Source organism: Rana temporaria, chromosome 3 (assembly GCF_905171775.1).
Source record: "Rana temporaria chromosome 3, aRanTem1.1, whole genome shotgun sequence".
Taxonomy (NCBI): Eukaryota; Metazoa; Chordata; class Amphibia; order Anura; family Ranidae; genus Rana; species Rana temporaria.
The window spans coordinates 106,306,015-106,378,103 of record NC_053491.1 but is presented as its reverse complement, the minus strand read 5'-3'; the positions used below and the strand labels follow the sequence as shown (position 1 = coordinate 106,378,103).

General features: G+C 44.2%; 1 protein-coding gene across 3 annotated transcripts; it reads left to right on the top strand.

Moving 5' to 3' along the window:
- Positions 1-26,034: 26,034 nt before the first annotated feature.
- On the top strand, positions 26,035-59,019 carry GTF3C6 (general transcription factor IIIC subunit 6). Of its 3 annotated transcripts, none has more exons than XM_040343210.1 (7): positions 26,035-26,105; positions 32,697-32,816; positions 35,368-35,448; positions 51,783-51,846; positions 51,941-51,985; positions 58,236-58,340; positions 58,448-59,019. In XM_040343210.1, the coding sequence occupies exons 2-7, from the start codon at positions 32,718-32,720 to the stop codon at positions 58,801-58,803; spliced, it is 750 nt and encodes a 249-aa protein (XP_040199144.1). In that variant the 5' UTR covers positions 26,035-26,105; positions 32,697-32,717; the 3' UTR covers positions 58,804-59,019. The 3 variants fall into 3 exon arrangements, with proteins under 3 accessions (XP_040199144.1, XP_040199141.1, XP_040199142.1); XM_040343207.1 differs by lacking the exon at positions 26,035-26,105 and adding an exon at positions 26,118-26,444 and having other exon boundaries at positions 58,448-59,018; XM_040343208.1 differs by lacking the exon at positions 26,035-26,105 and adding an exon at positions 27,076-27,166 and having other exon boundaries at positions 58,448-59,018.
- Positions 59,020-72,089: the final 13,070 nt, after the last annotated feature.

The window sequence follows — 72,089 nt, the reverse complement described above, 5'->3', positions numbered from 1 at the left end:
TTTGCATTATACAGCACCGCACCTCTGGACCCCTTTTGCATTATACAGCACCGCACCTCTGGACCCCTTTTGCATTATACAGCACCGCACCTCTGGACCCCTTTTGCATTATACAGCACCGCACCTCTGGACCCCTTTTGCATTACACAGCACCACACCTCTGGACCCCTTTTGCATTACATAGCAACACTCTGCACCACTAGACCCCTTTAGATTTACACAGACACCCCCAGCTCTGTCCCTTCCTACATTAATCATACAGATGGAGAGAAAGTGAGCAGCGCTGAACAGAGGGCAATCACCTGCTGGTTTACTTACGTTAGCTTCAGCAGCTGAGAGCTCTCTACTCAGCACTGCTCACTGTCTCTCTCTCCCCCCTGCTTACCGTGCTGGATGCTTCAGATCTGTAGAAAAAAAAATTGGCGCCGCCGTGCTGTAAACACAGCATCACGTCCCATACGGCCAATTACCACAGAGGCACAGCGCCTCCCACTCCGCCGCCTGCCAATCGCGCACAAACGAGCCTAGAAAAAAAAAGTTCCCAGCCGGGTGGGTGGGGAAAGTTTTTTTTCTAGGCTTGTTTGTGCGCGATTGGCGGGCGGAGGAGTGGGAGGCGCTGTGCCTCTGTGGTGATTGGCCGTATGGGACGTGATGCTGTGTTTACAGCAAGCCGGGAGACAGACCACCAGGCAAAAAAAAAAAAACAGAACGGAGCCCAAGTGAAGTGCCGTGCCGCCGTCGGGGCTATAGTGCGGGAGGCGGCCGCACGGTGGGACGGTTTTAATTTCTCCCGAGCAGGGAGTTTTTTTGGTGCCCCCCCCCCCCCCCAGGGCAGGCGCTGGCGCTGTAAGGCAAGTGCCCATGTTGCCTTGCGCTAGCGCCGGCCCTGAATAGAATCAGATACCGATGATGCTGCTGAATACTACGCTAGTCTAAATTTTATTGTATGAAAAATTAAGTTCTAATTTATGCTCAGTGCAGCACTGCAGCAGAGATTAGTGTGTGTAAAGTTGGGCTTCTGTGCATTTTGTGGCTGCCAAAGGTCTCTGTGACTGAGCTCCATGAGAGCTGTCATCCAGCCATGAAAAAATACTACATGCTGAGCTGCTTCTGTCTGATTGGCAAATCTACCAGTCTAAACGTCCTACAAACTTAAAGGGGAGTTCCAGGCTTTTTTTATGTTTATTAAAAGTCAGCAGCTACAAACAGTGTAGCTGCTGGCTTTTAATAAACAGACACTCACCTGCTGCACGTTCCAGCGACACGCAGCCCAGAGCGCCGCTCCTCCGCCCCCTCTCCGGCCAGCGCCTCCATTCCTAGTGTGGGCACCCAGCCGTGACAGCTTTTGGCTTCACGACAGGGCACTCACTGCGCATGTGCGAGCGGCGCTGAGCTCTATGTCATGTGTCCCAGGCGGTCGCCTACAGGGAGGGGCCGCTGTTGGCGACATGACATATCGCCAAAGCAGTCCCTGGGCGGAAGGAGGAAGTAGGACAGGGTTGTCCCACTCCTACTAAAGCTCCCACTCCCCCCCAAAAAAATCATAAGCCAAATGTGGCATGTAAGGGGGCAAGGAGTCTTTTAAGCAGAAGTTCCACTTTTGGGTGGAACTCCACTTTAAGGCCCCATACACACGATAGAAACCATCCGCTGAAAAATCCCAGCGAATGGGTTTCAGCGGATAGATACTATGGTGTGTACACTCCAGCAGATCTGTTTCTGCGGATATTTATCCCCTGGGATGGATTCCAGCAGATAAATATTTGCTGACATGCTAAACAAATCTATCCGCTGGAATCCATCCCAACGGATGGATCCGCTGGTCTGTATAGACTCACCGGATCCATCCGTCCGAAGGGATCCCCCGCATGCGTCGTAATGATTCGACGCATGTGTGGAATTCCTTATATGACAGCGTCGCGCACGTCGCCGCGTCATAATCGCGGCGACGGCGCGACACGTCATCGCCAGAGGATTTTGGCGCGGATTTCAATGCGATGGTGAGTACACTCCATCGCATGGAAATCCGCTGAAATCCTCGAGAGGATTTATCCGCGGAAACGGTCCGCTGGACCGTATTCGCGGATAAATCCTCTCGTGTGTATGGGGCCTAAGAGTAGGAGCAATGGACTGGGTAAATATTGGAGTGATTGCATGCAAATAAAAAGTAGTAGGCACTTTTGTCTCCAGGTCTGATACAGATTAACAATTAGCTTCTGGATTGCTTGATTAATTCCCTCCAGAAACTTGTAGTGCAGCAGTCAGAAGTAGAACTGTGTCAAATTGAAACATATCCACAGGCAAGGTCAAATAGATCAGGTCATAATTTTAACAGAAAATAACCCACCGAGCGGGGGGGGGGGGGGGGGGGTCGACACTTGAGGAAGATTCCAATGTGAAGATTGGAGGAGCTCAAGGAATTCAGTGGCAGTAAATCAAAGGGTCTAGTGAGAGACCGGGGAACTCAGTGGGCTGAAGAACTACAAGGAGAAGTCGCCTTGTTGCCATAGGAGACAGCATCCTGCATGTGCAGATGTGGCTTTTTGCTGGAGGCCTTTCTTTGCATGGCTGTCCTCCTATTGAAATCTCTGAGTCTGCTAATTGAACTTGCAACTACCTAAGGGAGTCCTGGCCCTAACCTGCTTTTGCACAGTAGTGTATTTCCCCATGTTATACCCTCTGCACTTCTCTCCTGCACATACTGATCTCGTCATGCAATCCTCTTCTGTACATTCATTCCATTGTTACAATGGGTATAGAAAAGCATCACCCCCACCCCCCCTTTATAATAATCACATTTTGTTGCTTTGCAGCCTGAAATGAAGACAGGTACGGTTTTTGTTTTATCCAGCTGTATTTACAACTTATAACATCCAAGTGAAAGTTATAACACCAACATGTCAGAAAATAAATAAATTATTTAAAAACATAATCACTGAGTTGGAAAAGGGAACCCCTTGTGTCAGTATTTTGTTGAACCACCACTTGCTTTAATTACAGTCTTTAGTCTGTTGGGATATGTCTCTACTAACTTTGCACATCTAGACTTTGCAATATTTGCCAACTCTTCTTTGCAGAACTTTTCAAGTTCAGTTAAATTTGATGGTGACCATTTGTGGACTCCAGTCTTCAAATTATTCCACAGATTTTCAGTGGGGTTTAAGTCTGGGCTCAGACGAAGCCATGTAAGGACATTCACCTTTTTCTCCTTCAACCACTGTGTGTCCATTTTTGCTGTGTGCTTTGGGTCATTGTCATGTTGAAAGGTAAACCTTCTTCCCATTGAGAACTTTCTGGCAGAGGGTAGCAAATTTTCCTCAAAAATTTGACTGTATTTTGCTCCATCCATTTTTCCTTCTATCCTGACAAGTGCTCCAGTCCCTGTTGCAGAGAAACACCCCATAACAGGATATTACCACAGTCATGCCTTACTGTAGGAATGATGTTATTTGGATGATGAGCCTTGTTGGATTTCCACCAGACATACCGTTGGGGGTTGAGGCCAAATAATTCAATTTTAGTCTCATCTGACATAACACCTTTTTCCATGTGGCCTTTATAAACTTCAAGGCATGTTTTGGCAAAGCTCAGTCATGGCCTATCTTGAAGAGTAGCTTTTTTTTGCAGCCATTCCATGCAAGCCACATTTGTGGAGAATTTGTGATAGTATTGTCACATGCACACAATGTCCACTCATTGTCATAAATTCCTGCAAATGCTTCAGTGTTGCTGTAGGCCTATTGGTAGCCTCTCCAGTTTCCTCGTGGCTCCTTCGTCCAGTTTGGAGCAACATCCTGATCCAGGGAGGGTCTGTGTTGTACCAAATATCTTCCATTTCTTTATAATAGACTTCACGGTTCTTCTAGGCATTGATAAAGCCTTTAAAAAAATGTATCCATCTCCTGACTTTTGACTATCCACAGCTTTATCCCGGAGATCTTTTGAAAGGGCCCTGCCAGCCATGATTGATTATTTGTTTCAGTTGCACTACCAATGGTTGAAATGCTCCAGAAAAGCTATTTTCAAGCTGAGCTAATCAAAATGACCACAGCTGATCACAGTTGTTAATCAAATGGCTTTGTGTGCCATTGAAAAGGTGAATAGCTACACCTGATTTGTATACCTTAATTTTTTAAGTCATTTTTAGAAGAGGCCAATCCCGTTTCAAACTAAGTGATTCTGTTTTTGATTTTATTTTCACGACATTTTGGAGTTATACAGTTAAGTCCATATATATTTGGACACAGGCACAATTTTCATATTTTTGGCTCTGTATGCCACCAGAATAAAATTAAATCGAAACAATCCAAATTAATTTGAAGTGCAGACTTTCAGCTTTAATTCAAGGGGTTGAACATAAATATCAAGTACAAGCTTTAGGAACTGCAACAATTTTTATATACAGTTTCCCTCAAATGTAATTGGACAAATCAATATAAACATAAAAAAAATCATTTTTAATATTTTGTTGAGAATCTTTTACTGGCAATGACTGCCTGAAGTCTGGAACCCATAGACAATACCAAAGACTGTCTTTCGTTGTTTCTGATGCTTTGCCAGGCTCTAACTGCAGCTGTCTTTAGTTGTTCTTTGTTTATGGGTCTTTCTGCCTTTAGTTTTGCCTTCAGCAAGTAAAATGCATGCTCAATTGGGTTGAGATTAGGTGATTGACTCGGGCATTGCAGAATATCCCACTTATTTTCCTTCAAAAGCTCCTGGGTTGCTTTTGCAGTGTGTTTTGGATCATTGTCCATCTGTACTGTGAAGCGCCGTCCAGTCAACTTTGCTGCATTTGGCATAATCTGAGCTGACAGTATATCTCTAAACACTGCAGAATTCATTCTGCTGCTTCTGTCACGTCATCAATAAACACCAATCACCCAGTGCCACTGGAAGCCATGCATGCCCATGCCATCACTCTGTCTCCACCATGTTTTACAGATGAAATTGTGTGCTTTGGATCATGAGCTGTTCCAATCCTTCTCCACGGTTTTCCTCCCGTCATTCTTGTACAGATTAAGCTTAGTTTCATCCATACAAAGAATTATTTTCCAGAATTGGTCTGGCTTTTTTAGATGTTTAATGGCAAAGTCTAATCTGGCTTTTCTATCTATCAGGCTTATGAATGGTTTGCACCTGGTGGTGAACCCACTGTATTTGCTCTTGTGAGTCTTCTCTTGATTGTAGATTTTGACAATGATATGCCCACCTCCTAGAGAGTGTCCCCCACTTGTCTGGATGCTGTAAATGGGGTTTTATTTACCATAGAGAGGATCCTGTGATCATCCACCACTGCTGTCTTCCATGGACGTCCAGGCCTTTTTATGTTGCTGAGCTCACCAGTGCATTCTTCTTTCCTCAGAATGCACCAAACTATTGATTTATCCACTCCTAATGTTGCTGCTATCTTTGATGGATTTGTTTTGTTTTTGAAGCCTTACAATGACCTGTTTCACTTGCATGGACAGCTCCTTTGAATGCTTGATGTAGGTTCACAGCAATAGATTCCAAATGCAAATACCAAACTTAGAATCAATTTCAGACCTTTTACTTGCATAATTGATGAAGAAATAATGAAAGAGTAGCTCACAACTGGCCATGAAACAGCTTTTGATTCAATTGTCCAATCACTTTTGGCCCCTTGAAAATGGGGGTGGCTATTCTTAAGAGCTGTAATTCCTAAACTCTGCCTTAGATTTGGATGTACATACCCCTAAATTAAACCTTATGCTGCGTACACACGGTCGGAATTTCTGAAAACAAATGTTTGATGGGAGCTTGTTGTCGGAAATTCAGACCATGTGTATACAATTCAACGCACAAAAATTCTATGCATGCTCGAAATCAATTTGACGAATGCTCGGAATTATTGAACTTAATTTTTCTCTGCTCGTCGTGGTGTTGTAAGTCACTACGTTCTTGATGTTCACAATTTCCGACAACATTTGTGTGACCGTGTGTATGCAAGACAAGTTTGAACGAACATCTGTCGGAAAAAAATCCACGCTTTATATGTCGGAATGTCCGATCGTGTGTACGCGGCATAAGAGTGTGCACTTTCAACCCATTATATAACTATAGCTTGAATATGTTTTGGTAAATACCTGAAAAAATTCAAATCCTGTGTCCAAATATATATGGACCTAACTGCATCTTTCACTTTCACTGTAAATACAGCTGAATAAAACAGAAGACTGTGCCTGTCTTCATTTCAGGCTTAAAAGCAACATTTGATTATTTTAAAGGGGGTGATTCTTTTCTAAATCCCCTGTATACTTTCCATACTAGATTTCTCCACACACTGCCTGCTGCCATACCTTCTGCACTCCTCTCGTATGCATACTGCCAGCTGTCATACCCTCTACATCCCTCCCATGTACATGCTTGCCGTCATATGCTCTGCACTTTTCCCAATCATAATACTCACTGTCATACCCTCCACACCCCACTCCTGCACAAACTGCTCAATGTCATATCCTCCATGCTCCTCTCCTGTACATACTGTATTATATATTGTCACATGTTCTACACTCCTTCTACACATACTGCCAAATCACATACTCTCTATACTCCTCTCCTGCAGATATCATTGTTTGTGATATCCCCAACTGCTCCTGTTCTGGAATGATCATACATTTGTTAATCATATTTATATTTATATATATTTGATAATGTATCAGTTGTGGATATTTTTAACTGATTCATGACATATGTCCACATACATGTTGTCAGGTCACCTGAAGTCAGGTGACAGATGCACTCCGTATAAGTCTGGAGCGCACCGCTAAGGTAGTGGACCCTAGGACTGACTGCTGCTAGTGGGAGCTGGGAGGTACAGGATGGCAGGTCCACTGGAGCACCAATACAGATCCCACTGGGAGCTAGAGCATGAGATTTCCCAGGGCGCGGAGTCTAAGAGCCAGCAGGTGTTCACCAGAGCCTCTAGTGGTGAGGATAGACTGGGCTGCAACTGGCTCCAGGTCGCGGCCCCAGAGTCTCCCAGCTCACACTCACAGTAGGCTACAGGAGGATAGAGAGGAAGCAGCAGACCAGGATAACAAGTAAGGGGATAAGCCAAAGGTCGGGGCAACTAGCAGACAAGAATAAACATAGAACATGCCAAAAGGTCAGGGTCACAAGCAGGCAGGGATAGTCGAGAACAAGCCAATATCGGTAAAACAGAGACAGACGTAGAGCACACGGCAAATACAAAACCAAACACACAAAAGCTAACGAACAATGTTGATCAGCACGGCTGGCTTGCAGTGCACAGGTTAATATAGCGTTCCCTGATAGGGCCTGGGGTGGAGCCATGCTAGAGGAGAGATTACTTAAAGTGGAGCTCCACCCTAAAGTGGAACTTCAGCTCAATGGATTCCCCCCCCCCCTCCGGTGCCACAATTGGCACCTTTCGGGGGGAGGGGGGACAGGATACCTGTCTTTGACAGATATCCTTTCCCACTTCTGGGAGTCCGGCCGTGGCAGTGACGTCACCGTGGGGCTCCCTCCTCCCCTGACCACCGGGCTAATAGGAGAGAGGAGCGGGGCTGAAAGACTACACTGCCGGGTTCCCTTACCCACAATGGTGGCGGCAGTGTAGCCTTTCGGCTTCATGCCGGGAACCCTATTGCCGACATCGCTGGACTCCAGAACAGGTAAGTGTCCATTTATTAAAAGCCAGCAGCTGCAGTATGTGTAGCTGCTGGCTTAAAAAAAAAAGAATTCCCGGACCTCCTCTTTAATCAGCCAGGTGAGAGTGGCTGGCCTCTAAAGCTGAACACATGGAGGAGAGGTAAGCTGACAGACAAACATTACTGAATAACCATGACACATGTGTAATAATATCTCTCACCCACAGGTGGTGTAGCGAGCATAGCCTTGATGTTGTGTGTTTATATTCAATTGACCATGTGGTTGGGGTGGATGTGCAACCATGTTTTGCTGACATCACTCACAAAACGACCTGTGAGTGGTCAAGAGGAATGACTACATCCTGTGGGTGGCCTCTGGTATACAGGACTATAAACAGAGTCCCTGCCATGGTAAGGAAAGAGAAGTCTGTTTGGGAGGAAGGCTGTTTGAAGCTGTTGAAAGACCAAGCATGCAGTCAGGATTTTCCATTGTCCCGTTCAGATATCCAATGTAAGTTGCTGCCAGAGTTAAGTACTATTTGACCTTTCTTTGGCATATTGGAAATAGAAGTGTTTGTCTGAGTCTTGTTATTTGGTGTAATGTTTATGTTAACTTTTATGTGTAAGATACTTTATGTATTTAAAGTTTTGTTTTATGACTTTTATGAAAACTGCTCTTGGTGTATCTGTTCATTTTAAATATTCACTAGATGTTTGAGTAGCTGTCCAATATACCTTCATTATAAATTTAGTTGTTTCCACATTTGATACAGATAACTATTGTTAAATATGTAGGATATTTTCACTGTGCGATGCCATAGCCACAATAAAAAAATTCTGCAAAAATAACTTTATATTAAATTTAACTTTATGATAGTAATGTTGTCATTTTCATTTTACTTTACATTGATTTTTGAGTGTATTCATACTGCATACAGTATGTTTAGCTACAGTCTCCAGCCGCATGCAATAATGATTAGAATGAATAGGTTCTATAAAACCTTAATAAGTATGTAGCTATTCATTGATTTTGCATTTAACCAAGCAGTAACTGCGGTGCTTGAGGCAGTTTGTCTAATGTAGGCTGGATAGCATAATGCTTTAAACTGAGATAGTCAACCATCTGCCTAAAGGTTTGAAGTGACTGTACGTGAGAAACTGACCAAAGCAAAGGTCTTTACAGGAACAGAACTGCCAAAATCCTCACATCCTGAAAAGCAACCTAAACCAAGGAGGACCGAGACCTAGCACAGAAGAAATACATTTGCAGAAAAAATAGTAAATTGCAGATTTATTTGTCCGAATATACATTATTGTCAAAAGTATTGGGACGCCTGCCTTTATATGCACATGAACTTTAATGGCATCCCAGTCCTAGTCCGTAGGGTTCAATATTGAGTTGGCACACCATTTGCAGCTATAACAGCTTCAACTGTTCTGGGAAAGCTGTCCACTGGAATGTTTAAACCATTCTTCCAGAAGCTCATTTGTGAGGCCAGGCACTGATGTGGACGGGAAGGCCATGTCTCGCAGTCTCCACTCTAATTCATCCTAAAGGTGTTCTATCAGGTTGATGTCAGGACTCTGTGTAGGCAAGTCAAGTTCCTCCACCCCAAACTTGCTCATCTATATCTTTATGGACCTTGCTTGTGCACTGGTCCAAATCATTTGGTGGAGGGGGTATTATGCTGTGGGGCTTGGCCCCCTAAAGCAGTGAAGGGAACTCTTAAGGCGTCAGCAAGACATTTTGGACAATTTCCTACTCCCAACTTTGTGTGAACAGTTTGGGCATGACCCCTCCTTGTTCCAACGTGACTGTGCACCAGTGCACAAAGCAAGGTCCATAAAGACATGGATGAACGAGTTTGGGGTTGAGGAACTTGACTGGCCTGCACATAGTTCTGACCTCAACCCGATAGAACACCTTTGAGCTGAATTAAAGCGGAGATAGCGAGCCAGGCCTTCTAGTCCAACATCAGTGCCGGACCTCACAAATGTGCTTTTGGAAAAATGGCCAAACATTCCCATAGATACACTCCTAAACCTTGTGGACAGCCTTCCCAGAAGAGTTGAAGCTGTTATAGCTGCAAAGGGTGGGCCAACTCAATATTGAACCCTACAGACTAAGACTGGGATGCCATTAAAGTTCATGTGCGTGTAAAGGCAGGCACCCCAGTACGTTTGACAATATAGTGTATGCAGATTTGCTTCGTATGTGGAAAGTTATACAGTTCATGAATTGCTATTGCCTGGTTCTCTGGACATCAGATATGCATGCAAATATTGAGATGGATCTACAATGTTTATGAATCACTGCATACTCTTCTAATTCAATCATAACTACTGGTGACTTTCTGCTTTGGAAAAAAGTATCTTGAACTAGCTTATCCAATGACATTGGAGCATGGTAGAAATTGTATAGGGAGAGCATACAGCCACACAGATCTGGGGGTGGGGATATGAAACCAGGAAGCAGCGAGTTGGACAGTGAAAACACTGTGCCAGGGTGTGGATGCTGCGCCACATTCAGCAACATGGCCACTGCAATAAACAGTACCGGATTTAAGAGATTCCATAAGAAGTGTGCAGGTAATACAAAATTACAGGTGGTCAGCTGTTACCCTTCCTATACTATGCCTTCCTCTGGATCAACTGTGGATATAGAATTGGGTATATGTGATTGTACGATATTTTTTATTTTATTTTATTTATTTTTTATGGTTGAACTGGATGGACTTGTGTTTTTTTTCAACCTGACTAACTAGGAAGCAGTAACAATAGAAAGAAGACTGAGTAATAGAGAATATTCGGAAGGGTTAATGCAGCTATTTTCAACCTTAATAACGTGGAGGAACCCTTGAAATAACTTTCTGGTCTTAGGAAACCCCTACTAACAATGACTTTATCTACAGCCCATGGTACATTCATTGGTGCAGTGCTCATTGGGCAATAGGTTCCTTACATTTGTGATCATTAGAAAGAATACTCCCTTATGCCTTGTACACAGGATCAGAATTTCCGATGGAAAAAGTCAGATGGATTTTTTTCATCGGATATTCTGACCGTGTGTGTGCCCCATCGAAAATTCCAACGGACTTAGAAAAAGAACATGTTCTCTTTTTTTCCGATGAAAAAAATTTCTATCGGAAATTCCATTTGTCTGTATGGAACTCCGACGGAGAAAAAAACATGCATGCTCAGAATCAAGTCGACGAATGCTCAGAAGCATTGAACTTTTTTTTTCTCGGCTCTTTCTAGTGTTGTACATCACCGCAGTTTGGACGGTCGGAAGATGGTGTGACAGTGTGTATGCAAGACAGCTTGAATGGAATTCCGTCAGAAAAATCCGTCTGAGTTTATCCCGATGGAAATTCCGATAGTGTGTACGGGGCATAACAGATAGGAAAGAGCAATGTTGTCAATGGTTACTTATCTAAGAGGCAGAAATTGTTCATTGTTCATGGAACCCCTAGCAAACGCTGGAGGAACCTTGGTTGAGAAAGGCTGGATTAATACAAAGGGCAACGAGAAATGTGATTCAAAGAGGCAGAGAGGAATCACTGGAAAGCAAACAGTCTGTGGGAAGCAAAGGTGAAAGTAAAAATGTCCCCATTTTGTATTGGGACAAGAAGCTATGTGAGGTTACACAGAAAGGGTGCAGATTCTCTAGTTGTAGGGCACCTACACTAGGCTCCTTGTTGTCTCCAAATTATTATAAAGGAGAGATGAAGAAGAAAAACACTTGGTTGACAGTAAAAGGTTTTTATACCTGTGGCAATGCGATCTGCAGGTATTGCAGGTTTTTGGAAAAACAAAGATAATTAGATCAATGGTGACAGGAGAGATTGTCATGTAGCTGGTGGAGGTCGAGCTTAAGAGGGGACTTCTCCTGCACATGTTGTGTTATGTGGGCTGAGCCGCACACGTGGTATAATCCTAATGGATCTGTAAACTCTCCCTTCCACTTCCTGATGGGCTTAGCAGCAGAGGCGTCCCTAGGGGGGGGCCAGAGGGGGCCCTGACCCCCCCAACATCATGCTGTGCCCCACCATGTGCCCCCCCAAAAAAAAAAAATTTTTTTTTTTTTTTTTTTTTTTTTGCAATTTTTGTATTTTGCTCCCCGAGAGGGAGCGTCCCCAGTCAGCTCTGCGAGGGATTCCTCCCCCTCTCTGTGCTCGCCGACACTGCATAATGCGAGCGCTCACACAACCAGATATTCTAGCCTGGGCCGTGTTTAAGTGTGTGCACTGCAGACTGCAGTACACTGTAATCACTGAACTACATTATCTCCATCCCTTCTCTCCCCCCCATCTGTCTCCCTCCCCCTCATCTGTCTCCCTCCCCCTCTCCTGTTCTTTCAAAACATTCACAATTTACTTTCACTTTCACTTAGGCAGATAATATACGGTGCAAATTTCTTTCCTGCATCCACAAATTGCAGGAAAGAAACTTGCATGATTCCCCCATCAACACAGACATTGGTGACAGGGGAATATCCCTCCTGCCCAGCAATTATATTCTCCCGACAAACAGTGATTATCAATAGTGACTATACAGCAACCACTAGTGATAATTATAAGAGAATCTGCTCATTAATGGTTCAAATCTCAGCCAGTTTCTGCTGAACCAGCTGAGATTTAAACTGTCTATGGCTGGTCTTAGCTCTTAGGCAGCCCATACATTGATTAGCACCAGGGATGGACTGGCCATTGGGACTACTGGGAGTTTCCCGGTGGGCTGATGGCTCAGTGGGCCGGCTTCAGTGATAGCAGACCGCCACCTCCCTCTGCTCCTCTGTCTCTCCCTTCCCACAGCACTCACCTCCTCTCCCTCCCCACACCGCTCACCTGGGGGGACAAATAAGCAGGGGGAGGACCAGAGGAGCATGGGGGAGGGGACAGACAGCTGACTCAACAGCTATGGCCTGGGAGTTTCTCACTTCTTTCTAATCTTGTCCCATAAGGGGGGGCACCAAACTGATTCTTTGCCCCGGGTGAAATAATGTCTAGCTTCCGCACTGGTCTGCCTATAAGAGTACCAGTACCAGCCATTCTACTCTAATAAAGTAGAACGGCTAGTGGCTAGTGAAGGGGGAGAGGGGGCTTGGGTGGGGGGGGGTGCGGGAGTTGTTGGCCGCCATGGGAGAGACCTGTCAAAGTGGGCCAGTCTGGATGAAGTCCAGGGCCAAATTTTTGCCCCAGTCCAGCCCTGATTAGCACTATGTCGGCTTCCTGGTGTGATCGGGCATGTGGGATTTCAAACACACCCGAGCCCATCTCTATTGGTTGTAGACAGTTGAGCTCCCTGCAGGTTGCTTAGCAGCAGTGGAACCTTCTCTGACATGCTGATCGGGATGCAATCCAGGTGATGCTCTTAGTCAAATCCTAGTCATAAATATCAGTGATTTTATTGATCAAAGCCCACACTTTACAGGCATAGAGCCCACATGGCTGCTGATCATACGGTTGATTATATTTATGTGGTTGTACTCTTGATGCTAATAAATACTGTGTTTATTAGATCTGACTGGGAGCATTACCTGGATCACATGCCGATCAGCATGTCAACAGAGAAGGTTATACAGCATTACTGCTGCTAGGTGACCAGCTGGGGGCTCGGCTCTCTATAACCAATAGTGCCAGCCTTCCCATGCATGCACCCATAATGTCACCAGCACTAGGTCCTAATAGACTGCCGCCGCTGCCAAGGAGACAGACGCCAGACCAGCTCTGTAAATAGCAGGGACAGGACAGCTGGGGATCCCCACTGTGGCAGAACACCAGGGCCCGGTGGCAAGACAACCTTTGCAAACCTGAGAGTTCTCCCACTGCTTTGGACCCTTATATTTTCTTGGTGTGCTGGTGACATATATCTCTTGTTTTCTGCCACCCTGGGGGGCCCCAGTATAGTAGGAAGGGAGCTCACTGCAGAACATGTGAAAGGGCCCATAGTGGGATCGTAGTAAAGGGCCCCAGGATATATATATATATATATATATATATATATATATATATATATATATATATATATATATATATATATATATATATATATATACATATATATATATATAATTGCATTTTATAGTTGGCCCCCCTACTTTTGTCCCTGTCCCCCCATGTGCCCCCCCTAAATATGAAAGCTGGAGACGCCACTGCTTAGCAGTACTTAAATGATTGTTGTGTGGTTACATAATAGCTATAATTAAGGCTTTTTAGCCGAAACGCATTTGAAATATTGCTATTGTCCAATTCTGCAACATTTTAACCACTTAAGCCCCGGACCATATTGCTGCCTAAAGACCCAAGGGGTTTTTACAGTTCGGGACTGCGTCGCTTTAACAGACAATTGCGCGGTCGTGCGACGTGGCTCCCAAACAAAATTGGCGTCCTTTTTTCCCCACAAATAGAGCTTTCTTTTGGTGGTATTTGATCACCTCTGCGATTTTTATATTTTGCGCTATAAACAAAAATAGAGCGACAATTTTGAAAAAAATGCAATATTTTTTACTTTTTGCTGTAATAAATATCCCCCAAAAACATATATAAAAAAAAAAATTTCCTCAGTTTAGGCCGATACGTATTCTTCTACCTATTTTTGGTAAAAAAAATCGCAATAATCGTTTATCGGTTGGTTTGCGCAAAATTTATAGCGTTTACAAAATAGGGGATAGTTTTTTTGCATTTTTATTTTTTTTACTACTAATGGCGGCGATCAGCGTTTTTTTTTCGTGACTGCGACATTATGGCGGACACTTCGGACAATTTTGACACATTTTTGGGACAATTGTCATTTTCACAGCAAAAAATGCATTTAAATTGCATTCTTTATTGTGAAAATGACAGTTGCAGTTTGGGAGTTAACCACAGGGGGCGCTGTAGGAGTTAGGGTTTACTTTGTGTGTGTTTACTAGTGTAGGGGGGTGTGGCTGTAGGAATGACGTCATCGATCGTGTCTTCCCTATAAAGGGAATGACGCGATCGATCCGCCGACACAGTGAAGCACGGGGGAAGCCGTGTTTACACACGGCTCTCCCCGTTCTTCAGCTCCGGGGAGCGATCGCGACGGAGCGGCTATAAACAAATAGCCGCGCCGTCGTCCCGGATCGCTCCCCGAGCGGACCCGACCTCCGCATGTACCGGGGGGGTCCCGATCGGACCCCTCACCCACGTCTAGCAGAGGACGTACAGGTACGTGATTGTGCCTGTCCGTGCCATTCTGCCGACGTAAATGTACATGAGGAGGTCGGGAAGTGGTTAATGAAGAAAGGGTTTTAAGTTTACAGTTGGGTTCCAGCATCTTCTACTTGGTCTAAGAAGGAGTGTGACTATTGGCTGCGGGGATGCCAGCAACAATTGACAGAAGAATTTTCAGCAACAGTTAGGCCCCTTTCACACTGGGTCGGTGGCTGCATCGGCAGTAAAGCACTGCTATTTTTAGCGGCACTTTACAGTAAATTTCGCAGCGCTATCGAAAAAGAGTTAAAACCACCCGCAAAGCGCTACTGCAGTGGCACTTTGTCGGCGGTAAAGCCGCGGTGCCCATTAATTTTAATGGGCAGGAGCGGTGGAGGAGCAGTATACACACCGCTCCTTCCCCGCTCCAAAGATGCTGCTAGCAGGACTTTTTTTTAGCGTCCTGCCAGCGCACCGCTCCAGTGTGAAAGCTCGAGGGCTTTCACACTGGAGTGTGAGGAGCGGCTCTTTCAGGGCGCTTTGCAGGCGATTTTTTTAACGTTACAGTGCCTGCAAAGCACCTCATTGTGAAAGGGGTCTTAGACAGCAGAGCTAGAATTGATACCCCACCTTCTTGGTACACTGAGCTAAACTGAGCTTCCACAGCATGTGCAGCCAGTGGGGTAAATAACCAGAAGAGGGCTTGGCCCCTTTAATCTCAATTGCATAAAGTCCAATCCTGATGCAGTTGGCAACATACCCAAATATAGATGATTACATGGCTGTGTCTTCAATATATGCTGAAGAATTTTTTTTTTTTCACAATTCTTTGCAAAATCAATATTTTTTTTTTTTTTTTTTATTGTTATATTAGCAGGTTATTTCTCACACACAGCATATTATGCATAGCACAAATTATGCCCCAAAACACATTCTACTCCTCCTCCTCGATAAAGGGGTTAATAGCCCCCGCATATCGCCTCTGCCGCAGGCGCTTCGGCAGCGCTGCCTATTCATTTCAATGGGCAGGGGCACTTTAGCAGCGGCGTATATACCACTCCTAAAGCTCCCCAAAGATGCTGCCTGCAGGACTTTTTTTAATGTCCCGCAAGCGCTCCACTCCAGTGTGAAAGCACTCAGGCTTTCAAACTGGAGTGACAGGAGAGCTGCTTTACAGGAGCTTTGCAGAGCGCTATTTTTAGCGATAAAATGCCTGTAAAGCGCCTCAGTGTGAAAGTGGTCTAAATCTACAGGAGGCGGTCGCTAAGTGGTTAAAGTAAACAAAGTTACTATTACATTTCCATTTGTGATTACGTGTACTAAGTGTATAAAATATATAGTAAAACCTAGTTATAGAACAGAATATAAACAAAAAAGTCAGTGCTACTACTCATACATCACATGGAAAGCAGAGCTCCTGGGTGCTCGATCCATAGCCACTGGCTGTGTAGAATAATGAGGAAAAGATGATCCGCACTCCGGTCGTTGCTCTTAAACAATTGACGTATTTATTAACAAGCCACAGTAGACAAATGCAAATAGGAAAGGTTGACGCGTTTCAGCCTATAAGGCCTTAGTCATAACCACAGTTCTAGTTATAGAACAGTATGATAAAAGTCATGTCACCTATCTTGAAACTCTTATGCCGCGTACACACGATCAAACAATTCCGATAACAAAACCGTGAATTTTTTTCTGACGGATGTTGGCTCTAAATTGTCTTGCATACACACGGTCACACAAATGTTTTTGGAAATTCCTAACACCAAGAACACGGTGACGTACAACACTACGATGAGCCGAGAAAAATGAAGTTCAATGATTCCAAGCATGCGTCAAATTGATTCCGAGCATGCGTAGAATTTTTGTGCGTTGAATTGTGTACACACGGTCGAAATTTCCGACAACAATTCTGACCGTGTGTACGTGTCCCCACTCAAAATAATCACAGTCAGTATTCAAAAGAAGAGGTTTAGGTAACAAAAATGAGGAAAATGTATTAGAAAATCTATTTTTTAATTATTCCCATTAATAAGGGTTTGAGCCACACAGAGTGTTCTGAACATATCTATTTACACAGAACTCTTTAGACATGTAAAGCCTTTCAATTTATCAAGCAATTCACATGTGATCCGGGTGCAGTGCTATTTGTATTCTATTTGAATTGGCTGAAATCCTGCCAGACGACACCAAAAGTAGCGCATGGACCACTTTCTAAAAATGTGCAGCTACCTGTACCACTGTACCATGCGATCTGGTGCAGGAAAAATGCACTGCGTTTGCGGCCTGTGTTTGGGGTGTCGTTAACACTGACACCTGCTGCAGATTGCAAGTGCAGTGTGTTTTGAACATGGAGCAGGAAACATACACAGAATTACACAGTATACAAATACACAGTTTGCGCATTAAGGAGAATAATTTTAAATTACATAATAAAATTTTATATATTTTTTTCTTGTACTGGGTCTCTAGACCTGTTTTTCTTATATGCTCCTAAAATGTGCATGGAGCCTAAAACTTATTTGTGCTGAAATATTATGTGCCTGATTTTTTTGATACCAAAGTCTCAAACCTAAAGCTATCAGAAGCTGAAAGCTAACATACTGGTCTGGCTGAGAGAATATTTACGTTGTAAACCAAGAATAAGTATAAGGCTACATGTGCACTAAAGCTCCTAAACTTGAGTTTAGGCGCTTTTTGGCGTTTTTTGGCCAAAGCTCCTAAACTCAACTCCATGAAAGCCTATAAGCCTTGTACACATGTACGAGGTTTCCCGGCAGACTTTTTACCGCTGGGAAACCTGAGGGGAATACCGAGAACCTGCTTGGTAACTTTTTCCCCCTACACACTACAGGGTTTTTTGACAGGAAAATTGCCATGAGAGCTTTGGTCGGGAATTCTGGCCGTGTGTATGCTCCACTGCAGTGTTTCCCATAGGAAAACTGCCGGGTTAAAAACCATCGGGAATCCCGGTGGGAAAAAAGAGAGCTGGTTCTCTTTTTTTTCCCGGCAATTTTCCTGTCAGGAAAACTGCAATGGAGCATACACACGGACGGTTTTCCCGGCCAAGAGCTCTCATGGCAGTTTTCCCGACGGGAAAACCGGTTGTGTATACGAGGCTTATGCCGCGTACAGACGGTCGTTTTTTGTGATGAAAAAAAAACGACGTTTTAAAAAACGTCATTTAAAATGATCGTGTGTGGACAAAACGTTGTTTTATGTCTTCAAAAAAACGACAAAAAAAAAAATTCGAACATGCTTGAATTTTTTGTGTCGTTTTTCAAAACGTCGTTTTTTGTTTCACAGAAATTGACCGCGTGTAGCAAAAAACGACGTTTAAAACAACGTTTTTAAACCCGCGCATGCCCAGAAGCTAGTTATGAAGCGAGCTTCAATGGAAAAAAGTGGTGAACGTAACCTCGCTTTGCTAGAGCATTGTGAAAAAACGATGGTGTGTAGGCAACGTCGTTTTTGAAAATGAAGTTTCAAAAACTTTGTTTTATTTCATGATTTAAAACGTCGTTTTATTTCATGATTTAAAACGTCGTTTTATTTCATGATTTAAAACGTCGTTTTATTTCATGATTTAAAACGTCGTTTTATTTCATGATTTAAAACGTCGTTTTATTTCATGATTTAAAACGTCGTTTTATTTCATGATTTAAAACGTCGTTTTATTTCATGATTTAAAACGTCGTTTTATTTCATGATTTAAAACGTCGTTTTATTTCATGATTTAAAACGTCGTTTTATTTCATGATTTAAAACGTCGTTTTTTGTCATCACATTATCGGCATTATAGGCATTATAGTCTTTCATGATCGTTTAGGAAATGCTGAGCTTAGGGGAGGTTCAACCTCCCTCTTATGAACATGAAAGAAACACGTTCGGGATAGGATTGTTTTGACCACCGCGATTTTGCCGTGTACTGCATTTTCCCACGGCCGTGGTGGTCATAACAGGCTATGTGTACATGAAGCCTTAAGTGGGGTACACACTAAAAGGAAATGGGTTAAACAATTGTTGACTTTCCTCGTTTCACAACAAGTCAGAACCGAGGAAGGAAATATAGTACGAAAATTCTCGTACGGCAAAGGCTTTTTTTTTTTGCTTATTGTTTCTGATCATGTGCAGTCTTTTGTTTCCGATTTTTCTCATACGAAAATCGTACAAAAACGGTACACATTAAACAAAAATCTTAGTTCTGGTCCCATACAAAAAATTATTTGGTTAGTCCCTTAGGAAATTTTCGCTGGGAAGGGTCGGCTGTCGAAAGGTGTGTACACACTATCAGAAAATCGTATGATCGTTCCTCAGACGAAAATCTTTGCCTGATTTTCTTAAAGTGTTTACAAACTTTTATGATGTTCCTTCTTGATCTTGGTAAACTGTTTGGTACTGACGCTTGCACAGTAAAATAATATTACAGTAATGCTGGAGGCACACATGCCCTGATCCCCCTGCATCTTCCATTACTTAATTATGGAATAAACTGTATATGATCTATGACTGGAAGTTGGAGTGGGCAATGAAAAAAGCAGCAAAGAGACACAAAAGTTATCAAATAGATCAGTCAGCTGCAGATTCTATGCTGATATCTCTGTTAATGATTACTACCAATTTATGATTTCAGCAGAATGTTGTAGACAGGATAACAATCAGGCAGAAGATCTTGGAGATGCAAGCAATGAGGCAAACCGGACCTGTTATGAGTATGAACACAAGATTATAAAGCAGGGTCACCTGATTACATTCCTATGGCTATCCACAGATGGGCAGATGTCTTCCTGGGAATAAAGAGATGAGGGGACATCTGCCTGTGTTGTTACTAGCACCGGAACTCAGCACTATATCTTATTGACTTGCCTAGATACCTGAAACTGTGCATGCCTGGTTATGGCTTTTCTTCCATCTACTCACTAAAAAGTGAGGATCAACCAGGTTACACAAATTCTTACTAAAAAAGGTCCAACGCTGCTGTAAACATACAGTGGGGATCGAAAGTTTGGGCACCCCAGGTAAAAATGTGTCTTAATGTGCATAACAAAGCCAAGGAAAGATGGAAAAATCTCCAAAAGGCATCAAATTACAGATTGGACATTCTTATAATATGTCAAAAAAAGTTAGATTTCATTTCCATCATTTACACTTTCAAAATTACAGAAAACAAAAAAACGGCGTCTGCAAAAGTTTGGGCACCCTGCAGAGTTAATATCTTGTACTGCCCCCTTTGGCAAGTATCACAGCTTGTAAACGCTTTTTGTAGCCAGCTAAGAGTCTTTCAATTCTTGTTTGAGGTATCTTTGCCCATTCTTCCTTACAAAAGTCTTCCAGTTCTTTGAGATTTCTGGGCTGTCTGTCACACACTGCTCTTTTAAAGTGGAGCTCCAGCTGATCGGAACCCCCCCCCCCTCTCCGGTGTCACAGTTGACACCTTTCAGGGGGGGTGCAGATACCTGTCTAAAGACATTTGGCTAGGAATTTACTTTCGACCGTGGGGACCAGCACCAACACCCTATCACCTGGTGCAAAGGAATGGACCTGGGCCCCACGATTGTAAATCCTTTGTTGAGCCAATTGGGCTTGGGCTAAATGTTTCTTCACAATAGGCATCACTTGGGCAATTCTATCTTGCATTTGGGCCACATGTTCAATCACACTTTGATGAGGGGAACTCTCACTCTCCCATGTTTCCCTGGCAATGTCCAGTAGGCCCCGGGGGTGCCTCCTATACAGTAGCTCAAACGGAGAGAACCCTGTGGACGATTGCGGAACCACTCTTATTGCAAACATCAGATAGGGGAGCAGATAATCCCAATTCTTTCCGTCTTTATCCACCACCTTCCTCAACATTTGTTTTAAGGTTTTATTAAACTTTTCCACCAACCCACACGGCTGAAAACCTGAAATAACTCTTTGGCAATTGTTTTAGCAGAGGTGTTTCGGAGAGGAATCGCTTCTGGGTACCGGGTGGCATAGTCCATTATTACCAAGATGTGCTGGTGCCCTCTAGTGGACTTCAGTACACTGCTCTCCTTACTCACAAAGCCTCAGGATGCAGCAATTCAGTGGTAATCCTCTGGATTACTTATAGAGGCCTTAATTGCCTCATTCTGAACAGCTGAAGTTTTCCAACGCCCTTAGACCTTCTCTGGCCACTTTTGCAGCCGACGCCTAATAACAATTTGTGTATTGTCTAAACAAGGCAGAAATGTATGTCCCGTCTGTGACAACACCCACAGATTTACCTGACTTCCTGTCACAGCATTTAAAACCTTTGAGATTGACATCACCTGGTCTTCCCAGACGATGATTGAGAACAATCCATGACACTGGCAGGTCTCTGCTTTGCAAAGGGGGCAGTGCATGCTATAAATTTTGCAGGGTGCCCAAACTTTTGCAGACACCATTTTTTTGTTTTCTGTAATTTTGAAAGTGTAAATGATGGGAAAAAAATCTAACTTTTTTTGACATATTATAAGAATGTCTAATCTGTAATTTGATGCCTTTTGGAGATTTTTCCATCTTTCCTTGGCTTCGTTATGCACATTAATACAAATTTTTACCTGGGGTGCCCAAACTTTTGATCCCCACTGTACATAGGTAGGGCCCTCCTGTACCTTCTGTATTGAACTGTACTGTAATTGTGCTGCCCCCCCCCCCCTACATTGTAAAGCGCTGTGTAAACTGTTGGCGCTATTTAAATTGTGTATAATAATAATAATAATAATAAGTATAAACAGACTAAACTTACCTAGTGTGCTGGAAAATTGTCTTATTACTGCATTTCAACAAAACTTCCTAATATCCATTCTTTATACCAGGGATATGCAATTAGCGGACCTCCAGCTGTTGCCCAGATGATTGACGTCTTTTTTTTAGCAAAAGTTCCCCCCGGCGGATAAGGCCCCTGCCCCCCGTGCGCTTAGTCCCTCCTGTAGAGAGCGGTGTGCGCTCAGTCCCTCCTGTAAAGAGCTGTGTGCGCTCGGTCCCTCCTGTATAGAGAGCTGTGTGCGCTCAGTCCCTCCTGTATAGAGAGCTGTGTGCGCTCAGTCCCTTCTGTATAGAGAGTGGTGTGCGCTCAGTCCCTCCTGTATAGAGAGCTGTGTGCGCTCAGTCCCTCCTGTATAGAGAGCTGTGTGCGCTCAGTCCCTCCTGTATAGAGAGCGGTGTGCGCTCAGTCCCTCCTGTATAGAGAGCGGTGTGCGCTCAGTCCCTCCTGTATAGAGAGCTGTGTGCGCTCAGTCCCTCCTGTATAGAGAGCTGTGTGCGCTCAGTCCCTCCTGTATAGAGAGCGGTGTGCGCTCAGTCCCTCCTGTATAGAGAGCGGTGTGCGCTCAGTCCCTCCTGTATAGAGAGCGGTGTGCGCTCAGTCCCTCCTGTATAGAGAGCTGTGTGCGCTCAGTCCCTCCTGTATAGAGAGCGTTGTGCGCTCAGTCCCTCCTGTATGGAGAGCGGCATGCGCTCAGTCCCTCCTGTATAGAGAGCGGTGTGCGCTCAGTCCCACCTGTATAGAGAGCGATTTGCGCTTGGTCCCTCCTGTATAGAGAGCTGTGTGCGCTCAGTCCCTCCTGTATAGAGAGCGGTGTGCGCTCAGTCCCTCCTGTATAGAGAGCTGTGTGCGCTCAGTCCCTCCTGTATAGAAAGCGGTGTGCGCTCAGTCCCTCCTGTATAGAAAGCGGTGTGCGCTCAGTCCCTTTTGTATAGAGAGCTGTGTGCGCTCAGTCCCGTCTGTATAGAGAGCTGTGTGCGCTCAGTCCCGTCTGTATAGAGAGCGGTGTGCGCTCAGTCCCTCCTGTATAGAGAGCGGTGTGCGCTCAGTCCCTCCTGTATAGAGAGCGGTGTGCGCTCAGTCCCTCCTGTATAGAGAGCGGTGTGCGCTCAGTCCCTCCTGTATAGAGAGCTGTGTGCGCTCAGTCCCTTCTGTATAGAGCAGGGGTCTCCAAACTGCGGCCCAAGGGCCGGATGTGGCCCTTTGCTAGCCTTCATCCGGCCCTTGGGACAGTATTGCTCCCAATGATATGAGGCACTTTTCCTCCCAATGGCACCAACAATGGGGCACTATTTCTTAGACTAATTGCAATGATGGAGTACTATTACTCCCCTACTGCCCACCAACACTGGGGTCTTGTTTATTCCCACTGATGCTCGGCCCTGGGGCATTTTCTACCCCAACTGGTCATAATCCGGCCCCCTGAAGTCTGAAAGACTGTAAACTGGCCCTTTGCTTTAAAAGTATGGAGACCCCTGGTATAGAGAGCTGTGTGCGCTCAGTCTCTCCTGTATAGAGAGCTGTGTGCGTTCAGTCTCTCCTGTATAGAGAGCTGTGTGCGCTCAGTCCCTCCTGTATAGAGAGCTGTGTGCACTCAGTCTCTCCTGTATAGAGAGCTGTGTGCGTTCAGTCCCTCCTGTATAGAGAGCTGTGTGCGCTCAGTCCCTCCTGTATAGAGAGCGGCGTGCGCTCAGTCCCTTCTGTATAGAGAGCTGTGTGCGCTCAGTCCCTCCTGTATAGAGAGCGGCGTGCGCTCAGTCCCTCCTGTATAGAGAGCGGTGTGCGCTCAGTCCCTCCTGTATAGAAAGCGGTGTGCGCTCAGTCCCTCCTGTATAGAGAGCGGTGTGCGCTCAGTCCCTCCTGTATAGAGAGCGGTGTGCGCTCAGTCCCTCCTGTATAGAAAGCGGTGTGCGCTCAGTCCCTCCTGTATAGAGCTGTGTGCGCTCAGTCTCTCCTGTATAGAGAGCTGTGTGCGCTCAGTCCCTCCTGTATAGAAAGCGGTGTGCGCTCAGTCCCTCCTGTATAGAAAGTGGTGTGCGCTCAGTCCCTCCTGTATAGAGAGCTGTGTGCGCTCAGTCCCTCCTGTATAGAGAGCGGCGTGCGCTCAGTCCCTCCTGTATAGAGAGCTGTGTGCGCTCAGTCCCTTCTGTATAGAGAGCGGTGTGCGCTCAGTCCCTCCTGTATAGAGAGCTGTGTGCGCTCAGTCCCTCCTGTATAGAGAGCGGTGTGCGCTCAGTCCCTCCTGTATAGAGAACGGTGTGCACTCAGTCTCTCCTGTATAGAGAGCGGCGTGCACTCAGTCCCTTCTGTATAGAGAGCGGCGTGCGCTCAGTCCCTCCTGTATAGAGAGCGGTGTGCACTCAGTCTCTCCTGTATAGAGAGCGGCGTGCACTCAGTCCCTCCTGTATAGAGAGCGGCGTGCGCTCAGTCCCTCCTGTATAGAGAGCAGTGTGCGCTCAGTCCCTCCTGTATAGAGAGCTGTGTGCGCTCAGTCGCTTCTGTATAGCGAGCGGTGTGCGCTCAGTCCCTCCTGTATAGAGAGTGGTGTGCGCTCAGTCCCTCCTGTATAGAGAGCGGCGTGCGCTCAGTCCCTCCTGTATAGAGAGCGGCGTGCGCTCAGTCCCTCCTGTATAGAGAGCGGTGTGCGCTCAGTCCCTCCTGTATAGAGAGCTGTGTGCGCTCAGTCCCTCCTGTATAGAGAGCTGTGTGCGCTCAGTCCCTCGCTGTGTGCGCTCAGTCCCTCCTGTATAGAGAGCGGTGTGCGCTCAGTCCCTCCTGTATAGAGAGCTGTGTGCGCTCAGTCCCTCCTGTATAGAGAGCTGTGTGCGCTCAGTCCCTCCTGTATAGAGAGCTGTGTGCGCTCAGTCCCTCGCTGTGTGCGCTCAGTCCCTCCTGTATAGAGAGCTGTGTGCGCTCAGTCCCTTCTGTATAGAGAGCAGTGTGCGCTCAGTCCCTCCTGTATAGAGAGCGGTGTGCGCTCAGTCCCTTCTGTATAGCGAGCGGTGTGCGCTCAGTCCCTCCTGTATAGAAAGCGGTGTGCGCTCAGTCCCTCCTGTATAGAGAGCGGTGTGCGCTCAGTCCCTCCTGTATAGAGAGCGGTGTGCGCTCAGTCCCTCCTGTATAGAAAGCGGTGTGCGCTCAGTCCCTCCTTTATAGAGCTGTGTGCGCTCAGTCTCTCCTGTATAGAGAGCTGTGTGCGCTCAGTCCCTCCTGTATAGAAAGCGGTGTGCGCTCAGTCCCTCCTGTATAGAAAGCGGTGTGCGCTCAGTCCCTCCTGTATAGAGAGCTGTGTGCGCTCAGTCCCTCCTGTATAGAGAGCGGCGTGCGCTCAGTCCCTCCTGTATAGAGAGCTGTGTGCGCTCAGTCCCTTCTGTATAGAGAGCGGTGTGCGCTCAGTCCCTCCTGTATAGAGAGCTGTGTGCGCTCAGTCCCTCCTGTATAGAGAGCGGTGTGCGCTCAGTCCCTCCTGTATAGAGAGCGGTGTGCACTCAGTCTCTCCTGTATAGAGAGCGGCGTGCACTCAGTCCCTTCTGTATAGAGAGCGGCGTGCGCTCAGTCCCTCCTGTATAGAGAGCGGTGTGCACTCAGTCTCTCCTGTATAGAGAGCGGCGTGCACTCAGTCCCTCCTGTATAGAGAGCGGCGTGCGCTCAGTCCCTCCTGTATAGAGAGCAGTGTGCGCTCAGTCCCTCCTGTATAGAGAGCTGTGTGCGCTCAGTCGCTTCTGTATAGCGAGCGGTGTGCGCTCAGTCCCTCCTGTATAGAGAGTGGTGTGCGCTCAGTCCCTCCTGTATAGAGAGCGGCGTGCGCTCAGTCCCTCCTGTATAGAGAGCGGCGTGCGCTCAGTCCCTCCTGTATAGAGAGCGGTGTGCGCTCAGTCCCTCCTGTATAGAGAGCTGTGTGCGCTCAGTCCCTCCTGTATAGAGAGCTGTGTGCGCTCAGTCCCTCGCTGTGTGCGCTCAGTCCCTCCTGTATAGAGAGCGGTGTGCGCTCAGTCCCTCCTGTATAGAGAGCTGTGTGCGCTCAGTCCCTCCTGTATAGAGAGCTGTGTGCGCTCAGTCCCTCCTGTATAGAGAGCTGTGTGCGCTCAGTCCCTCGCTGTGTGCGCTCAGTCCCTCCTGTATAGAGAGCTGTGTGCGCTCAGTCCCTTCTGTATAGAGAGCAGTGTGCGCTCAGTCCCTCCTGTATAGAGAGCGGTGTGCGCTCAGTCCCTTCTGTATAGCGAGCAGCATCCCTAAACAGAACAAGCGTCTCCACCTATGGCCGGCTCATTGTAGAAGACCTTTCACACCCCAGGACGGTAACAGAAAAGTGTGCGCAACTAAAATGTATCTACTGTGTGTGACTGACATCTCACCACAGACTCCCTCCATACTCTCTGCCTAACCTCAGCTTTCTCCGCCCACTCAGAAGAAGCTGTATCATCCAAACCATGCCCTCTCCCATGACCACCAATCAACCAGCGCGACGTCAGCGGAAGCCGTGCCCATGTGCTCGGTGTCAGCTTCCGGCGTGGCTGGGAAGAAGAGGTAGGTTGTTATGAGAAGTGTAGTGCGGTGGGAGGCGGTGTGTAGCAGAGGTCACGGGAGATACTGGAAGCCAGGCTGACATGTGACGAGCTGTGTACATGCGAGGGAGTCCCGGGAGGACAGCGGCGTGTGCATCACTAATGTCTTCCCGGCATTAACAGGGAAACAGAGAGAGTCACTGACGTTCCTCTTCGGAAGAGGCGATTTCACGATGACTGTCAGCTCTGTGACCAGCGCCTGACCCTTCTGTTGTGTAGACAGGGTGGGGAGTAAGAGGAAAGTTCTCCAAAAGAAGGAAGTTCCCAATATTTATCCTTGGAACACAGGACCCTGTTGGAGGTTGGGCTTTGCCTTATTATTATACAGAATTGATATGGTGCTAATGGTAATCATATGAATGGAGACTTTACATTTCAGCTCCTTTCACAGGGGGAGGTAAAGCTGTCAGTTGAGGCTGTTTTATAGCTCCCCCGCCCCCACACACACTGAGATTCTGCTCTTTCAGTTGAATTTGGCTGTACACAATGCGTTGCACAACAGCAATTTTAAAGTAAAACTAAAGGGTTAATAATCTTTTCTAACAGTCCCATCGCTGGCATCTTCTCCTGTTTTTCCCGGGTTTTGTCCATCTTCATTGGCTGGTGCATAGCGTGACCACCTGTCCTGGATTGCCCGGGACAGTCATGTATTTTGCAGGTCTGTCCCCGGGTAACTTTATGCCAGGGCAGTACAGTGTCCCGGAATTAAACTGACACGGCCACCCACCCGGGCCAATCTGATGCCGCCACATCACCTCTTTACTCACTGACATTACTTATCCTGACTGGGAATGCCTGGAGGAGCACAATCCCGCCCCCTGCTTGTGATTGGAGAAATCATAAATCCCGCCTCTTGTGTCCGATCACTGTGCTGTGATTCGTTGCCACACAAGCTGATTTTTGGAAAGGAGGGTGTCCCTGAATGGCAGTTTGGAAATGTGGTCACCCTACTGGTGCAGGAAGATGTTGCTCCTGTGCATGCGCAGCCCACTTTACAGTTCAGGGAATGCTGTGTTCTGACAGGTAGGTGTAGATTATTGTAGAAGAGACATTGCATGTCTCTTCTGTATTTAAATGCCTGCCTGCTCACAGTATGTGTTCTGATCTGCTTGAACAGTTTGATAGGCAACACCCCTTGATTGCCCCCCCCCCCCAGTGTTAACCCTTTTCTGCCAGTGACATACAGTAATCAGTGGCTATTTATAGCGCTGATTGCAGTATGAGGCTCGGTTCACACCTAATGCTGATGTGGCTCACAGCAGGGGGTCCTGTGCATCCTGATTCACTGTTTCAGGTCTGATTTCAGCCCGAATCTCGGGCTGAAACGGACCAAAAGGCGGACAGGGCTCCTGTGCAAATTTGCATCGGAGATATGTGAACCAGCTCCATAGAGAACCTTGGATCCAATTCACAATATTGTGAACCTGGCCTGAAAGTCAATGGTCCCAAAAAAGTGTCCAATCTGCCCGCTGCAGTCCCGCTAAAAATCGCCTATCGCCGCCATTACTAGTAACATTTTTTTTATAAAACTGCCATAAATATATCTCCTATTTTGTAGACGCTATAACTTTTACGCAAATCAATCAATATACGCTTCTTACGTTTTTTTTTTTTTTAATATGTAGAATTCATATTGGCCTAAGCTGATGAAGAAATTTGTTTTTTTTTGGATATTTATTCTAGCAAAAGTAAAAAAAAAAAATTTTCAAAATTGTTGGTCGTTTTTTGTTTGTAGCACAAAAAATAAAAACCGCAGTGGTGATCAAATACCACCAAAATAAATCTATTTGTGGGGGGGAAAAAAAGACCGATTTTGTTTGGGTACAACGTCGCGACCGTGCAATTGTCAGTTTAATCAATGCAGTGCTGTATTGCAAAAAATGGCCTGGTCAGTAAGGGGGTAAATCCTTCCTGGGCTGAAGTGGTTAAAACACATTAAAAAAAATAAAAGGATATGTTTTACTTGCTGAGTCTTGATGTCATGGCTGCATTAGTTTTCTTTTTTTTCTTTTTCTTTTTTTCCCATCTGTTAACTGGCCAGTAAGTCTGTTTCTTCCTTTAGCAGACAAAGAAGCAGAGGGTTGAGACAAATCATTATTACTGATAGGGGTGCTTACAACAATCAACATTTATTTATGTAAAACTTTATTCCAAAAGGAAAATATAATTGTTGCTGTAAGTGTTAAAAATTATTGTAAAGTCTTGTCTGTTTTTGTTATTTAAAAAATAAAATATATATTATACTTGCCTGCTCTGGCGAGTGCCCCCACAACAAGCAGCTTGCTATGGGGGTCCATTCAGAAATGGAACTGCCGTTCGGCCCCACCCCTCTCTCTCCTGATTGGCTAACTGACTTTGACAGCTGCTGGAGCCAATGGTGCCGCTGCTGTGTCCCAGCCAATCAGGTGGAAGAGTCTCAGTCAGCCAAGATAATCGTGGACATCGCTGGATAGAGAGGGGGCTCCGGTAAGTATTGGAGAGGCTGCTGTACACAGAAGTTTTTTTTATCTTAATGTATAAATGCATTAAGATAAAAAAAAAAATTCTACCTTTTACAACGCCTTTAAAGCAGAACTAAACTCATCAATTTAACGGCTTTAGAAAGCAGTTACACGGCTTGTTCCCGGTATGCCAGGATGCTAACTGTCATATTGTTTGTGCTCTCAACTAAACTGTCAAGGAAAGTTCACACCATAGAAAAGCAGTCTGGATGTGTTCCAGATGCTTTTCTGCATGTGCGTTTTTAATGCGTTCCAGTGCATTTTTGATGCAGTCCAGTGCAATTTCCCCCTCTTTTTTCTTGTTAACCCAAAAAATAATAATAATGTAGATTCTGGTCCCTTAAAGTAGATTAAACAGCACAGTGCTTGTACCATGTAATCTGCCCCCTCTAAACTGTAAGAAAAACTAAACTAAACCTACCACTTCCTGTATGCCCTCTAATCAGACCACGATAACCAGGGCAGCTCCACCTTCATCACCTTGGTCAAAGAGCGTCCCTCTGTGATAAGCTGCGTGCTCTCTGCTGCTCTCACTTCCTCCTTGTCAGCACCCTCTCTGTCTGTCTCTGGCCCCCCCACCACTGCTATTATTTTAATATTAAAATATACATTTTGTCACTGGCTGGCATAGCACACTGTGTATGTTTTATTTAAAAAACTAGCGCAGTAAATGCTGTCTTCAGACTGGTCACGTGACTTGCGGCCACTTTCCAGCTCCGATGGGTGTTTTCCCTTTACTGTGAAAGGCATGTTAGATAGAGGCATGAAAAAAAAATGAATTGGAAGAACTAAAATACAGTACATATGAAGCTGCTGCCACCTTGTGGCCAAAAAGCAGTATTTATATAATAAATGTAAACCTCAGCAATGAACTTATTTGCCCCTTTCGGTCTTTCATAGTAAAACTCCAAGCATTTTTTTTTAAATCATCCCCCCTCATATTGAAAAAAAATATATTATTAATTTCTGCTCCAGGCTCCATTGCTGTCCCCAGCTTCATGGGGTTGTGAAAAGCTGCAGCTCTGCTTTAAAAATATAATTGGAAGCACTTTGTTATATCTGTTAAAGTGGAACTTTACCCATAACAGTTTGATAACAATTAATGTTCCTTAAGAAAAGAACATACAATCCAGTCCACATTAATAATTGTGCTATCAAAATTAGTGTGTGCTTTAAATTGCCTCCAGCATTGCTCCAGTTTCTTGTTGCTGGAGGCTGCCATTATGTTGAAGCCCAGAGCAATCACTTTCTTATGGAAACTCTCTCCCTCTCCTGGTCTCAAAAACTATCTGTCACTTTCTTCAATTAAAGTATGTACATTTCCCATCTTAATTGTATAGCTTAGCAAAGTTAGGATGAAACGTTGGTGCTGATGTTAACAGGCTTCCTGAGGGAAATATTCAGGAGATAATAGACTCAATCTTTGTAAGTTTCACTTTTTTGTGTCTCTGTGGCAGCAAATATTGTCCTGTCACCTCTTCTGCTTTTCTTTTCTCTCTCCCTAATCTGCGTTTCATCATCAAAGTCTGTCATTTTTGTTGCTTTCTTCCCCCTTCAGCAACAGTAAATCTTAAAGCTGTGAGTTAATCAGCCTCTAATAGAATATAGAGCAACTGAGCGTGAGCAGGGTGAGACAGTTTGTTACTGGATTTTAAACCGCATAGACACTTCTTTTTAATGTTATACATATATGTGCAAAAGGGGCCAGTCTGAAGTGATCCATCAGGATTTTTTCTGACTAAAGTTCAACTTTTAAGTGGGGAAAAAATACATATTGATCATATCAGGAATTCCGGGCTGTACTGTGCTCGCTTCCTGCATTATCTGAAGGAGTTAAATTGGCTTTCCCAGTTATCATGGGACTTCAGGATAGTTAGTGTCCCATGGTCGAGAGTAGGATAGGGAGAGTTTTCAACCACTTGCGGACCTCCCGCCCACAGTGTGCTGCGGACGGGCAGCCCATACAGGCAAAGCAACGTACCCGTATGTCACTGCCTGCTTTCAGGTTTAGGGTCCCCCACCCCACCTGCTGTGTTTGTACACATCTGTCAAGTCCCGGTGTCCTGTCAGTATGGGTCCCTCGTCGGATAATGCCCGGGCAGGACTGTGCAGGCACAAACGGAGGTACCGAAAATCTCCAGAAGATGAACAGCTGTCCTGTACCTGTACAAGGCGCATGCGCAATCAACACGCCGCTCGCTCCCGATGCTCGGGGTGGGTTATTCATTACATACAACAAGGGACGGAATACAACAAGGGACGGATGCTTAATAGCTTGTGTTATTTAGTTAAATAGGTCCTGCAAACCCACCCATTAACATTGGAAAACCCACCCTTCAGTTGTGTAAACACGCCCTGCAAAGACTTGTAGTTTATTGAGAAACCCATTCCCCAAAAGAGCACTGTTCAAGAATACCTCCGCCCCTTTGAGAAAAAAATCTGCCCTTTTTTGTATTTCGTCCCTTGTTGTATGCAATGAATTACCCGCCCCGAGCATCGGCAGCAAGTGGCGTGTTGATTGCACAATGTGCAGTGTACAGGTACAGAACAGCTGTTCATTCTCTGAGATTTTCGGCAGGTCAGTTTCTCCCAGTGCAGTCCAGTCCGGGCATTATCCGACGGGGGACCCATACCAACAGAACACCGGCCAATAATTCATTTCCAGGACCTGCTGATTGGCTGTGTTGAGAAACTTGGCAGGGATAAGAAACATGGAGCTCTATTGGTAAAAACAAGCACTCTTTACACCAGGGGTAGGCAACCATGGCCCTCCAGCTGTGGTGATTTATTACATTTTGAAATCCTCTGCCTCTAGGAGTCACGCCTGTGATTGTTAGTCTTGCAATGTCTCATGGGACTTATAGTTTCAAAACAGCTGGAGGACCGAAGTTGCCTACCACTGCTTTACACATAGGCACACATTTAACCCCTAGATTGCCCTAGATGGGCCACATGTGGTCCACGGAGCACTCTGATGTGGCCCGCGACCTCCTGCTAAGTGGCCCTTTCTCTTCAAAGGGCTCCCCTTCCCCAGTGTCATTAGTACAGTGAGTGTATAATATCCCTGATCACTGTATAAATGTTAGTCGGCTCCCCCAGTGTCACTTAGGCCCCATTCACACCAGAGCGTATTGGGTTTCAGGCAGAAAGTTGCACAATTTTACCCCACTTTTGCAGCGTTTTTTTTCCCCATGGTTTTAGTTTTGCTGCGATTTTGTACAGGTCAAAAGGTCACCAATGTAAAAATCAGAAAAACGCCTGAAATCTGCCTAAAAAAAAAAAAAAGTTCCAGAACTTGTTTGAGCTTCAGACGTTTTGAAGTGGAGATGTGAACAATCTCCATAGAGAATAATACATTTTTTATCCCCTCCAGCGTTTTCTAGCTTCATGATACAAAACACCAAGGTGTGAATGGGGCCTTAGTGTCAGATTGCCCTCTGTATTATCGCAGTCCCATTATAGATTGCCAATCACCGCCATTACTAGTATAAAAATAAATAATTAAAATGCCATAGTTTGTAGGCGCTATAACTGAGATTTTTTTGTTATCGGACATGTAGCAGAATATATTTTGGACAATTTATAAAGGAATTTTGATTTTTCTTTTTTTTTTTTTTTTCTTTATTGGATATGTTTTGTAGCATAAAATAAAACATATTAAAAACAATCTAATTTTGTTTGTCTTTTTTTCGTTTATATTGGAAAAAAAATAAACCCAGTGGTGATCAAATACCAGCAAAAGAAAACTCAATTTGTGTGACCGTGCAATTACCAGTTGAAATAGCGCAGTGCTAAATAGCAAAAAATGCTTGGTATGAAGGAGACAAAATCCTCTGGAGGTGAAGTGGTTAAGTATTTTAGAAAAGACAACTGGCAGGGGCTGATGCCACTTAGCTGCTAAAATGCTGTGGGACCCGAGTGCATTTCTGGCAGATTAACAGGTGTTTTTCTGTACATGCTTATCTTTAATCCCTTTAAAAAACCTGCATGTATTGCAATGACTTACAGCATATTTTTGTTCTTTGTTTTTATTTTGGCCTGAAAAATTATAGCTGCTGGCTGCTCCTTCCAACATGTCCTCCAAAAGTCTTGTGAACACCGACGTCCAGCAGGGCAGTTTGGAAGCGGGTTGTGTACCCAGGCATGACAGCGATGAGGAATATGAGGAGGAGGTAAGAGATAAGTCTCACTGGTTACATTTAAAATACATTAAAGGAGAATTCCATGCTGAGCTTGTTTGACTGGACTTCTATAGGTCACAGAAGTGGAATTCGCTTTGCACTCCTGTGACCCGTTTTCTGAAGTCCGCTCTCTGCTGACGTCACGCAGATCAGTCCAGGCAGCGCGTCATCCCAACTCTGGGAGTCTGAATCCGCCAGATGCCTGGACTGGTGGTTGTTTCAGCCTCACAATGAGCCACTGAGATGGCTTCTCCCCGCCCCTCCCTGATTGACAGGCAGCAGATCTCTGCTCAGGGAGCCGAGAGAAGCGAGCCATCGGCGGTGTTCGATTGCTCGGTTCTCAGTGCAGACACTCCGGGGGAAAGATGCAGCATCGGACCAATGCTGCATCCACCTAGGTAAGTATGAAAAAAGCCAAACCCATACTTCTTTTAACCATTTAACCACTTAAGGACCGCCTCCTGCACATTTACGTCGGCAGAATGGCACAGCTGGGCACAGGCACGTACCTGTACGTCCCCTTTGAGTGCCCCGCGCTCGGTCACAGGAGCTGAATAACAGGGAAAGGTGTGTGTGTGTGTGTGTGTGTAAACACAGCTTCCCCTTTCTTCACAGTGGCAATGTCACTGATCGTCTGTTCCCTGATATAGGGAAAGGCGATCAGTGACGTCCAGCCCCGCCCCCCTACAGTTAGAAACGCATATGAGGTCACACATAACCCCTACAGCGCCCCCTATTGGTTAACTCCTAAACTGCCATTGTCATTTTCACAGTAAACAATGCATTTTTATAACCATTTTTGCTGGGAAAATGACAATGGTCCCAAAAATGTGTCAAAATTGTCCGTTGTGTCCGCCATAATGCCGCAGTCACAAAAAAAATATTATTAAAAATGCCATAAAACTATCCCCTATTTTGTAAACGCTATAAATTTTGCGCAAACCAATCGTTAAAACGCTTATTGCGTTTTTTTTTTTTTTTTTTACCAAAAATATGTACAAGAATATGTATAGGCCTAAACTGATTTAATATCTTTTTGGGGGTGTTTATTAGAGGAAATAGTAAAAAATATAGATTTTTTTTTTTTCAAAATTGTTGCTCTATTTTCGTTTATAGCGCAAAAAATAAAAACTGCAGAGGTGATCAAATACCACCAAAAGAAAGCTATTTGTGGGAAAAAAAGGAAGCCAATTTTGTTTGGGAGCCACGTCGCACGACCGCGCAATTGTCAGTTAAAGCAACGCAGTGCCAAATCGCAAAAACTGGCCAGGTCCTTTACCTGCGTAATGGTCCGGGTCTTAAGTGGTTAAAGTGAATTTGTCTTCGCGATACTACAGTTCTAAAATAAAGTAAAACTTTTGTTGCCCTGTAGTATCATATTTGAAATGTATAACAACTTCTTATCTGGCCTGCGCGCTTCTTTTCAGCTCTTAAGAATCCCCCGTTGAAATATTTTATATAGTACTTTGAAAGTGTGGATTTTTTAATCATTGCCAGTTATGCACAGTTTTTTTTGCATGAGAGAAACACACAGGGTGGTTGACATTCTGAAAACAATTTCCTTTTAGTTTTGGTACTTTGAGTCACTAAGCATGCAGGGCGTGAAGTCATAACGCCTTATTTGCTTACTTGGTGCAGTTTAGGTCCCATTTACTATTTTGCTGTACATTAATACATGTTGATATTTGTTGTGTTAGGCCATTGATGGCTATGAGCTGCCAGTGTATCAAACGTCCTGAAAATTAAATGTGCTAAAATTTTTATAATGCAGCACAACACTATGGTGTGTTGCGGTGTACTGCAGCTTGCTGCAACACATGGGGGGTTATTTACTAAAGGCAAATCCACTTTGCACTACAAGTGCACTTGGAAGTGCGGTCGCTGAAGATCTGAGGGGAAGATCTGAAATGAGGGGAGGTTCTGCTGATTTCATCATCCAATCATGTGCAAGCAAAAAATGCTGTTTTTTATTTTCCTTGCATGTCCCCCTCAGATCTATAGCGACTGCACTTCCAAGTGCACCTTCAGTGCACTTGTAGTATAAAGTGGCCTTTAGTAAATAAACCCCATGGTGTTGGGGTGCCGTTTAAAATAAATAGCAACGCATGTGACATGCTCTACTGCAGCACATTTGTCTAAATGGTCCCTCAATAACTTATAAAGTAAGTATGCTGGGTAGTATTTTCATAAAAAATGGCAGTACCCACATTTCACTCATGACAGGTTTGCTTATAAATGCATTTAATATTTAGCACAGGTAATGGGAACTACATCCATTGCTGATTTCCTGACAAATATAATTTGTATTGTTGTGTCTTTCAGTGTTTTTTTTTTTTTTTTTTTTTTTAGTAACTAAGAACCAGAATGCATTATGTAAAGTCTGTAGTTTTTTTTGGGTTGCAAGCTTGTACCATATTGAGTTTGCATGACAACTAGTATCTTCAAAAAGAAGTGGTGTTTTCTTTTGAACAATTTTTGTATATTAGCTGTAATTTTATGCAATGTTTTAAAAATAAAGTTTTCATTTTATTTATTTTTTCAGGAACATTTGGTGTCAGTGGAGTTAACAGGAATTATAGATTCAGACATTTTGGAAAAATGCAGCAACAAATGTAAAATTTTGGTAAGATACTTGTGTTTAAATCATCATAAATTACTTTGCGTGTATTTGCTGTTAAGGGAGGATTTTATTTAAATATAATAACATAATTTGTGCACAAAGCAAGGTCCATAAAGAAATGGATGAGCGAGTTTGGGGTGGAGGAATTTGACTGGCCTCATCCCTATAGAACACCTTTGGGATGAATTAGAGTGAAGATTGCCAGCCAGACTTTCTTGTCATAATAAAAGAGAAAAATAGTCGTGCTACTTGTAAACAATATCTAAATAAGAATACCATGCACTATGTGAATGGTTGAATTTAAAAAACGTAACCAACAATATATGCAATTGCAAAACTATTCGCATAAGCAGAATTAATGTGTATAACTCTGTGCAAAAAAAGTCCACATAAGATGAACAATAAGTCAAATTTTAAAGTAAAACAAAGAAGAAAACTTTGAAGATAAAGTTGAAAAGATGATTCCACCACCACCGAAGGGATGAAGAGTAGGTCACTTCTTGAGGTACACACCAGAATAAAACGGGGACCCTTACCTCAGGGTTTGACAAATTTGCTTGGAATCTAGGAGCCAGCTAAAAAAGTTAGGAGCCAGAAAACGCACCCCGTCCCGACGAGCTTGCGCGCAGAAGCGAACACGTAGGTGAGCAGCGCTGGGGAGGTGGGGGCCTAGATCCTGGGGAAAAGGCGCTCTGCGGACTAGGCCGAAGCCGCGGCCTCGCCTAAAACATCCTGCCCGCCGCGATCCTGGGAAAAGGCCGCGGGCAGGATGTTTTAGGCGAGGCTTCGGCCTAGTCCGCGGAGCGCCGGTCCTATAGAACAAATTTTTATTTTTTTGCCCACCTTCCAAGCCAAGACCCCACTCGCCAGGACGCTATTTCTAGTCGCCATGGCGACCCGACGACCGGGATTTGTTGAGCCCTGCCTTACCTACGGACTAAGACTGGGATGCCATTAAAGTTCATGTGCTTGTGAAGGCAGGTGTCCCAATACTTTTGGTAATGGAGTGTATGTTGATATGAACTTAGGTGATGTTACATTTAGGTATCTTGTCAATCGTACAAATGGCAACCACCCCATCCTATAACTAGCCTTCACAACAAGGAGCACATGGAAGGGCGATCCATGTAAAAAATAAAATAAAAAAAGAATAATATTCCCAGCTCACTCGCCAGCCTGCAACAAACCGAATTGACCCTGTCTTACAGTTCACCTTAAAAACAAAGGGTTTAGGTTGCATTTTAAATTGTATGCATAAGCTGCAGCGGCCACGTCACCCCAGTGTACTGCAGTCCTAACTCTATAATCTTGAGAGTCCCCCAAGTTGGGGCACAAGTATAATAATTAATAGATTAGGGCGGTTAATCTATTCATTATTATATATGTGCCCCAACTTGGGGGACTCTCAAAATTACAGTTAGGACTGCAGTACACTGGGATGACGTGGCCGCTGCAGCTTATGCATATATTTGTAAATATGTGCACCTAAACTCCTTGGTTTTAATGTGAACTGAAAATGCCCTTTCTGTCATTGAAATAAGATCTGATGTTCAATGGGGATCCAGTAGATTTTTTTTCTGCACTTTACTAGGGGCCAGTATATTTTTGATGGTTCTTGCCCTACGAAAGGTTATCTGTGTGGCTGATGGTAATACCTGAGCCAGTCTCTGATCTAAATGCAAAATATTGAAATGTTTCTTTATTATTATAGAAACTGACTTGCAATGATAAATATAAGTCAATACGAATCTTACTGTTTGGATGTCATTCTTTTGTTTTTTTAATACTTTATTTTTTGGGTAAGGACCCATATAGGAAAAAAAATCCTCCTTTAATTCACAAGGATATTCCTTTTTTTAGAACAATAATTCTAGCTCTAGACCTCCTCTGTAACTCACAACATGCAACCTGTAGAATTTTTTAAACGTCGCCTATGGAGATTTTAAAGGGTAAAAGTTTGTCGGCATTCCACGAGCGGACGCAATTTTGAATCGTGACATGTTGGGTATCAATTTACTCTGCGTAACATTATCTTTCACAATATAAAAAAAAAAATTGGGATAACTTTACTGTTTTATTTTTTTTATTAAAAAAAGTGTATTTTTTACCCAAAAAAGTGCGCTTGTAAGACCGCTGCGCAAATACGGCGTGACAAAGTATTGCAATGATTGCCATTTTATTCTCTAGGGTGTTAGAATAAAAAATATATATAATGTTTGGGGGTTCTAATTAGAGGGAAGGAGATGGCAGTGAAAACAGTGAAAAATTACACATTAGAACTGCTGTTTTACTTGTAATGCCAACGGCCACCACCAGATTGTGCCAGGTCACAGAAGGAAGCTTGGGACTTCACAAGGCCACAAAGCCGCGGACTCAATTACGGGCCATCGCGGGCCCGCGACGGCCCGTAATTGAGGCCGCGGACTCAATTACCGGCGGGCGCCAGGTCACAATTTCTTGTCGCAATTGCGACCTGGCGCCCGGATTTTGTCGAGCCCTGTTTTATAGTGCTTGCTACTCCTACTTGCTCTGTCCTTTCTTTCTTGTTCCTTTTTGTAAGTTCCTCCTCTTTGTCTAGTTTTCTTTTCTCTTGGTGCACTCCCTTTGGAGGCAAGGAGTAAAAATTCTGGCTACTAGACAACATGGATACATTGTTTAATTCTAGTGAGGATAATGTATCCTCCATAACATCTAAGGACTTGGGTCTGGCTACCAGTGCAATATATTTTTCTAAGTCTTGGGATAAGGGGCTATAGCTATTGTGAATGGGTATATTATAAACTGGAAACAAAGAGACCGGGGGCAAGGTGGTATTGGACAAGATAGGAAGTTCTAACAATGAAGCAGGAGAAAGATTTAGGAGGTATAATGGTATCACAGACAGAGGTGTCCAAGGTCATCTCAGTTAGTGCAATGTCAACAGGTATAGAAGCCTGAGAGTCCATCAGCCTGTGTACAGGTCTCCGTGGAGGTGGATACTTTTGTTCATTCTGTTTCTATTTAGTTGATTTCTTACCCTGGGGTTTAGGTTTCTTGACATTACTACCATGTCCTTTTTGTGATATTTGGCCAATATTTTCCCGTTGCAGACGTTTCCAATCAAAAATTTGGCCATTACTGTAGTCAAATAGATCTTGTTCTAGTTTATTAGTTTTCTTGAGACTGAGACTTTGTGTGTTTTTTTTATTTTTTAACATTTGCATGTTAGATGTTTAGATACCTGGTATGTGCTTGGTGAACTCCGGAGCCACACTGTCATGGATATGCAATAGCTGTCATAGATGCAATAGCCTGGCAGCTTACCTGTGTTTCCATCTGTTCAGTAAGAGGCCTGAGTCTGTTCTGGTTCCCTTTTTATCACTTCCTCTTCCTTTTTGGTCCCACCCAGGCCAGCCCAGGAAGTCTTTATTAACTGTCGCTCTACAGGTCTGCAGTGCTGTTCAACAGTGTAGTTTGCTAGTTCCTGTTTGCAGAGTGCTACGATTATCTTTCCGTGTACCGTTTTGGCTTGTTCCTGACTTCTGCTGTTTGCCTGTGCCCCTGACCATTTGCCTGTCCCACGGTTATCCTTGTCTGCCTGTGCCCCTGACCATTTGCCTGTCCCACGGTTATCCTTGACTGCCTGCTGCCCTGACCTTGGCCTGGCCATCACCACTGTTTGTCCTGCTGGCTGCTTCCCCTCTCTCCCTGCGGAGTGTGACCTAGGGAATCTCCGGGGACGCGACCAAAGGCTCTGGTGAATACAAAACTGGGTCTTAGACTCCGTGTCCTGGGTGATTTTGGGTTACGCTTCCTCTCTGCTAGCAGTAGTCGGCTATAGGGTTCACTTCCCTGTGGTGCATCCCTGACCCCAACGGGGTGCACTTATCACCTGGCCACGGGTGACCTGACACACACTTTTTGTTCTAATAGTCAACAGGAGCCTAATGCTGGCCATACACTATATGAAAATTCGGCCAAAATTCGGTCGTTCAGACAGTTCTTTTGTTTTTCGAACAGTTAATGGGCACAAAATCGATAATCGTTGGGACGTTTTTGAGCCGAAAAAACTAAGGACACATTTGGAAATTTTCTGCCGAACGAACGATAAATCGGAAGGTTTCCCGTCCAAACTTTCTGCACTAGGTATATGTTAAAAAAATATTTTTTTTTTTTTTTTTTTTTTTTGATGTCCACTGAACAATTGATCGGTCTTTACATGATGGCACTATCGTTTGCACTCACAACCGAATGTTTTGTTTTTCGAAAGTTCGTTCGGACGATTTTTTTGTGGAGTGTATGGCCAGCATAAATCTTCTTCCATCTGCATTGGCACTGCAATTATGTGATTTACACCTGCCTAATAGTGTTGAAAGCCGGTATACCTTCCAACTTTTTTTATTTTTTAAACTCTGCTTACTGAAAACAAGGTAACAGCACAGGGAAAAATCCACATGTACAGAAATGATCTCCTCACATAAAAAGATATACAAGTTAAAGATTAGCAATTAGAGTTGCAGAAGGCCCATATTTAGTGCTTTGTATAGCTTGAGCCTCTTGATAAGTTCAAGCTTAAGAAAACTAACTTTAACTTAAACTTGGTGAGATAAACTAGGGGTCCATATTTATCTAATTGCATGTTGCACCATGCTAAAACTTTCTTCTATTTAACAACTGATCCTTAAGGATTTGTTTTCTGTGTATATATAGCTTAGATTTGACTGCAAGGATTTGTGTTGCAAATTGGTTCTTGAGCTCAACCTCCAGGATTATCTTGCCACCGCATCTGTGGAGGAGTAGCATGGTCTTTGAACTGCCACTACACCCTCACTGTTAAAACGGAGTTCCAGCCTGGTGATACCATGTCTTTTTAAAACGCTTCTCTTGCCAATGTACAGAGGAGTGTGAGATCTTCCATTTTTATGATTTTGTAGACGGCAGTAACCCAATGGGCTGAGGTGTAATAGATGAGTAGCTGGGTTTTTGTCCAGGCTTACACCTATGAGGGTGAGTATTTAGTTAAAATTCCCTATCAAAAAAGGCTGCAAGTGTAAACAGGATCAGAAGAAATGTAATAACTTGTCCTTCACTTACTGACATCTCCAGCAGGTTGGGGAAGCAGTAGGCAATGTAAAACTGTAGGAACTCCGTACCATCTAGTAAGTAATTTGTAACTGGATTCCTGGAGATGGAAGACCTATGTTCACACTGAAGATGTAATCCTTATCCTCTGACATGAGCGTTTGGCCTAGGCTCTTTTTGATGTACCATTTTAGAGTAAATATTGCATAAAACGTTTGGCTATTCATGGGAAGATACAGTGTCTGTATACAGTCAGGTCCATAAATATTGGGACATCTACACAATTCTAATCTTTTTGGCTCTATACACCACCACAATTGATTTGAAATAAAACGAAGAAGATGACTTTAATTTGAGGGTATTTACATCCAAATCAGGTAAAAGGTGTAGGAATTACAACAGTTTGTATATGTGCCTCCCACCTTTTTAAGGGGCCAAAAGTAATGGGACAGATTAACAATCATAAATCAAACTTTCACTTTTTAATACTTGGTTGCAAATCCTTTGCAGTCAATTACAGCCTGAAGTCTAGAACGCATAGACCTCACCAGACGCTGGGTTCATCCCTGGTGATGCTCTGCCAGGCCTCTACTGCAACTGTCTTCAGTTCCTGATGGTTCTTGGGGAATTTTCCCTTCAGTTTTGTCTTCAGCAAGTGAAATGCATGCTCAAAGCCAAAAAACTTCACTTCTCCAGGGTGATTAACAGCGCACTGAATCGCCCTCGCGAACTCTTCAGGATGGTCACCCAGACCATGAATCCGGGATGTCTAGAAGTCCCCACTTCAGACACCCAAGAGTTCTGCAATGAACTATCGGATTTCTTCATCGACAAAATTGAGAAAATTCGGGTAAGTATTCGGCAAAACAATACTCCACTCAGCCCCGTCTTCAATCAAAACAACGACCGATCGCCTCTACAATCAACTAAGTTCACTTTGGAACCCATCTCCATCGATACAACAAAAAAAATTCATTGGCCTGCTGCGCGACAGCACAGCACCGAATGACATCATTCCCACCAAGCTACTGAAGGAATGTGCCGACATCCTGGCGCCTCCGATCACGCAGCTTATAAATCAGTCATTTAAGGAAGGCATAGTGCCTTCCCTGCTGAAAGAGGGCACAATCCTGCCGATCTTGAAAAAACCTAATTTGGATCCTATGGACCCAACTCACCGCCGTCCCATAACAGGTCTAAATGCTCTGTCCAAGATAATGGAGAAAGTGGTGGTAAATCAGCTGCAACAGCATCTGGACACCCACAACCTACTCGATCCATTTCAATCCGGGTTCCGTCCCGGACACGGGACAGAAACGGCCTTACTGAAAATATGGGACGATGCGCTCGAGGCCGCAGACGAAGGAGAATCATCTCTCCTGGTTCTGCTGGACCTAAGCGCTGCTTTTGACACAGTAGACCATGGATTGCTACTGAGACGACTAACAGAAGTCGCCGGAGTCTCAGAAGATGCCTTACCATGGTTCTCCTCTTTTCTAGGAAACCGATCACAAACAGTGAAACTGGGATCCTTCACGTCAGAAAAACGCACGGTGACATGTGGGGTCCCCCAAGGATCCCCCTTATCACCAGTGCTGTTTAATATCTATCTTCGTCCTCTCTTTGATATTATCAGTAGCCATGAACTACTTTATCACTCTTATGCAGACGACACGCAGTTGTATTTTCGCATCTGCCACAAAAAGGATCATCATCTAAGATTAGAGAATTGTCTCTCTTCAATAGAAAACTGGATGACTAAGAGTTATCTCAAACTCAATAGTGCTAAAACAGAACTCTTTATCTTCGATGCCAGTCGGAAGAAACCACCGACAACAAACTGGACACCATCTCCCATCCTGGGACAAATCATCGCCCCTAGCTCCAAAGTCAAAAGTCTGGGAGTCACGTTTGACACCTTCATGACAATGGACGCACAAATAGGGTCAGTAGTCAGCGGGGCGCACCATTTGATGCGCCTACTACGCAGACTGATTCCATTTATTCCCAAAGAAGACGTAGCAGTCGTGGTGGGTTCTATCGTGAATTCCAGACTGGACTATGCAAATGCCCTTTACCTCGGGCTACCCAAGTACCAAATCGCTCGTCTCCAAGTCGTACAGAATACGGCCGCTAGACTGGTGACTGGGAAAAAATCTTGGGAATCAATCTCACCTTCACTGAGATCCCTTCACTGGCTGCCAGTGAAAGACAGAATTGCATTCAAAGCACTCTGCCTGACACATAAGTGCATCCATGGGAAGGCTCCTAGATATCTATGCGACAAGATCAAACCGCACAATTGCAGCCGCATTCTGCGTTCCACCGACCAAAATCTGGTCAAGGTTCCTATAACCAAATACAAGTCCAAAGGAGAAAGAAGGTTTGCTTTCCAGGGCCCCAGGCTTTGGAATGCTTTACCAACCAGCATTCGGTTGGAGCAAAACCACCTGTCTTTCAGAAGGCAGATCAAAACCCTGCTTTTCTGAAAGGCATGAGACACAAACAACAAGCGCCCAGAGGCGATTCAGTTCGCATGTGCCGCGCTATATAAGTTTTTCATTCATTCATTCATTCATTCATTCATTCATTCAATCAGATTCAGGTCAGGTGATTGACTTGGCCATTGCATAACATTCCACTTCTTTCCCTTAAACTTTTTGGTTGCTTTCGCAGTATGCTTTGGGTCATTGTCCATCTGCACTGTGGAGCGCCGTCCAATGAGTTCTGAAGCATTTGGCTGAATATGAGCAGATAATAATATTGCCCGGAACACTTCAGAATTCATCCTGCTGCTTTTGTCAGCAGTCACATCATCAATAAATACAAGAGAACCAGTTCCATTGGCAGCCATACATGCCCACGCCATGACACTACCACCACCATGCTTCACTGATGAGGTGGTATGCTTTGGATCATGAGCAGTTCCTTTCCTTCTCCATACTCTTATCTTCCCATCACTCTGGTACAAGTTGATCTTGGTCTCATCTGTCCATAAGATGTTGTTCTAGAACTGTGAAGGCTTTATTCGATTTTGTTTGGCAAACTCTAATCTGGCCTTCCTGTTTTTGAGGCTCACCAATGGTTTACATCTTGTGGCGAACCCTCTGTATTCACTCTGGTGAAGTCCGTCTCTTGAATGTTGACTTTGACACATACACCTACCTCCTGAAGAGTGTTCTTGATCTGGCCATCTGTTGTAAAAGGGTGTTTTCTTCACCAGGGAAAGAATTCTTCGGTCATCTACCACAGTTGTTTTCCGTGGTCTTCCAAGTCTTTTGGTGTTGCTGAGCTCTCTGGTGCGTTCTCTTTTTTTTTTTTTTTTTTTTTTTTTTTAAAGGATGTTCCCAACAGTTGATTTGGCCACACCTAATGTTTTTGCTATCTCTCTGATGGGTTTTTTTTTTTTTTTTCAGCCTAATGATGGCATGCTTCACTGATAGTGACAGCTCTTTGGATCTCATATTGAGAGTTGACAGCAACAGATTCCAAACGCAAATGGCACACTTGAAATTAACTCTGGACCTTTTATCTGCTCCTTGTAAATGGGATAATGAGGGAATAACACACACCTGGCCATTGAACAGCTGAGCAGCCAATTGTCCCATTACTTTTGGTCCCTTTAAAACGTGGGAGGCACTTATACAAACTGTTGTAATTCCTACACCGTTTACCTAATTTGGATGTAGATACCCTCAAATTTAAAGATGAAAGTCTGCAGTTAAAGCACATCTTGTTCGTTTAATTTTAAATCCATTGTGGTGGTGTATAGAGCCAAAAAGATTAGAATTGTCGATGTCCCAAAATTTAATGGACCTGACTGTATAAACTTAAGGATGTTACTTCAATATTGCAGCTTTTTATTTTATTTTCACCTGGTCACCAGGCCAGTAACAAAATTCTTGTCCTAGGTTGACAAAGCTCAATCACTGTACTGCATTCGTGGAGGAGCAGCATGGTCACTCTAGGCTGCTCATTTCTGTGGACTATGGAATACCACTCCCTCTCCATAACATAGGGAAAATGTTATGTAGTTCCCAGAAGATAACTGGTGAGAGCTGATAACAGTGCCTTTTAGAGGAAATTAAACTGGCTACACATGGATCGAAATTCACCCGGTTCAGCAGGAACCAGCTGAGATTGGTGTACGGGCGGCTTGATTGTACCCACGTCGATCCATCCATTGGTCGACTTGGGTACAACCAACCTGTCGCATTTCTTTCAATACACAAGCAGATAAAACAAATCTTTCAATATTTTTTTAGACAAAAAGGAGCAAATAAAAGTCCATTGCTGGGAGTTAAATATACTTAAGTCGAACGATTTTGATGTGATTTTGCTGCGATTTCAGGCAATTCCTGTGTAAAGGTATATGGACCTTAAAGTGGAGGTTCACCCGGAAATGACAATTTTTAACCTTAGATTGATGCTCATTTCTTTATCGTTACATCACGGGACACAGAGCGGCATTCATTACTATATGGGTTATATGGAGTACCTTCAGGTGTAGACACTGGCAATCTTCAAACAGGAAATGCCCCTCCCTATATAACCCCCTCCCATAGGAGGAGTACCTCAGTTTTTCCGCCAGTGTCTTAGGTGTTAGTCATGGTTTAGCTTGCCTCCGCATCCTTGGGATTAGGTGAGCTACCGGTTCTGTCCAAAAAAGCCTGAGCGCTAAAGTGGTCAGTAACCGGACCCCAAACCCTTGGGGTATAGCCCATAATGCTTTCTTTTTAAGAGAGCTGGACCCTGGGCCCAGAACTTAGAAAACCTTTGGGCGCCTAATGTTTTCTGTTTGCCAGGGTGCTATATGGGTCCAGGACAGTGGATCCTTCATGGAAGAAGAAGGTTCCCAGGGCCTGAAGGTCTAGACATCCCCACGGAGATGGGGGAAGATTGGGCCTCTTGCTTTGCAAAGTCCTGCGGCATGGAGCAGGTAAGTAAGGGGAAAACTTGCGGAACTTGGCTCTTAGCAAGTTTTTTCTGGGAGGTCACAGGGGACATGCCTAAAAGTTATGCATTGCATCTGGCAAACCAGTCACATATCATGAAGATAGGATGGCTCTATATGTTGTTATTCCCCTTAAAAAAGTGACCTCCCTGGTAGTATTGGAAAAGCTGTGAGTGGGGCCTTTTGTGTACAATGTATGTGTGTGTCAGAGAGCTATGCTTACCTGCAAGCCTCCAGGCGATGCTCTATCCAGTCCTCTTCCTCATGCCTGCAAGGCAGGCAGAACGCTGTCCTCCTCGTGTGTTCCAGGCCTGCGGCTGCAGGAACAGAGAGGCCCTTCCTCCCATACACCCCCCCCCGTCGGCGGGCACGCGCGCGGCGCGCGTGCACGTGTTTATAGGCGCATTTGGCGCCGTTTTAGCTGGGGGGGAAGGGCGGGTCAGTGATTTAAGGAAGGGGCGGCCCTTCCTTGGATACCACAGCTCATTCAATACTATGGTTTGAGGGAGGAAGGACTGGAGTGAAGCACGGGGCGCTGAGGACACACAGTGGCCAGAAAGAATACTACAGTCTTCAGAAGATTGTGGTTTAGCCTAGGAATAGGCTGTTTTTTCTTTTCCATCTCATAGTCTTTTCTTTGGCAATACTACTCAGGGGGATAGAATGTTTTTTCTTGCCTAGATTGAAAAAAAAAAAAAAAAAAGTGTCATCTGGGGAAGAGGAAACATTTTTTATTCCCCAAACAGGTGTTTGGGCATTTAACTATTTATAAGTCCCAGGTACCAATAAGTAGCAGGTGTACCTCGGTATTGTACCATGGCATCAAAGAACAAATCAGAGGGTACAAAAGGTGGGGATTCCCCCACAGGGTCTGAGGTCTCGGATAGAGCTATGCCGCTGCTTTCCCCACTGGGAGCCGTTGGGCCATCGGGATCGGGGGCTGGAGCTGACGCGAGTCAACCCAATCCTAAGATGGTCACGGAGGAGGTGTTACTTACCTCTTTAAATGAGATGCAGAAAAGCATGGGAAAGATGATAGCCGCAGCTATGCGGGGTAGTAAGCGGAATAGATCTCCGTCACCCGTGCGCGGACCCTCGGAAGAGGAGGTCCTTTCCTCTGGGGAATTGGACGACCTCTTGGACAAGGACCAAGTAGGTTCAGGGATCGATGATCCGGATACAGAGGAGTCTGGGGCAGTCTCCCTGAGGGAGAGCTGGTGGATTCAAGACTTGACGGACTTGGTCCATAAGGCATTCAACCTGCCTATACCAGATCTCCAGGTATCGACGGTTTCAGCTTTGGGCTCACTGAGGGCGCCTCAAAGCAGGGCGGTGTTTCCGATCCATCCTCTATTGGAGGGAGTCTTGTTCCAAGATTGGAACAAACCAGACAAGGTTTTCTTACCACCTAAGAAATTTTCTGTCTTGTATCCTATGGAAGAAAAGTTTTCCAAGAGATGGGCTTCTCCTGCAGTAGACGCAGCCATCTCATGTGTTAACAAATCGTTAACATGCCCTGTAGAAAACATACAGGTTTTCAAGGATCCAGTTGATAAACGCTTGGAAGCACTACTTAAAAACTCCTTCACTGCTGCAGGGGCAGTAGTACAGCCAGCCGTGGCTGCGATTGGAGTCGCTCAAGCTTTATCGGATCAATTTAAGCAAATGCTTGAACTTATTCCTGCCGAGCAGGCAGAAGAATTTTCGGATGTCCCTAAGGCCATTTGTTTTACGGTAGACGCTATCAAGGATTCTATCCAGCAAGCGTCACGTTTATCGTTATCCCTTATCCATATGAGAAGACTCTTATGGTTAAAAAGCTGGGAGGCTGAGCCCCCATGCAAGAAGCTCCTAGTAGGGTTCCCCTTCCATGGAGGTCGGCTCTTCGGAGAAGACCTAGATAAATACATTCAGACCATTTCAAACGGCAAGAGTACTCTCTTGCCAACTAAGAAGAAGGTTCAGGGGCCTGCGTTTAAACGACAGTCCTCCCCTGGACAGGGGCCCTCTAATGCCAAGCAGTATCGACGGCCCCCTGCAAGAACAAACTTCGGCTTCAACAGCAGATCACAAAGACAGGCTGTTAGAGGCAAGAGGCAGTGGTTTCGCAAACCAGCAAAACCAGCCCCCAAGTCTACCTTATGAAGGGGCGCCCCCACCCACGAAGGTGGGGGGAAGGCTGCGACTCTTTTCGGAGATTTGGGAAGCCAGCATTCCCGACGAGTGGGTACGGTCTTCCGTGGCCACAGGCTACAAGCTAGAGTTCCTAAGGTTTCCTCCTCCTCATTTCCAGGAGTCGAGGATTCCAAACGATCTGGAGAAAGGAGCCGCATTAAGATCGGCTCTAGATCATCTACTTTCCCAGGAAGTAATAGTAGAGGTACCAGTCCTGGAACAGGGACTGGGTTTCTACTCCAACCTATTCATCATCCCAAAGCCCAATGGAGATGTCAGGCCAATTTTGGACCTAAAGATGGTAAATGCATACTTAAAAGTCCGCTCATTTCGGATGGAATCCGTGCGGTCAGCAGCTGCCACACTCCAAAAGGACGACTTCATGGCGTCCATAGACATAAAGGATGCCTACCTTCATGTTCCAATTTATCAGCCACATCAAAGATATCTACGCTTTATGGTGGCTTCGCGTCATTTCCAATTCGTGGCGCTTCCCTTCGGGTTGGCTACGGCCCCCCGCGTGTTCACGAAGGTTCTAGCTCCAATCCTAGCCAAGCTAAGGATTCAAGGGGTCACGATCCTAGCATACCTGGACGACCTCCTAGTCATAGACCACTCGTCTCCCGGCTTGGAGCGAGCAGTGGCCCTCACGGTCCAATACCTCGAGAGGTTCGGCTGGGTCCTAAACCGGGAAAAGTCAGCATTCCAGCCCACAAGGCAATTGGAATATCTCGGCATGAGATTAGACACAGAACAACAAAGAGTGTTCCTACCTCTGAGGAAGGTCGAAGCCATCAAGGTGTTAATCCTACTGGTTCTAAGCAAGAAAGAACCGACTATTCGCCTATGTATGAGACTACTAGGCAAGATGGTGGCTACCTTCGAGGCGGTGCCATACGCCCAGAGCCACACTCGCATCCTGCAGGCAGCCATCCTGTCAGCATGGAGCAGAAGGCCACAGGCCTTGGATATCCCGTTGCCACTCTCATCAAGAATCCGGCAAAGTCTGTGTTGGTGGTTAGACCCTCAGAACCTACTGAAGGGAAGGTCTTTCAGCCCAGTGGCTTGGAAGATAGTGACCACAGACGCCAGCCTGACGGGCTGGGGAGCAATTGTGGAGGGTTCCACTCGCCAAGGTATTTGGGCAAAGCCAGAGAAGCTGTTACCCATCAACATCTTGGAGCTCAGAGCTGTTCGACTAGCCCTCAGGGCTTGGACGTCGAAATTGCAGGGGTTCCCGGTGAGAATTCAATCAGACAATGCCACGGCAGTGGCATACATAAATCACCAAGGGGGAACCAGGAGTCAGGCCGCTCAGAGAGAAGTGAGCTTCATTCTCCTATGGGCAGAGGCTCATGTGCCCTGCATATCGGCAATATACATTCCCGGAGTGGACAACTTTCAGGCGGACTTCTTAAGCCGCCAGACTCTATGGCCGGGGGAATGGTCTCTGCATCCACAGGTCTTTCAAGCACTCTGCCAAAGATGGGGAGTGCCGGACGTGGATATCATGGCATCGAGACTCAACAAGAAGCTAGACAGGTTCATGTCCCGGTCAAGGGATCTGATGGCCTGCGGAACCGATGCTCTGGTTTGCCCTTGGCATCAGTTCAAACTTCTTTATGCGTTTCCCCCGCTCCAGTTACTACCCCGCCTGCTGCGCAGGATCAGGGTGGAGCGCATACCAGTCATCCTGGTAGCTCCAGCATGGCCCAGAAGGGCATGGTACTCACTAATCCTAAGGATGGTAGTGGGAAACCCTTGGACTCTGCCTCTAAGGCCAGACCTGCTATCGCAAGGTCCGATCCTCCACCCTGCCTTACGGCATCTAAATTTGACGGCCTGGAAGCTGAATCCTTGATTCTCAGGGGTAGAGGTCTGTCTCAGAAGGTAATCTCTACCCTAATCAGAGCCAGGAAACCGGTCTCTAGGGTGATTTATCACAGGGTCTGGAAGGCCTATGTAGGCTGGTGTGAGTCCAAGCTATGGCTTCCTCGCAAATTCACCATTGATAGAGTTTTAAGTTTTCTCCAGCTAGGAGTGGATAAAGGATTGGCATTAAGCACAATCAAAGGACAGATTTCTGCTCTGTCAGTGTGGTTTCAGCGGCCGCTGGCCACCCACTCGCTGGTTAAGACCTTCCTTCAAGGGGTCTTACGTATTAAACCTCCAGTTAAATCCCCGCTTTGTCCGTGGGATTTAAATCTTGTCCTGTCAAGTTTACAGAAACAACCGTTTGAGCCGTTGGCTGAAGTTCCTTTGGTTCTACTGACAAGGAAGTTGGTATTTTTGGTTGCCATAGTTTCCGCAAGAAGAGTTTCGGAACTGGCAGCCTTATCCTGTAAGGAACCATATCTTATATTTCATAAGGACAAGGTCGTTCTCCGCCCTCATCCTTCCTTCCTACCGAAGGTCATATCCAGTTTTCATTTGAACCAGGATTTGGTATTACCATCCTTCTTCCCTAAACCTACTTCCAGAAAGGAAGGGTTGCTGCATACCTTGGATATTGTCAGGGCCATGAAGGCCTATCTTAAAGCTACAGAGAAGATCCGCAAAACAGATGTGCTGTTTATTCTACCGGATGGGCCCAAGAAGGGGCAGGCAGCTGCAAAGTCCACCATTTCTAGGTGGATCAAGCAATTAATCACTCAGGCCTACGGCTTGAAAGGGTTGCCTCCTCCAGTATCATTAAAGGCTCATTCTACTAGGGCCATGGGCGCCTCCTGGGCAGCACACCACCAGATCTCTATGGCTCAAGTTTGCAAGGCGGCAACCTGGTCTTCTGTCCACACATTCACAAAATTCTACAAGTTGGACGTAAGAAGGAATACTGATACTGCCTTCGGGCAGGCAGTGCTGCAAGCTGCAGTTTGAGACCCTCGGATCCCGGGGGCTCCTCTTTTTTTGAGTTAAATTTAAAAGTTTAAGATTATTTTTCTCAAATAAGTTGGATTTATTATGATTTGAGTATATCTCTAAATTAAATCCTTTTGTCTTGGAGATGTTCTCCCTCCCCTCATTGTAAGCATTGCTTTGGGACATCCCATATAGTAATGAATGCCGCTCTGTGTCCCGTGATGTAACGATAAAGAAAAAGAGATTTTTAATACAGCTTACCTGTAAAATCTTTTTCTTGGAGTACATCACGGGACACAGAGCTCCCACCCCTCTTTTTGAGGACCATTTTGGGAGGCATACTGCTTGCTACAAAACTGAGGTACTCCTCCTATGGGAGGGGGTTATATAGGGAGGGGCATTTCCTGTTTGAAGATTGCCAGTGTCTACACCTGAAGGTACTCCATATAACCCATATAGTAATGAATGCCGCTCTGTGTCCCGTGATGTACTCCAAGAAAAAGATTTTACAGGTAAGCTGTATTAAAAATCTCTTTTTTGTCTAGGGGAATCGGCCCGTTTTTTTAAAATCGAAGCTGTACTTACCGTTTTAGAGAGCGATCTTCTCCGCCGCTTCCGGGTATGGGCTGCGGGACTGGGCGTTCCTATTTGACTGACAGTCTTCCGACAGGCTTCCGACGGTCGCATCCATCGCGTCACGATTTTCCGAAAGTAGCCGAACGTCGGTGCGCAGGCGCCGTATAGAGCCACACTGACGTTCGGCTTCTTTCGGCTACTCGTGACGCGATGGATGCGACCGTCGGAAGCCTGTCGGAAGACTGTCAATCAAATAGGAATGCCCAGTCCCGAAGACCATACCCGGAAGCGGTGGAGAAGATCGCTCTCTAAAACGGTAAGTACAGCTTTGATTTAAAAAAAACTAGCCGATTCCCCTAGACAAAATGAGCATCAATCTAAGGTTAGAAATTTTTTTTAGGGCGAACTCCCGCTTTAACTCAAATCAAAGTCGGACCAAAGTAGTATAAGGACTACTTTTAAGTCGGTGCGACTTAAAGTCGCACAGATATGAATGGTACTTATTGGAAATCATGGGTATCGCTTGTCACGGGACTTTGCATTTTCAAGTCGCAGGACAAGTCGCACAAGTTTGAAAGGAGCCTTACACCTCAGGGAAATGCAGGTCATGGTAAATACAAACCAGTGGGAAAGATTTACACCAAGCAACCTGTATTGACATAAAATCTACTACATTTTCTCATATATTTTTTTTTTTTCCCTTTTAATTCAGGGGATTAACACAGAGAAGCCATTTTTACAAGTTGACAAATATGTGTTTGCAGGGGAATATGAAGGTAAAATTCTAGTTGTATTTGTAGCCCATTTTTCTGTGGATTAGCAGGCTTTGTTGTAGTTTAATGTTAGTATTATACCTTGTTTTTTTTCTAGATGCCTTGGGCACTTGTGTTATCTTTGAAGAAATTTTGGACCATGGTATGTTGAACCATAGTTTTATTTACATAGTATATATGCTGTGCATTGTGGGGAGGCAATATATTGCTTGTCTCTCTTATAACGTTCTGTGACAGAGTCTGGGTGAAAATGGTACACAGAGTGGTGGGATGGGACATATTTGCTGCCCAGAATACTGATTGGGGTGCTCCAGGGAAGCCTGTTGAGGAATTGAGTTCAGGCCTGTTTTAAGAGGCTGATTATAAGATTCTGCTTTTGGGGCCGGAGTTTGGACTGGAAGGGTTTGGGTGGGACTGCAACTTGGCCGCCCTGGTGCACGATTCCACCTGCCAGGATGCCTGACTCTAATAATGACTGGAAACTCCCTGGTGAGGAAGCTATGCCGTGAGTTTGAAAAACGTGCCTGATGCTGACAGATGGTGGTTCTGCTATGTGCTATGCAAGAAGCATTTGGAGGGTTCACCTATTGGTCTCTTTTACTTAGCCACAAGTACCAGACTAAAGCCTCGTACACACAATCGGACTTGCATCAGACTTTTCCGTGGATTTTTGTTCGAAGGGGCGTTGGCCGTGAACTTGTTCTGCATACACACGGCAGAACATTTTTAGCCAACATTCACCAAATCACGTGATTTTTCAGCTCTTTACCGCCACCCTTTGGGCAACTTCTGCTATTGTTGTCTGAAGTTTAGCATTGGTTCTGAGCATGTGTGTTTGAAATTTGGACTTTAGTCTGATGGACTTGCGTACACATGATCAGATGATCTTCCATCGGAAATTTGTTGCTGGAAAGTTTGAGAGCATTCACAGCGAACATTCCGATGAAAAACCGAAAAAAAATTGTCCGATCAAACACGTCCGTCGGACCGTTGTTATCAAAAAGTCCAATCGTGTGTATGATTTGCAGAAGTAGCCCTAGTATTTTTTTATTTATTTTTTTTATGTTGAAGTGAAACTGTTTTTTGTTTGGACACTTGAAAATAAATGAATACGTTCTCCCTTAAAGCTATTTTGGCCCTAATCCTTCTATGGATCACAGGAGTACAGTTTGTTCTGCACTCCTGTAATGTCACTCAGCTGGTCCAGGCTCTGGATCGATCCCAAATTTACAGTCTGGATACAGCCAAATGCCTGAACCAGCAGCTATCTAAACCTCTCAGTGAGCTGCTGGGTGACTGAGCCATCCGCTCCTGCCCCCTTCACAGCCCAGCACTTCAGTGAGCAATGGACGGGCAGAGCAGAGAGCTGGTGACTTATTGAAATTTTAGAAAGACTCATCGTGTAATAGTCACCACACTCTTTATTAAACACCAATAAATTATACTTAAAATTATAAGTAAAATTACAGGCTCAAATTCCAATATGCTTCCAGAGACACTTCAGAAGGGGTCAGACCAGCAATTCTCAGGAGCAGACACATACTGCTAGCTGCTCTGTTCTCGCAAGGCGCACACTGAACTCCTTCGAACTGGGCTTGGAGCAAGTAGGCTCCACCTACATGTTTCATCCTATGTGGACTACTTTTTCAAGGGGACATTTCAAACCTAGCATGGAAGAGTGATACTAAAGTCTTGTTTGTTATTTTTAAACAAAAAAAAAAAAAAAAATTTATACTTGCCTGCTCTGTGCAGTGTTTTTTTTACAGAGCAGCCCAGATCCTCCTCTACTGGCCTCTCTCCCTCCTGCCGAGTGACTCCCCCCCCCCCCCAGAGCAAGCAGCTTGCTCTAGGGGCACCAGAGCTGAGCTGTTGCTCTGTGTGTCCATTCTTTCCTCATTGACGCACTGATTTTGATTGATGACAGCGGAAGCCAGTAGCACCTGCTGTTGTGTCTGAGCCAATCGGGAGGGAGAGTCTCTCGTGCAACATCAGATGGGGCTCTGGTAAATATTAGGGGGGCTGCTGCACACAGAAGGTTTTTTATCTTAATACATAAAATGCTTTAAGATAAAGTCTTGTTTGGCAGTTTCTGTACATTGAAAAATTGTGTCCATATGGTCTGCATGTTATTTGTTGCATATCTGCATTATGTTTGCATTCAAACTTGACTAGCTATAGATGGCTAAGTGGGTGCTACGATGCACCTCAAGCTGGCCATACACTAGTAGAATTGCACATTTTTCTATTGTGGAATGTTTGATTTTCTAACAGTTAAGTCAACTTTAAGCTTGCTTGCAACTGCACTGACATCTCAAAGGAGCAGGATGGAATTTTTTCTGAACAAATTTGTGAATGTTGAACAGTGAATGTGGAAATTGTTTTGGAAATTCTGCTCATTTTAAAACGGAGTATTAAATGCAAATAAAATTAAGATGCTTTTTTCAAACCATCAGATGTTCTGAATTGTCATACAAATGTTCTTTAAAAAAGCTACTTGTGTAAAGCCTGCTTTGCTTACTGAGGTGTCCTAAGACAAGAGAATGGAACATGGGTGGCAATTTTTTGGTTTGTGAAAGCTCAAAAATACATATTCCTTTTGCCCTTGTAGTTGGGATACCGCATTTTGTTCTTATCCTCTGGAGTCAGGCTTATAAATGACTCTCTCCTCTTTAGAAACAACACAAATCCGCCTCTCTGAGCTCACGTCTTTTAATAAGCAGGGCTGTAGTGAAAGTATCTGCCCTCCCAATTAACCCCCTTTCAGCCCTGTCATATCTAATCTATCTTTATCTATCGTTCAGTTCAGTCCTTGCATAGATGCTATGAAAAAACCTCCTAAGACCGCGCACCCTGGACCAACAAATAAATAACAATGCTAAATGAATATAAAGTGAATACAAAACATATTAAAATAGTGATGGAATGCAAATATCAATACAAATATAGTATAAATTGAAAGCTGCTCATAGTGAGACCAAAGGTCTAAAATCAAAAAGAAATGGCAAACTAAATTTCCACTCAAGTGAAGTGACTTTTCTTTAATATTGTGAATAAAGTGCCGTCTTCCACCGTAATGTGAGCAAACATCCTACTCACCACATGGACATGACACCCATTACAGGTAGTCAGACTGAGCCTGAGTGACACAAAGATGAATCCTCCAATGGAAGAGACGGCCCAACGGTAGTATGAGCCAACACGATTATGATTCCTATGTCAGAGAGAAAGAGCTCCTCATGGTGTAGCGTGTAACCATTTATTTCATAAAAAAAAAATATATATATATATATATATATATATATACACACACTGACAGTTAACATCAAGCGCGCCGATCGCATTCTAGGAGACAAAAGGCGGAAGTAACGTGTCGCGCACTGGCGACCCGATGCTTTTTAGTCATCAATGTCACGTCATCAGGGGTCGGACCAGTCACTTGCTCCGCAGAATATATACAGCCACAATTAATTGGATATCCAATCCACTACCATCCTAAAAAATGGCTCAATAGCTTTTATTAAAATAGTATTCTATACCAAACCAATACATTAATCAAATCAATGTATATTGACATACTAAATTCAAAATTGAAAAGATAAAAATATTGGTAAACAAAATAAATCCATGAACACCCTCTAGTGGTGTCCAAATGGAATATACTAAATTTTCTAAAAGGCATCTCCACAAATAAATTAAAAATAGGCGCCATCTTGTGGATAAATAAAAGAATACCCACAGCTTATATTACTGATTTAAAAAAAAAACTTTAAATATTTTTGTATACAGGACAAAATTGGAACACCATTACAATCAATAATTGGAGATATAACAATTCAGATCAATATCCATATTAATACCAGCAGGATGTCAAGTATTTAATTAAAAAATCCATTCAGTCTCATTTTTTGACACTTTCTGTCTTTTATGTTATTCCCCCCCCGTCAATGGGTTATGACCTTATCAATGCCACAAAAGGAAGCTAAACTGGGATTGCACCTAATATATATATAACCCCCCCCCCCCCCAAAAAAAAAAGATTTCCACTTTTCTGGATACTACTTGCTTTTATCACTGTAAAAGGTGTAAAGCCTGTAGAACAACCAAAAGAACAAATAAAAAGATAAACGTTCCAATCCTTTAGCACTGGAAAACAATTTAAAATAGATACATCTATCCCCTGTGACTTCCATATTACATACCTGATTTCTTGTCCGTGTGGGCTCCAATATGTGGGGCGAACGACCAGAAAATTGGAAATATGAATAAACGACCATCTCAATAATATTAAAAAGGGATTCCCCAAACAGTTTGTCTAACTACTTTAGAACTTGCCACAATCGGGATCCCAGTTTAGCTTCCTTTTGTGGTATCGATAGGGTCATACATACCACATTGACGGGGGGATAATATGAGACAAAGTGTCAACAAATTAGACTGAATGGATTTTTTTAATTAAATACTTTACATCCTGCTGGTATTAATATGGATATTGATTTGAATTGTTATATCTCCAATTATTGATTGTAATAGTGTTCCAATCTCGTCCTGTATACAAAAAAATGCTTTACTTTTTTTTTTTTTTTTTTTTTTAACAGTAATATAAGCTATGGGCATTCTTTTACTTATCCACAAGATGGCACCTATTTTTTATTTTTTTGTGGAGATGCTTTTTAGACCATTTAATATATTCCATTTGGACACCACTAGAGGGTGGTCATGGAGTTTTTATTTACGACTATTTTTTTCTTTTCAATTTTGAATTCAATATGTCAATATACATTTATTTTGATTAATGTATTAGTTTGGTATATAGTACTTTTGAATTTTAATAAAGGCTATTGAGCCATTTGTTAGGATGGTGGTGGATTGGATATCCAATTAATTGTGACTGTATATATTCTGCGGCGCAAGTGGCTGGTCCGATCACATGACCCCTGATGACATCAGACATTGCTGACGAAATGCATCGGATCGCCAGTGCGTGACATGTCACTTCTGACTTTTGTCTCGTGGAACATGATCAGCGTATCTGCTGTTTCCTGCGAGCCGCTTGATGTTTACTAAACTGTAATTGCATATACCGTATTTTCCGGCGTATAAGACGACTTTTTGGATGAAAAAAAATGCATCCAAATTCGGGGGTCGTCTTATATGCCGGTGACCGTCTCCGTCTGCTGCGAGCGTCCATGATTTAAAAGCCGCTCCTTCTCCTTTAGAGAGTGTCCTGGGATAGGCGGAATACAAATCTTCCCTGTGTTTCTCCTATCGCAGATGCCTTCTCATCCTCGGACGAGAGGACGTCCGTGATAGGCGGAACACAGAACAGAGGCGCTGCTGAGAAAATTTGTGTTCCGCCTATCTCAAGACAGTCTGAGGAGAAGGCGCGGCTTTCAAATCATGGACGCTCGCAGCAGACGGAGACTGTCACCGGCCTGGAAGTCAGAATCAGCAAAACGTGAGTGATGGCACTGTTGGCACAGTGAGGCATTTAATGTAATGGCACAGTGAGATTTGAAAAAGCCTGTTTCTGTCAGCAGTTCTGGCTACCCCTCAGCTTCCAGAAAGACTAGTAGGAAGGGGGTAGTCTTTTTTATATGGCGAGTATATCCCAATTTTTTTCCTGGAAAATTAGGGGGTGGTCTTATACGCCCAGTCGTCTTATACGCCGGCAAATGCGGTATACATTTTTTTTTATTAAATAATTGGTTACATGCTACACCATGAGGAGAGCTCTATTTCTCTCTTTAACATATGAATCTTAATCCTTTTGGCTGATACTACCATTGGGCCATTTCTTCCATTGGAGGATTCATCTTTGTGTCACTCTGGCTTAATCTGACTACCTGTAATGTCATGTCCATGTGGTGAGTAGGAGTTTTGCTCACGTTGCTGTGGAAGACTGCATTTTGTTCACCTTATTAAATAACATTCACCTCACTTGAGTGGAAAATATTGGTGGCAGTTTACGGACTTGTATATTGATTTTATAATATTCATTATTTATGTGGAAGTGCAGCATGGAAATTTAGTTTGCTATTTCTTGCATAGAAGCTACCTGTCTGTTCCTAGAGCCTGAAACGCCATAGTGCATAGCCTTTCTGACATTTATCTCCAGCACTGAGAGGTGTATCTAATTTAGTCTGAGAGGTGCCATATAGATAGATATAGATAGATGGATGGATGGATATACGATCCAATAAAGACTGCCAATGAAAGGGCTGACCTACTTTGTACAGTGCTTGGGATACTTTGGAAGAAAGGCTTCATAATAATTGTTGCAATCTTATTGGGAACTGATTATATATATTCCAATCAATCTATCTCTCATTTTATTTTTTATTTATTTTTATTTTTGTATTGGCTCTTCATATTTACCTGTTTTTCTTACACAGGAGATGCAGAGTCAAAACCAAAGCTGAAGTACAAATGCCACACTGTAAAGAAGCTAAATATGACCAGAACTTTTTTAACTGAAAAAAAAGAAGGGGATGATGGAGGTCAGTATGTATTTGTATTCATTAAGAAATATGGCATTCATAAATTGTATTGCATTTCAGTATATTATAGATTCATAGATCTTGTTTATGAATCTTGTTTGTTGTAGGAGGAAAAATAGAATGGTTCCAGATTAAAGAAGAGAGCAATACTAGCTGGCCTCAGATGATATGCAGCTTTGCTCAGGAAAATGAGGAAGCAGATGACTCTGCAAGTGAGGAGGAGGACCATGAGCAGTTAAATAAATCAACTGAGGATGTTGAACAGGCAGAGCAGAGTCTTGGTCCAAGTGATAAACCGCACTCTAATTCTGAGGAGAAGGGGAATGCTAATGTGGAGGGGAAGGAACAGTTAGATCCTGAGAGAGAGGTACTCAAAGAGGAGCAGAATATGGACACTGACAAAGTAGATGGTGGTACAGGCAAACCATCATGTACAACAGAGCAAACTAAGACATGCGTCTGAGGATTCTGGATGTGCTCAACAAGAAGATAAAATATGCCCTGAGCTACTTACATTTTTCCCATACCCCTGATTCTGATGGCCTTTTAGGCAAATTGTATGTATGTTGTTTTAAAAAGAGTGCTTGAGATTACTTGCAACTAAAAAATTGATTTTATGTTTCTTATACTAATTGTATTCTGTAGGATCCAAAAGAATAATTAAAGGTGTTTTAAAGGTTTGTTTTTTATTTTTTAAATAGGTTCCTTTAAGCTAGTGCATTGTTTGGTTCACTTACCTTTTCCTTACTGAGGAGAAACAGGAAGTGAGAAATTGACAAAGGGAAAAAAAAAACATTTAGAAGGGAAATCGAAGGAAAGGGTAAGTGAGCCAACAGCACTAGCTTCAAGGAACCTATTTAGAAAATAAAAAAACAAAACCTTTACAACCCCTTTAATTATTCTTCTGGATCCTACAAAATACAATTGGTATAAGAAACCTTTACAACCCCTTTAATTTGATAGATTTCTGAAAAAATTATTCCTTCTGTGTATGGTAAATTCACCCAAACCTATCATTTAATATTTACAAAGGAAGATGGCTAGCACTGAAATCTCTCTGCTGGAGAAAGATCTCCCTGCATAAAGACAGGGAAGAGTGGGCATTCCAAATCTCTGGACCGCTACGTGGGCACTGATGGCTCATCACTCATGAAGGAAAAGTACAGTGGGGACCGAGGGGGTTGGGGAAGCTGTAGGGTGAAAAAAAAAAAAATTCTGAAAAGATGAGCTTACATTTGAACATTTACATTTATATAGCTAGCTTTCTAGATTAACCAATTCTCGCCCGTAGGACATCATATGACATCTTGACTTGAAGTGGAGATATCGGAATCATGCCTGCAGTTACAAGCATTATCTCAGTATCTTCTTTTTCTTTTTCAGCCATGATTGCTTACAATGTAAAAGCCATCCTAGCAGGTGATTAGCCGCTGGATTGCTTTTTATAGGCAATGAGGAGGGGCATCTCCCTCCGCCCACAGGCTCTCCTGTGCGATCAGGGAGCCCAGGATCCAGTGCCGTCCCTGGCCAGCTCTATGATCCTGGGAGGCCGGAAGCGTTGTTTTCCCTGCCATTTTATTCTGGAAAGCAGAGATTCATTTTTTATTTTTTTTTCCAGGGTAGGAAGATCTGGGGCCAAATGTCTACATAAAGAGAAACTGTCATACCTTATTTCTTTTACAAGGTATGTTATTTCTTGTGATAGGAATAAAAAAAGTGATCAGAAAAAAAATTAAAGGGACAGTGTAAAAAAACTTTTTAAAGCCCCTGTCCTCTCATGCTCGCATGCAGAAGGGAACACATACGAAGGTCACGCCCACAAATATAAACGGCCTTCTCACCATGCATGTGAAGTATCTCCGTGAGCGTTATAGCGAGAGCAATAATTCTAGTGCTTGACCTCTTCTGTAACTCTAAACTGGTAGCCTGTAAAAAAAAAAAAAAAAAACGTTGCCTATGGAGATTTTAAAAGTACCGTAGTTTGGTGCCATTCCACGAGCATGCACAATTTTAAAGAGTGACACGTTGGCTATCTATTTGTGATTTCTACATGTAGGAGAGAAATGCCAAAATTTGCGTCTTCAAGTTAGAATAAGGTTAAATATCTGTTTATGCACTTGTATGAGTGCACAACCACAAAAGAGTATAGGAATGGAGTGTGAGCTCTAGAGTATATTTTTGGGAAAAATGTAGTAAACTTGTTAGAGATATATATCTCTATCTCTATCATATACACACAAGCTTTGGGTTTTTCATATTGAAAATGTACTTGTTACTATTTGTGACGTAATTTTGTATAAACAATTGATTAAAAAAACACCTTGTTTTAAATTTGTTTGCATGTGGAGTTGCTCTGGGTGTTTTAACTTTATGGGCGGGGGAATGTAGTTTTCAGCATGTGTTTTTTGTTGCTGTATTTCCCATATATGACTGGGCTGTGGTGTTCTCACTCAGTGGACCGGGCCGACAGCTACCTCCAACGCGGTTGTACCCCTGTCAGGAATGCGTCAGTGAGTCTTCGCATGGACGGGTAAGTACAGTCCCTCCCGCTTAGGTGGATTGGTACGGCTGAGCATTCCTGGGGTTTGGGGGTCCTCCTATCCTCCCTTTCCTGCTCCTTTTCCCTCTCCTGCATTGCTATTGCTGCTTTCGGGGGGCGCCTTACTGAGGGGACTGTGGTGCGTTTGGCATGCATTTCTATTGCTGGGGGTCTTTTTACAAAAGAGTTTTTGCACTGTTTTCAGCCTAATAAGGCTTTCCCTGCTTAAATGCAGCGTGGCGCCATTTTTTAGGTGGTTTTCAGTTGCATTGAATAATCCAATTGGCGGCCATTTTGTTGTGGCCGCGCTATGGCGCAGGTTATTATTGCATTCGGCCATTTTACTGTGGCAGTGTTCTGCTCTATCTGGAGCGCTCGGCGGCCATCTTTGAAGAGTCTTTGGCCTCTAGTGCTTGTTCCTACGCCACACAGCACAGGTCTCCTCACAAATACCTTGCGGCTTTACCTCACGTTTTTTTTCTTCCTCTCACACATGCTGTGTACCGAGAGTGGTCAGCGGCGCTGTAGAGTCTCCTCCTGTGGTGGTGAGTCCCCTAGGTAACCCCCCGGTCAGTGCAGCAGGAGGGTGGGTTTTCATTCAAGTCTGAATTGGGGCCCTGGGAGCTTCTGTAATGGGAGTCAGTATCTGGTTCTTCTTCCCCAAACATGCCAGAGTTGGCAGCTGGTGCTCCTGCGGTTCCCATAGACACTTTGTCGGCAGTCCTGGAAACTTTTGTTGCCAGGGTGGAAGCGGCGTGCGGACGTAAGGGGGGTAAAAAACACCCCCTCCCCCGCTTTCTCCTGGGCAATGCTCTGAATCAGACCAGGACCTGGCTGCGGCTCAGGTCCCTGGTTCTGTTTTATCTGCAGATGTGGACCAGGTCCTTCCTTGTGAGGATGACCCCTCACTTGGGTCGGTGCATGACAAGGCACTTGTCAGTGCGCTTATCAATGCTGTAAGGGACTCCCTTAAGCTGGATAGTGCAGCTGAGGCTTCCACTGAGGGCCCTGTCTTTTTTGGGTCGCACAAATCAGACCGCTCTGTGAAGGTTTTTCCTTAAACTCAATGGATCCAAAACAGAACACCTTATCCTTCACGCAAATCGGAAATCTAATTCTATCACCACATGGACACCACCCACCATCCTTCGACAAACCATCACCCCAAGCAACAAAGTCAAAAGCCTCGGAGTCGTCTTTGACTCGGACATGACGATGGACAAATAGGAGCAGTAGTCAGCGGTTCTCACCATCTTCTCTGCCTGCTGCGTAGACTTATCCCCTTCATCCCGGAAGAGGATACAGCAGTAGTGGTAGGAACAATCATCAATTCTTGACTCGACTACGCAAACTACAAGTCATCCAGAACACTGCAGCCAGACTGGTAACGGGTAAAAAAACGTGGGAACCAATCTCCCCGGTCTTGAGGTCCCTCCACTGGCTAGCCATAAAGGATCAGGTCACATTCAAGACCCTCTGCCTCACTCTCAAATGCGCACAAGGAAACGCTCCTCAATACTTAAGCGAGAAAATAAAACCCTACGTCGCCAATCGCATGCTCCAGTCAACTAACCAAAACCTTCCCCAAATCCCGCTACAAATCTAAGGGAGAATGTAGATTTGCAGTCCAAGGACCTCGGCTCTGGAATGCTCTACCCACGACCATCCGCATGGAAGAAAACCATCGGGCTTTTAGGAAAAAACTAAAGACCCACCTCTTCTGAAGGATCAGGACGACACTGGATGCAAAGCGCCTTGAGGCGATTCAGTTTGCATTTGTAGCGCTATACACGTTACTCACTTATGTGCCCTTCTTTGATAAATTCATAGATGCAGAATGGGAAAAGCCGCAAAAGGCTTTTGTAGTCCCTCACCGCCTGGCGGTTCGGTACCCTTTTGAGGAGAGCCTCTTAAAGTGGGCTTATCCTCCGGTGGTCGACTCTCCGGTTGCCAGGTTAAATGAGGTAACCACTCTCCCTATTGAGGGAACCCCTGCTTTTAAGGATCAGACTGATAGGAGATCCAAAGCACTGACCCGTTCCATGTTTACCATGCTGGGGTCTGCCTTGCGGACTATTGTGGCCATTATTCTGGTGTCTGACACTCACTGAATGGGCAAAAATTTTGCACCAGACTGTGGAGGAGCACCAACTCCCTCCCGAAGTTATTAGGCTAGCGGACCAGCTGGTCTAGGGCCTTGTATATGTCTGATGCTTCACTGGATGCAGCATCCTTGATATCCAGGGCTGTGGTTTTATGCCGCCGCCTCTGGTTGAAATGCTGGTCTGCTGACCAGACCTCTAAAAAAGCCGTAGCAGATTTACCCTTCAAAGGTGGGAGGCTTTTTGGGTCTTCGCTAGACGACATTATCAAGGATGTCACCCAAGCCCGCCACTGCATGAAGTCTTGAGCCCACCCGACTCATGGGTGGGGGGGGACAGCTTCGCAGGTTCACGACTCGGTCGACCTCCCTGCTCCTCTCCGACCAATGGGTCTGCGAGGTGGTCTCTTCAGGTACAAGATAGTTTCTTTCCTATCCCCTAACAAATTCTTTCCCTCAAGTCTCCCTCTCCTCCCAGCTCATCGGGCTGCCCTGTTGGGGGCAGTACAGAACTTGCTAAGTTGCAGGGTAATTTTACCCGTTCCGTAGGACGAGAGGTTTTAGGGATTTTATTCTAATCTGTTTGTGGTCCAGAAGAAGGACAGGGTCCGTCCAGTCCTGGACCCCAAGGCCCTAAATGCCTTTGTGATGGTAAGGAAGTTCCACATGAAATCCATCCGGGGGACTTTCTGGTGTCCTTGGACATCAAGGACGCATACTTGCATGTCCCAATTTGCGCAAGTCACCAGAGGTTTCTGTGATTTGCGATCGGGGAGGACCACTATCAATTTGTGGTCCTTCCTTTTGGCCTGGCATCAGCACCAAGAGTTTTCACCAAGGTGCTCGCACCGATCCTAGCTTTGTTGAGACAGCGAGGCATTGTGGCTCAGAATTAGAGGAGGATGTGTCTATAGCCAACCAGACATTTTAAGAATTTGGGTGGGTGTTGAACATTCAGAAGTCGGTCCTGATTCCAACTCCGCGCTTGGAATATCTGGGGTTGATTATGGACTCCTCGGAAGTGAGGGTCTTTCTACCCCTGGAGAAATTGCAGACCCTTCAGTCTGCAGTGAGAGTGTTGGCATCCCGCAAATGGTCGTCTCTCCATTTTTGCATGCGTGTTCTGGGCCTCATGGTAGCCTCGTTCGAGGCAGTACTGCATGCTCAGTTCCACACTCGAGTATTACAGAAGGAGATCCTGTCCAAATGGAACGAATCTCCATTGTCTCTGAATCGCCAGATTCAGGTCAGCCGCCTGGTCAGGGTCTCTCAATTGGTGGCTGAGATCCCCCGGCTCTTTGGTCTGGGAAGTAGTTTCTTCCCTTCCAGTGGACGGTGATTACGACGGACCCCAGCCTCATGGGCTGAGGGGAGGGGGGTGTCCAGTCGGCCCAGGGTCGCTGGACTGTAGAGGAATCCCATCTGCCGATCAATGTCCTGGAACTTCAGGCGATCAGACTATATGCCTCTCCTCGTGGTCGAGGAGGTTGCAAGGTCGCCTGTTTAGGATCCATTCGGACAATACCACGGCGGTGGCTTATGTCAATCATTAGGGGGGAACTTGGAGTTCGGCTGCAGCGTCCGAGGTCGTTCACATCCTAAGGTGGGCGGAAAGAAGTGCGTCGGCTCTCTCGGCCGTCTACATTCCAGGCGTCAAACTGGCAGGCAGACTACCTGAGTCGCCAGATGCTGAACCAGGGAGAATGGTCATTGCATTCGGAGGTGTTTCAACTCCTTTGCAAGAGGTGGGGCACACACTGGATGTGGATCTCCTGGCCTCTCGGCTCAACCGCAAGGTGTCGAGGTTCGTGGGCAGGTGCAGAGATCCTTGGGCGGACGCGTCGGACGCATTAATATCCCCGTGGGGTCAGTATCGGCTAATTTATGCCTTTCCCCTGCCTTTCCCCTGTTGAAGTTACTTCCTCGGCTGGTCCGCAGAGTGGAGGCCGAGGGGATCCCAATGATTATAATCGGTCCAGATTGGCCCCAGTGTCCTTAGTACGGTGCGTCTGGTGCGCCTGGTGACGGATGCCAATGCGGGAGGACCTTCTGTTTCAAGGTCCCATACACTCCATCCTGCTTTACAGTCGCTGGCTTTAACGGCATAGCTATTGAAAGCTAGGTTCTAAGGGACCAAGGTCTTTCCGACTCGGTCATCTCAACCATGTTGAGGGCACGGAAGTCTTCTTTTAGGAAAAATCTACCATCACACCTGAAAGGCCTACATCTCTGTGTGAAGAGATAAGTTGGCGTCCAGGAACCTCTGTATTCGCTGTCCAGGATCCTGCTGATTTTTTACAGCTTGGAGTGGATCAGAAACTTGCCTTAAGAACCATTAAGGGACAGATTTCAGCATTGGCTGTGTTCTTTCAGCGGCCCATTCTCTGGTGGGTACCTTTGTGCAGGGGGTTCGTCATATACTTCCCCCCTCCTTAGACCACCTCTTCCCCCTTGGGATTTGAATCTGGTGCTCTCGGTTCTTCAGAAACCCCTCTTTGAAGACATCAGAGATATTCCTGTCTTGACACTATCTCAGAAGGTGGCCTTTTTGGTGGCCATTACTTCTGTCAGACAGGTTTCTGAGTCGGCGGCCTTGTCCTGCAAGTCGCCATACTTGGTCCTCCATATGGATAAGGTGGTGTTGCGTCCACGACCTTCCTTTCTTCCGAAGGTGGAATCGTTATTTCACCTTAAAGAGGATAGTGTACTTCCATCCTTGTGTCCTCTGCCGGTGCATCCTAGGGAGGTTGCTTAATTCCTTAGCTACAGCTCAGTTTCGGAGGTCTGACTCACTTTTTGTGTCGGTATCCGGTCCATAAAAGGGCCTGGCGGTCATGTCGGCTACCATTTCTCGGTGGATCAGGAAGACCTATGCTCTTAGGGGGCGGGCGCCCCTTTTTTCGGTCACAGCACATTCGACCAGGGCAATTGGAGCTTCCTGGGCTTTCCGACATCAAGCGTCTGTCTCACAGGTGTGCAAAGTGGCGACTTGGTCGTCTGTATACACCTTTTCCAAATTTTACAAGGTTGATGTAAGTGCATCTTCAGATCTTCAGTTTTGCAGGCAGCTGTTTAAAGTTGCATCTCCTCCGTTGAGAAGCTCTGCTTGTTTGGGGTGAAGTTGTGTGTTTTTTTACTGATACTGTTCCCACCCGTTTTTGACACTGCTTGGGGACGTCCCACTTGTCAAGACTTGAAGAGGCTGTGTCCGTCCATTGACGATAAGAGAAAATAGGATTTTTCTCTGAGTCCATGGACGGACACAGCACCCACCCCTCGTTTTTAGGTTTGTACTGCTTGTTACGGACTGAGGCTGCATGCTGCAAGGAGGTGGGTTATGTCCGGAGGGACCGCCCCCTGGGTGGGGCTGTTTAACTCTGTTAAAATAACATGTATCTGAATATCTAACATGTTTCTGCCTAGTCCTCTCCTGTAAACAGGAACATAACCCACTTGTCAAGACTTGAAGAAGCTGTGTCCGTCCATGGACGACAGAGTAAAGGATTTTACGGTGAGTACAAAAAAAATCCTATTTTTTCCCCACTGGCTTCTGGGATACCAGTATATCAGGAGTCAATGAGCATCCTCCACTTCTAGCATTGCAGTATTTCAAAAATGGAAATGATGCGATGCTAGGTGCCATTTTTTATTGTTGCGGCAACCTGCAATACACATAGTGGGCCGTTATTAGTTCCCACTGCACATGCGCAAGATCCGGAGGTCCTTGCTGGGTAACCAGCTGCACCCAATGCCGGAGGAGACACCTAGTGGGTTTCAGATGCCCACACTCACGATGGATGCTTGCTGGTTCAGGAGGGTACAGTGAGTCCTAATACATTTACAAAGACCGAAAACGTTGTCATATGCAACATATACCGATTATAGGTTGCTTAACCACTTCAATACAGGGCATTTTCACCCCCTTCCTGCCCAGACCAATTTTCAGCACTGTTGCATTTTGAATGACAATTGCGCAGTCGTGCGACGTGGCTCCCAAACAAAATTGGCGTCTTTTTTTCCCCCACAAATCGAGCTTTCTTTTGGTGGTATTTGATCACCTCTGCGGTTTTTATTTTTTGAGCTATAAACAAATGAAGAGCGACAATTTGGAAAAAAAAACTATCTTCTACATTTTGATTTAATAAATATCATAATTTTTTTTGAAAAACAATTATTTTTTCTTCAGTTTAGACCGATACGTATTCTTCTACATATTTTTGGTAAAAAAAAAAAATCGCAATAAGTGTATTTGATCGGTTTGCGCAAAAGTTCTAGCATCTACAAAATAGGGAATAGAATTATGGCATTTTTTTTATTATTTTTTTATTTTTTTACTAGTAATGGCAGTGATCTGCGATTTTTATTGTGACATTGCGGCGGGCATATCGGATATTTTTTACATATTTTTGGGACCATTCAGTTATACAGCGATTAGTGCTATAAAACTGCACTGATTCCTGTGTAAATGTGACTGGCAGGGAAGGGGTTAATTTGTTCCCTAAAGTGTGTTCTAACTGTAGGGGGACTCACAAGGGGGAGGAGGCCGATGTGTGTTCCTCTGTTCTGGAAACACACATCTGTCTCCTCACCGCTGACAGGACATGGATCTGTGTGTTTACACACACAGATCCATGGTCCTGCCGTGATTGCGGGCAATTGTGGGTGCCCGGCGGACATCGTGGCCGCCGGGGCACGTGCACCGGGTCCCGAGCAATGCGGCGGCGCGCGCCCCCTAGCCGCCTGCGACTGCAAGGATGTCATATGACGTACAGTCTGAAGGAGGAAGGGTTCCCGCCAATGTTATTTTACAATGACTCGGTAGGGAACATGTTAAGCAGCGACTATCACGTCGTGTGTGTGATTTTTAAAAAATAAGGGCAGAGCTCTGCTTTAAGGTTAAATGGTATTGTTGTCATTATTGAAAAATACTGCATGCCTATAAAATGGGTTTTCCTATTGTTCCTGTGGATGGAAGTAAACATAGTTATTGGCTATTAAAAAACAAAACATGCATTGTGTTTTAAATCCGATCACATTTCTGTACATTTCTCACTACAGCATTTATTTAAACAATGCAAGTTTACAGCTTTTTATTTTTGTGCAGCTACACATTGCGGTACATAATAGTGGCAATAATATAATTTCACCACAGGGTGTCAGAAAGTGTATGGGAGCTGATTAAAAAAAAAAAAAAATAACAAAAACTAAAATAATGTGGTTGCATAAGTGTGCACACCCTCTTATTACTGGGGATTTAGCTGTGTTCATATACAAGAAATCGCATTCAAACACATGTTAAACAGAAGTCACCCCAAATAAAGTTCAGCTGTTCTAGTAGATGTTTCCTGACATTTTCTTAGTCGCATCCTACAGCAAAAGCCATGCTCTGCAGAGAGCTTCTAAAGCATCAGAGGGATCTTATTGTTAAAAGGTATTAGTCATTAAAAGGGTACAAAAGAAATTAAAGACATTAAATATACCACAGAACACAGTCCTCAAGTGGAGAAAATATGGCACAATAGTGACATTACCAAGAACTGGATGTCCTTCCAAAACTGATGAAAAGACAAAAAGAAATCTGGTCAGAGAGACTGCCAAGAGGCCTACAGCAATTTTAAAGGAGCCGCAGGAATATCTGGCAAGTACTGGCTGTGTGGTACATGTGACAACAATATTCTGTATTCTTTATATGTCTGGGCTATGGGGTAGATTGGCAAGACTGAAGCCTTTTCTTACAAAGAAAAACATCCAAGCCCGGCTAAATTTTGCAAAAACACACCTGAAGTCTCCCAAAAAGTTGGAAAATATGTTATGGTCTGATGAAATCAAGGTTGAACCTTTTGGCCATAATTCCATGGTTGGTGCAAAAACAACACTGCACATCATCAAAAGAACACCATACCCATCGTGAAGCATGGTGGTGGCAATGGCATGCTTTTGGGCTGTTTTTCTTTAGCTTCAACAGGGGCTTTAGTCAAGGTAGAGGGAATTATGAACATTTCCAAGTACCAGTCAATATTGGCACAAAACCTTCAGGCTTCTGCTAGAGAGCAGAACGTGAAGAGGAACTTCATCTTTCAGCCACGACCCAAAGCATACATCAAAATCAACAAAGGAATGGATTCACCAGAAGAAGATTAAAGTTTTGGAATGGCCCAGCCAGAACCCAGACCTGAATCCAATTGAAAATCTGTGGGGTGATCTGAAGAGGTCTGTGCACAGGAGATGAAAGGTGGGTGAACTAAAGCGCTAGCCAACCGTGAAAATTAATATATAACCAGTGAAAAACTTAAACAAAATGCTGCTCAAATCTAAAATGTGCTAACGACAAATAAAGGGTATGAATAAAGGATGATGAGCGCAAATTAAAATCTAACAGTAAATAACAAGACAGTCCATGGGGACTGATAACAATCTATTTGTAAACTAAATCAATGGGCTGTGTATAAAAAGTGAAAAACACCCCAGAATGGAACTAAATCCAATATAAAGTCCAGAACTATAATTTAAGTGAAAAATGGTGCTGTGTCAGTGGTAAACAAGTCTTCTGCCCTTGGGACATCAATGTGAAGAATCTGGATACACTTCGCTAAGCCTGGGCTCACAGAGCGCTTACCTCCAGTCACTGGGTAATGTGCATTAACGAAATCCTCCAAAGCCTGGGACAGGATCCAAACAGTGGGTAACTCGTATAAATATGGAAATAAAAAGCTCTCATAGTGAAGTAAAATTTACTTCACTATGAGAGCTTTTTATTTCCATATTTGCTCCTGATATATGGTGTGGCTATCCTGCTGAGTTGACTTCGCTCTTGCCTGGACCTGTACCGTTATTAGACACAGAGAATGTCCCTCGACTCTATCAGCATGTGGAGGATTTTGTGGAATACGAGTTACCCACTGTTTGGATCCTGTCCCAGGCTTTGGAGGATTTCATTGATGCACATTACCCAGTGACTGGAGGTAAGCGCTCTGTGAGCCCAGGCTTAGCGAAGTGTATCCAGATTCTTCACATTGATGTCCCAAGGGCAGAAGACTTGTTTACCACTGACACAGCACCATTTTTCACTTAAATTATAGTTCTGGACTTTATATTGGATTTAGTTCCATTCTGGGGTGTTTTTCACTTTTTATACACAGCCCATTGATTTAGTTTACAAATAGATTGTTATCAGTCCCCATGGACTGTCTTGTTATTTACTGTTAGATTTTAATTTGCGCTCATCATCCTTTATTCATTGTGCACAGGAGATGCCCTCGCAATCTGTTTTGGAGTGTTGTTGCAAAGGAGAGTGGGCAAATATTGCCAAGTCAAGATGTGCCATGCTGATAGACTCCTACTCAAAAAGACTGAGTGCTGTAATAAAATCAAAAGGTCTTTCAACAAAGTATTGCTTTAAGGGTGTGCACACTTATGCAACCATATTTTTTTTATTATTATTATTTTTTTTTTATACTTCCCTCCACCTAAAAGATTTCAGTTTGTTTTTCAATTAAGTTGTACAGTTTATAGGTCACATTAACCACTTGACCGCCCCACGTACATATACTGTGGCAGGGAGGCCCTTTAGCGCAAAATCACATACCTGTACGTGATTCTCGTCATCGGCTCTCGTGCGTGCCGCCGGCCACCCGCGATCGTTCAGGGGAATGACAGACCAGCGATCTGCCTAAGGAAACAAGGCGCAAAAAATATAAACTGCAGAGGTGATCAAATACCACGAAAAGAAAGTTCTATTTGTGGAAAAAAAGGACATCAATTTTATTTGGGTACAGGGTTGCATGACCGTGCAATTGTCAGTTAAGGTAATGCAGTACAAATTAAATATAAAGTACTATGGACCTCACATCCAACCAAAACTTATATACAAGATATATACCAAAGAATAATATATCACCCTAAAAATACACATAAAAAAGTTGAAACCATTAGCAAGTGACCTCAACACTCAACATAAAAATGGTGCGCTAATTCAAGGAGCTATGCAGAAAAAAAAAGTAAAAATGCAGTAATAAGCAATAATGATGTAAAAGTACAATAATGGTGCATATTTTTAGCACCGATTACTGTAATAATGTCACTGGTTCCCAAAAAAGTGTCAAAAATGTCAGTTAGGTGTCCGACGCAATGTCACAGTCTCACTAAAAATCACTGATCACCGCCAATACTAGTAAAAATTAAACAAATTATGAAAATTCCATAAATCCCCTATTTTGTAGACGCGATAACTTTTGCGCAAACCAATCAATATACGCTTATTGCAATTTTTTTTTACCAAAAATATACTTATTGGCCTAAACTGATGAACACTTTTTTTTTTTTTTTTACATTTTTTTGGGGGATATTTATTATAGCAAAAAGTAATAAATATAGTTTTTTTTTTTGTTTATAGCGCAAAAAATAAAAACCACGGAGGTGATTAGATACCAATGAAAGAAATCTCTATTTGTGGGACAAAAAGGACATCAATTTTGTTTGGTTACAATGTCGAACGACCGCGCATATGTCAGATAAAGCGACGCAGTGCCCTATGCCAAAAAATGGCCTGGTCGTTAAGCGGGGAAATCTTCCAGTCCTTAAGTGGTTAACATAAGTGAACTATTGAATGTTAGTTGCTTCTAGAACTTACCAGTGTTCATGAATGCCTCCCAGGACTTTCCTGGCCTCTGCTAATGACAGGCCTGCAGCATGTTTCCAGCAGATGAATGATACTCTGGAGAATCCACTTAGCAACCTTGCATGGAACAAGCACTTCTCTCATGAGAGAAGACAGGAGAAACAGTGTGTTTTCAAGTCTATAGCTGCTTAACACACAGATTAAGTATACAGAGTCAACAATATTTCAATGTCTTTTTTGTGAGGATTCCCTTATGCCAGTGTTTCCCTTGTCATCCTGTCACGTATCCTTTAACGTTTGATATAAAGAGAAGAAAAAATGTGTAGTGCTACGGTCCAATAAATGTGAAATAAATGTTCCTCATAGGAACACGAAAATAGTGACAAAAAATCTGTGAAGAAATTCCTGGGTGAAATAAAAGTCCAATGCGTATAATAATAAAATAACAAAGTCCTTATGTGTAAAAATCACCATGTGCAGAGATGAAGCAAA

Excerpts from the sequence above, each read along its gene's own strand:
- GTF3C6 (XM_040343210.1), top strand. The coding sequence starts at position 32,718 with ATGTCCTCCAAAAGTCTTGTGAACACCGACGTCCAGCAGGGCAGTTTG. Across the intron at positions 32,817-35,367 it reads ATGAGGAATATGAGGAGGAG|GAACATTTGGTGTCAGTGGA; the intron begins GTAAGAGATAAG and ends TTATTTTTTCAG. Across the intron at positions 51,847-51,940 it reads GTTTGCAGGGGAATATGAAG|ATGCCTTGGGCACTTGTGTT; the intron begins GTAAAATTCTAG and ends TTTTTTTTCTAG.